We start from the raw sequence: 72,089 nt of genomic DNA on the forward strand, positions 1-72,089 counted from the left end.
AAAAGAAGAGCAAAAAACATCACAATTCAATCTTATGGATCCACAAATAAAAACTCTAAGTGAAACAGAAAATAAAACAATAAATGATGAAATTTCAGAACATGAATTCAGCATTGCCTTTAGAAGCATGAAAAACAATAAAAGTCCAGGATCTGACAGGTTAACAACAGAGTTTTACAAAATATCTTGGAATGATTTAAAACAATACTATATAAATATTTTAAGTTCTCCTTTGAAACTAACTCTTTAACAGAGCTGCAAACACAAAGTATAATAACGCTTTTACCGAAACCAAATAAGGATACAACATATTGAGAACTGGCGACCCATTAGCCTGTTGAATGATTATAATAGCCTGTTGAATGATTATAAAATAATAGCTAAAGTAAAAGCTATAAATAGAACAAAGAATGTTTTACCATCGATTATAAACAATTGTCAATCAGGCTTTATGAAAGGGCGACACATAGGAGACAACATTCGTGTTATTTTTGAAGTTCGTGAACAAATGGAAAATTCAGAACAGGAAGCAGTTCTATTTTTCTCTGATTTCGAGAAGGCATTTGACAGCCTTTATCATAATTTTATGTTTCAAACAATTGAATTCTTCAATTTTGGTAATTACATAACAAAATGGATCAGACTGTTTTACAAAGAAGCAAAAAATTGCACTATAAATAACGGTCATACGTCAGAATCTTTTGAAGTCGAAAGAGGTGTACGAGAAGGATGTCCCCTTTCCGATTACTTGTTTACTATTTGTATTGAGTTGTTTTTAATCAAATTGTATTCTAAAAAACAATGATGTAAAAGGAATATATATCAATGATATTGAAGTTAAAAATGTATTATTTGCTGACGATGCCACTTTTATAACTGATGGACCAAGAAAGTCTTTTGAAACGTTAATAAGTATATTAGACACTTTTAGAAATATTTCCGGTCTAAAACTAAATGAAAAAAGTGTCAAGTATTAAAAGCTGGTTCAATACGTAATACAAGATTTAGATACTGTACACATAAAAATTTTAGATGGACATCAAATTATGCACAATCTCTTGGAATTACCTTTCATACAGATACACAAAAGTAACAACCTAAAAATTTAGAAACAAAAATTGAATCCTTTAAGAATTGCCTCAAACAGTGGCAGCATAGGAAACTGACGCTACTGGTAAAAAAGTCACAGTTATAAAAAGTTTTGCTCTACCAAAACTGATTTACTATTTATCTGTTTTACAAACCCCGCCAAAACAAACAATAAACTTGTTAGAAACAAGAGCTCGTCGAACACGAAATTCCCCCTTGATGCATTCAGTAATTGCACGAGGAACAGAAATTATATGCTAACTGCAAACAAAAGTTCAACTGTTCTGGTTCAATCTGACCTTGACCTTTAACCTATTAACCTAACGAGAGATCACAGAGTGATCTTGGCGCTCACTACTAAGCCATTTTTGAATGTTCCGAATTTCAAGGTCTCAAGGTCAAAATCAAGGTCAAATTTCATTTCAGTACAAAACACTGTGCATGTGGTCCAAATTTGACAGCTGTGACTTGAGAAATGTGAAAGAAGGTCATTAGGTCAATCTCAAGATCAAAGTTCATTTCGGTACACAAAACTATGCATGTGGTTCAAATTTGAAGGTTGTAGCTTGAGAAATGTGAAAGTAGGTCACTAGGTCGAAATCAAGGTCAAGTTTTATTTCGGAACACAAAACTATGCATGTGGTCCAAATTTGAAGCCTGTACCTTCAGAAATGTATAAGTAGGTCACTAGGTCAATCTAAAGATCAAAGTTCATTTCAGTACACAAAAATATGCATGTGGTTCAAATTTGAAGGCTGTACCTTCAAAAATGTGAAAGTAGGTCATTAGGTCAATAACAAGGTCAAAGTTTGTTTCGGTTCACAAACCTATGCATGTGGTCCAAATTCGAAGGTTGTAGCCACAGAAATGTGAAAGTAGGTCACTAGGTCAAGATCAAGGTCAACTCATGTCAAGGTTCATCTTGCCACTGGAGAACCACTAGATGATGCTACATTACAAATAACAAAGCCCTAGTCTTTGTCGTTTGGACAAGAAGATTTTCAAAGTTTTTGAATAAGTCTATGTAAACCATGTGACCCCCAGGGCGGGCCAAACTTGACCGTAGGGGAATAATTTGAAAAATCTTAGTAGAGGAGCACTAGATGATGTCATATACAAAATATCAAAGTCCTAGGCCCTGTGGTTTTGGACAAGAGGTTTTTCAAAGTTTTTTCCTAATTAAATCTATATAAACCATGTGACCCCCGGGGTGGGGCCAAATTTGACCCCAGGGAAATAATCTGAATAATCTTAGTAGAGGACCACTAGATTTTGCTACATACCAAATATCAAAGCCCTAGACCCTGTGGTTTTGGACAAGAAGATCAGAAACCGTTTAACTGTTCCTGGCCAATGTGACCTTGACCTTTGACCTAATGACCTCAAAATCAATAGGGGTTATCTCCTGGTCATGACCAACCTCACTATCAATTTTCCTGATACCAGTCCCAAGGGTTATTGAGTTATTGCCCGGAAACCATTTTACTGTTCCTTGTCACTGTGATCTTGACCTTTGATATACTGATCTCAAAATCAATAGGGGTCATCTGCTGGTCATGACCAACCTCCTTATCAACTTTCATGACCCTAGACCTAAGCATTCTTGAGTTATCATCCGGAAACCGTTTAACTGTTCAGGGTCACTGTGACCTTGACCTGTGACATATTGACTTCAAAATCAATTGGGGTCATCTGCTGGTCATGTCCAACCTTCCTATCAACTTTCATTATCCTAAGCCGAAGTGGTATTGAGTTATCATCCGGAAACCGTTTAACTATGCAGGGTCATTGTGACCTTGATCTTTGACATACAGATCTCAAAATTTATAGGGGTCATCTGCTGGTGATGACCAACCTTCCTACTAACTTTCACGATCCTAGACCTAAGCATTCTTGAGTTATCATCCGGAAACGGATTGGTCTACATTCCGACCGACGGACGGACGGACCGACCGACCGACATCAGCAAAACAGTATACCCCTCCTTCTTCGAAGGGGGACATAAAAACATGTTTGAATTCATATGGGATAAGAAACCGGATAAAATTAAAAGGGAAACAATAAAGAAAAACTATTTAAATGGAGGTATAAAAATGATCGATCTTTCCAAATTTAATAGAGCATTAAAGGCCTGTTGGGTTAAAAAGTTATTGGATAATAATAACAAATCAGTAATAAAAGTTATTTACATAAATAAACTACTGTCCACATATACAAACATTTTGGAGAGATTTGAGAAAATTTCTGCAGCAAAATCGTACAATTAGAACTCACATATGAGTTAGTGGCTTTTTTAATTACGGAACCAGTTCTACAAAGTCAAGCTAAAATGGTATCATTTTAACAGCAAAATATTTTATTTACAAAAATAGAATAAATAAAACTATGACAATTTTAGGACATTTCTTAAATTACTTGAAGATAATATTGGAAACGGAAAAGTTAATAGCGTTACGACATGACAAATTAAATGAATATTACAATAATTGGAATGGATTTCCTCTACAAATAAGTACATAATATAAAAACTCTCCCTAAACATACTTTTAGATTAGAATATGGCAGTTGGATACAAAACGTAGATATACAACTGTAGTGCCGTAAATATGATGTAATGTTAAAGGTATTATGATGTTACTGGCACTAAGGCATTACTTATTATGTCCAAATGATAAAACACACAGTTCCAGATTATCTTCTTTATTTTTCTTCTGTGGAAAACCACACATCAACAGTCAACAATTAACAGTTTTCACACGGTTATCCGTAGAATATAACAATTAGAAAAAAGATTTAAGTATTAACAATTCTAGCGTTCTAGTGGAAAACCACGATGTTTCTACTTGGAAATCCAAATCTATTCTCCCAAACTTGCTGTCTTCAAAATATATTTTTTCTCAGCATATCCTAACTGACCAATTGAAATGATCCTTATTGTAAGTGTAATTAACAGTATAAACCAATCAAATTCAATAAAGCATACAGGGTAATAAAATTACAAGTATTTGAAATATTAAGAAGTTTTGACAGCAATCAACACCTTATCAGTCAGGCAGTCTTAACATTTAAATTATCAAGTCAGTCACAATGACCCTATCACAAATAGATTTAGAAGCCTTTTAGCACATTCTGGACTATCAAAGATTAAAGTGCATAAATGTGTCAAAGTTGAGACAACAATAAAGTTTTGACAAGTGTCATGAAAACATAAAGAATTTTCATTATTTAAAATTTTAGCAACATAAACATATTGAATAATTTATCCTTATTGTAATTTCTATGTTAAAAGATATACATTTTTTTTTAATGATTTTTTAACGATTTTTCTGATTTTTCACTGCACAACACTACCTCCCCCCTAAAAAATATTTCACTCCTGTGAAATGAAAAAAAATCAAAGTACAATGCATAAGTAATACATCAACCAAAAATACACAGTTCGTATAAATACCAGATTATACTTTAAGTATATAAGTATCAACAAAGACGAATATCTCTGCATAAATGTGGCATCAGAAATTTATAAATACGCACTGCACAAAGAATTCATTCATTATTTTACATAAAATTTTACCGAATTAATTGAAATTTTTTTTTAACAACACAACACTACCTTCCTTTTTAAAATAATGTCACTCTTGTCTTGTAAGATGGGAAATTCAAAATGCAGTATAATGAATAAATAATAACTAAATTGCTCTAGCCACGTTAGATGCACCGTAAGTTCTTATATAAATACCAAGTTATACTTAATGTATATAAGTATCAAAGACAAACAAACATGCATACAAGTAGCCGCACAATCCGCTAAAAGGTATGAGTTATATTGCACAAGGAATTTACATTTACTTTTGTCTTTCAAATAAGTCCTGTTTATTTCTTGTATTTATATTGCCTTCCATTTGTTTCTTGAGTTCTTGAATTTTGATATGCAGCTTTTGATTTTCCTCTTTTTCACCCTGAAGTGCTGATTTTGTTGTTGCCATAGAAATAACCATTTGCTGCATAACCGTCTGACCTTCCTTAAAACGATTCTCTAGCCTCTTGTTTTCAGTTTGAAATATATTGACTGCACTAAGTGTTTCTTTGACGATCTTCTGTAATGTTTCATTTTGATTACGCAAGTCACAAACCTTTTTGACCAGTTTAACATTTAGAGTTCTCAGATTATTTTGCTTTGAGAAGTTGTCTGAAGTTGTTAGTATTGAGGAATTCGTCTGGCTGCTTAAGATGAAGTCAATGTCCGCATGGTAAAATGGCAATGATGTTTCTGCTGTTTTCCTGTTTATAAAGGCAGTCATGCGTTCTCTGTCTCGTTGTTTTGAATTTTCCGATTTGTAAGTGTGTCCATTTGCTTTAGATTTACAAACTCTCGGGTAATGTCCAATTTTGTTGCATCTGTTGCATGTTGCTGTCTCAGCATAACATTTTTTATCGTGTTTAAGTCCACACTGTTGACATGAATTTCTTAGTGGTAATCCACCGCACATTTTTATTGTCATTTTCTCTGGGGAATTTTGTATCTCGCTTGCTAATTGAGAGGTTGAGAAAGACCACTGTTCACCGCCACGTGTAGTGCCGTAAATATGATGTAATGTTAAAGGTATTATGATGTTACTGGCACTAAGGCATTACTTATTATGTCCAAATGATAAAACACACAGTTCCAGATTATCTTCTTTATTTTTCTTCTGTGGAAAACCACACATCAACAGTCAACAATTAACAGTTTTCACACGGTTATCCGTAGAATATAACAATTAGAAAAAAGATTTAAGTATTAACAATTCTAGCGTTCTAGTGGAAAACCACGATGTTTCTACTTGGAAATCCAAATCTATTCTCCCAAACTTGCTGTCTTCAAAATATATTTTTTCTCAGCATATCCTAACTGACCAATTGAAATGATCCTTATTGTAAGTGTAATTAACAGTATAAACCAATCAAATTCAATAAAGCATACAGGGTAATAAAATTTCAAGTATTTGAAATATTAAGAAGTTTTGACAGCAATCAACACCTTATCAGTCAGGCAGTCTTAACATTTAAATTATCAAGTCAGTCACAATGACCCTATCACAAATAGATTTAGAAGCCTTTTAGCACATTCTGGACTATCAAAGATTAAAGTGCATAAATGTGTCAAAGTTGAGACAACAATAAAGTTTTGACAAGTGTCATGAAAACATAAAGAATTTTCATTATTTAAAATTTTAGCAACATAAACATATTGAATAATTTATCCTTATTGTAATTTCTATGTTAAAAGATATACATTTTTTTAATGATTTTTTAACGATTTTTCTGATTTTTCACTGCACAACACAACACTATATCTGCTAATATCACATATGTATACATGTGTGTGTATGGTTGCGTGGGGAGGTTGTTTGTATGAGAATGTGTATCTTTGAGGGTGGGTGTGAGATTGATGTGAGATTTCAAAAGAGATTTCCTGATGTACATTAAACAAATGATAGTATATGAGCATCATGTTATAAAAATGAAAAAATAGAAGTAGACATATATTCGATATATAAAACTAGTTGGTAAAATTGTAAAGGTATTATGTAAACGTTATTATTATTGTCTGTATGATGTACATGAAGGGAAAACAATAAATAATAAAAAAAAACGTATCTGGGGTCAAAAACTAGGTCACTAGGTCAGATAAAAGAAAAACCTTGTGTATGCGATAGAGGCTGTATTTTTCAAACAGTCTTCATGAATTTTGGTCAGAATGATTATCTTGATGAATTCTAGGCCGAGTTTGAAATTGAGTCATCTAGGTTCAAAAACTAGGTCATTAGGTCAAATCAAAGAAAAACCTTGTGTATGCGATAGAGATTGTATTCTTCAATCAGTCTTCATGAAGTTTAGTCAGAATGATTGCCTTGATAAAATTTAGGCCGAGTTTGAATATGGGTCATCTGGGGTCAAAAACTAGGTCACTAGGTCAAATAAAAGAACACATTGTGTATGCGATAGAGGCTGTATTTTTCAATCAATCTTCATGAATTTTATTCAGAATGACTGCCTTGATGAAATCTATGTCAAGTTTGAATATGGGTTTTTTGGGATTAAAAAGTATGTCACTAGGTCAAATCAAAGAAAAACCTTGAGTATGCGATAGAGGCTGTATTTTTCAATTGATCTTCATAAAATTAAGTCAGAATGATAACAATAATGAATTTTAGGCCGAGTTGGAAAATAGATCATCTGAGATAAAAAAGTAGGTCACTAGGTCAAATCACAGAAAAATCATTGTGTATGCGATAGAGCCAGTGTTTTTCACTTGATCTTCCTGAAATAAGGTCAGAATGATTGCCTTAATAAAATCTAGGTAGTACTTGAATATGGGTCATCTAGGTTCAAAAAGTAGGTCACTAGGTTAAATCAAAGAAAACCTCGTGTATGCAATAGAGGCTGTGTTTTTCAGCTGATCTTCATGAAATTTTGTCAGAATGATAGCCTTGATGAAATCTAGGTTAACTTTGAATACGGGTAATCTGAGATTAAAAACTAGGTCACTAGGTCAAATCAAGTAAAAATCTTGTGTATGCACTAGGGGCTGCATTTTACACTGGATTTTCATAAAATTTTGCCAGAATGGTTGCCTTGATGAAATCTAGGTCAAGTTTGAATATGGGTAGTCTGGGGTCAAAAACTAGGTCACTAGGTCAAATCAAAGAGAAACATTTTGTATGCGATAGAGGCTGTATTTTTCGATTGATCTTCATGAAATTTGGTCAGAATGATAGCCTTGATAAATTCTAAGTAAAGTTAGAATATAGGTCATCTGGGGTAAAACTATATACTTTATACTAAGATTTTTGTTCCAATTTTAATGATAATTGGTCAGAATATTTTTTTTCCATATAATCACTACGTCAAACATGTTTACACTGTTATGGTGTGTTATGGTGTGTTTCTCAGATGAGCGACCTAGGGCCATCTTGGCCCTCTTGTATACAAAAATGCACTTATAGTTATAAACTTGTGATACTCTAGTGCACAACACAGTAACACAAGGAAAATCGAATGTTCATTGTACTTTCTTTTTGACGATCCAACAAGTTTTTAGCCATTTCAAGGAGCAAATTAAGGAAACATTACAGTACATGTATAGTATACGGGGCTAGCATCCCAGTCACATAATACTAATGTCCTCAGAGTTTTATTCCATTTTTAAGCTCATGCTCAGGTGAGTTTTTGTGAAGGATTGATGTCCGGCGTCCGTCGTATGTCGTCTATCGTCTGTCTGTCGTCTATCTTCTGTATGGGATAGAGGCTGTACTTTTCAACTGATCTTCATGAAATTTTGTCAGAATGATAACCTTGATGAAATCTAGGTCAAGTTGGAAAATGGGTTATATGGGTTAGAAACTAGGTCAAATCTATGAAAAACCTTGTCTATGCGATAGAGGCTGTATATTTCAACTGATCTTTATGAAATTTTGTCAGAATGATTTTTTTGACAAAATCTAGGCCAGGTTTGAAAACGGGTTATCTGGGATTAAAAACTAGGTCACTAGGTGAAATCAAAGAAAAACTTTGTGTAGGCGATAGAGGCTGTATTTTTCAATTGATCTTCATGAAATTTAATTGGAATAATTATTTTGATAAAATCTATGAAAAGTTTGAAAATCGTTTATCTGAGATCAAAAACTAGGTCACTAGATCAAATCAACAAAAAACATATATGCGTGTATGCGATAGAAGCTGTATTTTTCAATTCATATTCAGGAAATTTGGTCGGAATGATCGCATTGATAAAATTCAGGTCAAGTTTCATCATCGGCCAACTGGGGTCAAAAAGTAGGTCACTAGGTCAAATCTAAGAAAACACTTGTTTAAACTCAAGACACTACATTATTGGTCCAATCTTGATGAAAATTGGCCAGAATATTTTGTTTCCATGAAATCACTAGATCAAACATTTTAAAACTGTTACGGTGTGTTTCTCAGGTGAGCGACCTAGGACCATACTGGTTCCCCTGTTTATTTCTGTACTCTTCACTTTTAGTCAGCTTGATTTTCCCGTTCTGATGAATTCATCAGCTTCGTCTCACAACCTAATAAGCGTAAACACTGTTCTGCCAGGTAAACAGGTAACAAATCAGACACAGTTTTCTTTATTTCTTTGTTAGCCGCTGCATATGTTTTCATATCATTCACGGCTATTCGACATTCTTCAAAGTTTTTAAATGCCAACTGACAATGAAAGCTTAAAACTTTGGCGTATAACAACGGATGAATAAACAGCACACGGTTCTGTTCAGCAAGCATTGTTTGGATGGTTTCTGGGTACATTTGAATCAGACTTGGAAGTAAAATAACATCTAAGGCGATGTACAACCTCATGGTTTCTTCCAGTGAGCATCTTGGCTTAGATAAATCATAATCGTCATCATTTGGTTTCTTGGAACGTTCCCAGAATGAATAATGTATCACCTGTCTCGTAAAACTTTTCTCAATCTCATGCACTATTTTCAGTGTTTCTTCATACTGTTTTGTACAAAAAAGAAATGTCCCAAGTGTCAGCTTACCTGATGCCAGATTCAAATCGAGACCTGATCTTATTTCAGTTTCTGTTGTTTCTAGGGTATCTTTAGACTTCGGTTTCTCTATTGAACATAGTTTGCAGAATTTTAAGCATGCACCCATGATGTTTAATTCACGAACTAGTAGTGTGCACATGTCAGGAAAAATGTTAGGACCTTCTAGAATCATTTCTGCGTTCTTTACTCTTTGTAAGCATATCTCTAAGTCTGTATCCTTCATATCAATGTAAATTAAAAAGCGGCTGAAACTTAGACAATTGATTACGACATGGTGATGGTATATATCATTTCTGCAAAAGTCAGAAATTTCCATATCAAAACATTTTATCCACATATCATCGCCGTTAATCCGGTATGTTTCTAACTCATGTTTTAGATAATCAAGTTTTTCTGTTGGCTTTGTGTCCATCATATTGTCGTCTGGCATGAAATAATTTTTCATTTTCTTTGCATCTAGAGACATTATCAATCTATTCAGAAGGGCGTTCAGGCAAAAGAGTAAATTCTCGGGCTTCCAAACTTTACCATCAGTCTCCTCTAAAAGCCAAAACATTGTCGTTTTAATGAAATATGTAGGAAACAAATCCGGAAATCTCGGGGTGATTTTATTGCTAAAGAAGACTTTCATGATGCGTACACAAATTCGCTGGGTCGGATTAAATGACCAAACTAGTTGTCGCTCGGCTTTCGAAAATGACAGTCTCCATTCAATTTCCTTGTTTGATGAACTGGCATGTCCTACAGGAACAAAATTTATACCAAGTGACTTTATTTTAGCACGCAATTCTTTTGCAGGCCAGCCGTATTTTCGTTCTCTACTCATCCATTCCTCTGCTATAACAGGCCACTCGCTTTTAAAGGAAACAGTGGCATCAACATCTGATTGTATCGTCATTGCAGCATAAGACATTAAGACGCACGGGCCATGAAAACGCGTGTCATTTGGCTGTCCATGTTTTGGAAGAATGCGGTCTACATGCGAGTTCAAGTAATCTAATATTAAAGTATTTGATATAAAGTTAGATCCGGGTTGACATAAGGAACTTAAACCACTACCATATATGGCAAACTCGCTTATATCCTTCGCATTCTCATCTTTTCGAAAAACTAGTTTTGAATAACCGGGATGAACACCTGTGAGGTCCATGAACACATGTGTTGTGGTATCAGGCAGGTCTGTTTCATGTGATATCGCATTTACCTGTACTCCTTGAGCTTCAAACATTAGATCAGTGTCAGACTGTGCACATTGCATACCCTCTGACTTACTTCCGGAATATATAACTGAGCGTCCCAAAATTTTGCTCATAAAATAAGTTAGATATTTAGACCTTTCGATTCGTTTTTCGGTTTTTTCATTCAATAAATCTACATACTCTGAATATTCCAATTTCGTATTCATTCTTTTATTATTTTCAACTGGGTTCATTTTGGCACATAAACATCTGAAGTAGCTCTGAATACCATAACTAAACAGGGTCTTCTATATTTTTACTGACGGTGGTCATTTTAGTTATGGAATTGTCCTCTTTCAAAATCAACTGTTTAAGATCAGCACATGAAATGTAAGTTCACTGTTCGAATATTGCCTCAAAAGTAATGTAATATCATTAAAGTTTTGTCGAAATGAATTAAATATAAAACATACATATAACGATTTTATGCTGAAAATTCTGTTACTTCCTTATTCTGCATCGCCATTTTGATCACGAGATCTTGCAGGTGCGCGCACGCGCCGTTTTGGAAAATCCTTAATTAAAAATAGATGAATAAATGAATTCAGGAAGAGAATTAAAATGGAATGAAATATGTGGAAAATGTAACACTTGCACATAAATGAAACCTTAATCTGCCTTTATATCCCGTTCCAGTAGAAATTTTGACCACATCTGAAATTATATCAGTACATGTTTTATATACATGTATTTTCTTATCATGAAACCAATCACACACTGGCCATAGCTTTATCAGATCAAGTGGTTCCAACGTTGTTTGAATGGTGAATTTTACGCCGATCAGATGGAGAAATATGGCCGATACTACAAATTTCCGGTATTGTAAGTATGATTTAAAGGAATTTCTACCCATTAAATAACGAATCAAATGAAAACGATGGGTGCACCTGGAGCGCAAATGTGTCTATGTTTTAGCACATGTGTCCATTTAGCTGAGAAGTGTGCCGCTTATTCAAACACTTCTGTACAGTCCGGCGGGGGAAGGAGATTTTTGACAGTTTTTGACAATATCACCTCAAATATAGTGTTTATCGGCAGCAAGTAACTGTTTAAACCCTTTTTATGTAAAGGGCTACCTCTTAAAACAAAGCGTGTGTATTTTCACAGAATAATTGGAATTATTAAGAGTTGTTTTTGAAAAATCGGCCGAAAACCTGATGCAACGCCGTTTCGAGTGGTTCGCTATGCAACGCAATCAAGTGGATACCGTTCTGTGTCTTACTTGCGAAGTATTACCCATCTTAAAAAACAGTCATTAAGGCCTAACAATGAATAAATTTAGAGAGTTTTATATCATTATAATAATCCCGCCATTCCTAATATATTGTACTTTTACATTTTTGACATTGTCAAGAAACATCAACACAAAAACATAAAGCAAGGATGAACACCGAACAATATCATAAAGTAAATAATAGTATTAGTTCGTTAAAACAAGAACCATTTCACTGATATTTATCTCCTCCGCGAATGGTACTGAACAGCATACCAAAAGCGGATTGACTCTTTAAAATCAGTATAGTTACAGTTGTAAATTTTAGTCCTTTAAAACCAATACATTGCGATTTCATTACTGTTGTGCATTTAAGCTGTTCATACAAAATAAATAAAATTTGGTCCATGATAAAAGTATTGATCAGTTGTTTGTACATATTTTCATTCATATTCCTGGTAAAACGTTCATTTATTTTCAGAGAGATAAATTACAGAGACCGTTAAAATTGGCCAGGGAAAAGACAAGATTTTTTTTTCCTCCATAAAACAGAAACGACGTCATAAAACTCTATTGTCGCCTTTCAAAAATGAAAATACAAATGAAATACAGGCATCAATAAAAAAAACGGACCAGCAATTGTAAGAGAGACGTGTTACCAAGCAAACGATTAAAAGCGTTTTCTCTATGTGCTCAAAGTGAATAAAAAAAAAAACACACACAAAAAAAACGAAAATTCTGCTAACTCCAACTTCAAGCACCAAAATATCAAGAAATAAGGAATTAGAAGAAAGAGTTTTATCTGATGAAATGTTTGAAGAATTAACAAAGGAAGAGACAGATTTTTGAGATATAGACATTGCAAGCGACAAGGCTGTCCTGAGACAACTTTCTGAAGCAAAAGATACATTATTTTACAATATTTCTAACTCTTATCAAATCGAATAAGTACCCCTTGGCAAACATCGATTTTCTTCTTTAGTTACAGACAGTTAAATAGTACAACTGTGACACGTCTCTCTTAGTATTATTGCTAGTCCGTTTATTTTCTTTCACTGGTGTCTGTATTTCATTTGTATTTTCATTTTTGAAAGGCGACCATAGAGGTTTATTACGTCATTTCTGTTTTACGGAGGACAAATAAAATTTTGTCTCTTTCCCTGGCCAATTTTAACGTTCTCTGTGATTTATCTCTCTGAAAATAAATGAAGGCTACACCAGGAATATAAATGAAAATGTGTACAAACAACTGGTCAATACTTTTATCATGGACCAAACTTTATTTATTTTGTATGAACGGCTTAAATGCACAGCAAATCAGTAATGAAATCGCATTGTATTGGTTTTAAGGGACTAAAAAGTAACCAATTGTTACTATACTGATTTAAAGAGTCAACCCGCTTTTGGCATGCTGTTCAGTACCATTCGTGGATGAGATAAATATCCTTGAACTGGTTCTTGTTTTTACAAACTGTAACTATTATTTACTAAATGATCTTGTTCGATGTTCATCCTTGCTGTATGTTTTTGTGTAGATGTTTTTTGACAGTGTCCGCAAAAATATGTTAAATGTTAAGCGAGCATAAAAATGTAAAAGTACAATATATTAGAAATGGCGGGATCATTATGATGATATAAAACTCTCTAAATTTATTCATTGTTAGCCTTTAATGACTGTTTTTTAAGATGGATAATACTTCGCAAGTAAGACACAGAACGGTATCCACTTGATTGCGTTGCATAGCGAACCACTCGAAACGGCGTTGCATCAGGTTTTCGGTCGATTTTTCAAAAACAACTCTGAATAATTCTATGAAAATACATACGCTTTGTTTTAAGAGGTAGCCCTTTACATAAAAAGGGTTTAAACAGTTACTTGCTGCCGATAAACACTATATTTGAGGTGATATTGTCAAAAACTGTCAAAAATCTCCTTCCCCCGCCGGACTGTACAGAAGTGTTTGAATAAGCGGCACACATCTCAGCTAAATGGACACATGTGCTAAAACATAGACACATTTGCGCTCCAGGTGCACCCATCGTTTTCATTTGATTCGTTATTTAATGGGTAGAAATTCCTTTAAATCATACTTACAATACCGGAAATTTGTAGTATCGGCCATATTTCTCCATCTGATCGGCGTAAAATTCACCATTCAAACAACGTTGGAACCACTTGATCTGATGAAGCTATGGCCAGTGTGATTTAGTATCTATAATATCCTACACTGACGCAACAAAATGCATACTCTATATAAATACACATCCTATAGTTCGTCACCGTGTATTGAGCCGTGACTGCAAGTGCAAATACAAATGTGTAGTAAAACTAATACTTAAAGGTACATTCTATAGCCAAAATATCGACAATTTAGCGCTTGTCTTTACTACCGTTTTGCTAGTTTTTACTGAAGTGTTACACAATTTGATGAATGAAACGCCTATTGAAAATGATTAAGCTCTCTTTTGAAGTATATCTCTTGAAAAATAAATGCCAACTTTTACCTAAAATCCGGACAGAAGACAGAAAAAATATTTTTAGGAGGTCATGTTGTTTTCAAAATCGACAGCTACTCCACGCAAGCAGTATTCGTCTAAAATTGTGACCAAAACGTACCTAGACAATATATCTACTTCCTACGAGCAATCATTTTTTAAATAAATTTGATGAAAAGGCCTGTTAGAGTCGATCATTTTAGATAATTTTTATTTTCACTTTTTCTTATACAGACATCATCTTTTCACTATTGATTTGAAATAAACATATACATGTATTTATGACAAAAATCCATAATATCATTACAAGGACGGTTGCGGTCACAAAGTAAAAGACAGAATAAAATGTAAATGTCAGCATATTTTTCTCACACAAAAATGTGTTTGTGCGTAGAAATGTGATCGGGCTGAGCACATGGCCTTATGGATTACATAATTTTCGGCGCTTAACGTAAACACAGTTTAAGGACAGGATTCACAAACATTCAATTTATGCTTAAATATACATGTGATATACATTTAATATGCATATGAATATAGATCACGATAGTATCGCATATGGAAGTAACTGGAACAAATTTGGACTATTTCCTTCGAATGTTTACATGACTGTGCTGTCAAAAGGCCTCCCTTTTGTTTACATATTTTGACTGGCAGGGACGATGGGTGTGAGCATGTATGACATTCTGACATATTTTCAAGTTACTTTGTGCTATATCCTTACCATGAAAATAAAAATCACAAGAAAACTGACTGGCTGTTCTTGTCAATTTCACAATACATTTTTCTACATGGATCAGTCTGTAAGGTTTAGGAGGAGTATCTGCAGATGAAAAACAAGAACACCATCTCATTTTCTTTTCAGATGGAACATCCCTGTTCATGCAGCAACTACAAACATGCAGCTTTTTATGCATGTATACAGTTTAATTATATACCTATATGAATTCTGTCAAAAATACGGCTTACATTTCACAAGTAAATACGAACAGAAAAAAAAATCGTATTTTGTATGTTGCCGGACTACTTTCATTTATTATGCATGACATGAAACAGTTCTATAAAAAGCGCACACAACTATACTCGGTTGAAATAACATGAATACACATTGGAGATTTCATTCGATAACAAAACAACAAACAAAAAGGTGGAGGTATATAAGAAAAAGGTCATTATAACAGTAGCTAGCTCTTGGATTTTGTATTCGGCAGTCGTGGATTTTGCCAGGTCGGAGCACATTCGCTACTTGCGCGCCTCGTGTGATCCGTCTTGTCAAGATCCGTTCGAGCCGAATACTACGGAATTCAGTTAGGGCCATCGCCTTTGCATGTGTTGATCTGAAACGCGATACTCGATAGTACGATGATGAAAACGCGAAATCACGAAACTACGATAACGAAAACGCGACAACACGATGATGATAACACGATACTACGATAACGAAAACGATAATACGATAGTACGATGATGATAATGCGATATACTATCGCGTTTTCTCCATCGTACTGTCGCGTTATCACCATCGTAATATCGTGATATCGCGTTTTCGTTATCGTAGTATCGTACTATCGCATTATCACCATCGTACTGTCACGTTATCACCATCGTATTGTCGCGTTATCATCATCGTACTGTCGCGTTATCAACATCGTACTATCGCGTTTTCACCATCGTACTGTCGCGTTATCATTATCGCACCATTGTATTAATTTATAAATCAGAATTAGCCTAATGTTTACCTTTGTAATCTGACTAGGAGTCAGACATTTTGTCACATGGAGGGGAAATGTTTCTATGCGCATGGACACTGAAAGGCAATAATACGATGATGAAAACGCGACAGTACGATGATGATAACGCGATAGTACGAAGGTGATAATGCGATAGTACGATACTACGATAACGAAAACGCGATATCACGACAGTACGATGGTGATAACGCGATAGTACGATGGTGACAACGCGATAGTATATCGCATTATCATCATCGTGATATCGTATCATCGCGTTTTCGTTATCGTGGTATCGCGTTATCATCATCGTGTTGTCGCGCTTTCGTTATCGTAGTTTCGTGATTTCGCGTTTTCATCATCGTAATATCGAGTATCGCGTTTCAGATCAACACATGCAAAGGCGATGGCCCTAACGAAATTCCGTAGAATACAGCATCTAAAATGAAGGCGTCATATGAATTATTACTTTTATGTCGTGTCTAGAACTTTGTCTATAACTTATAACATAGAGAAAAATGTTATCTTGATATGTGAGATAAAATAATATTTGACTCTACACAAATGGGGTGGGCAGTAAATTAAGGCGTAAATTATACATTTTTCTTAAATGTTCATACCGTAAGGACAAGTTTCAAAGCTAAATTTCAAAACTATATTTTGAATAGCTGTTTTTGTTAAGCATATCTCCCATCTTCCAATGTTATATCGATGGAAAAATATAAAGCAAACATATTTGAATTCATCCACTTATTTGCTGACACGGTCATTTCCGACATACCTCCTAGAGTTTTAATGGAGCATTCAGAAACTGTTAGTGCCACTATGTATCATCATTCTACCACAATAGTTTGCACATATAGTATACATCAAAGTCACATGACGCTTTCATGGGTTAATTTCCAGTGCGTCATCAGACCAGGTACAACTGTCAGTCGATCAAATAAGTTAAAATGACGCTATTAAGATAATCGGAAATAACAACATTTTTCAAAATCTCTGTCATCCGATAAATCAAGGGAACAATCGAATATTCTGACGCATTTTTGTCTAACGTTGCTTCAGTAGAACAAAAAGAAGGTCATGCAATGTAGAACATATTCATTAGACGGCTGACGTAATTTAGAGTACAATGGTAAAAACAAATTAAAATCGGGGACAGTTGCTGAGAACTGGCCTTGTACTTTTGTAGCGTGGAAACGTAGATTTTATTTGTTAAAAAGTTACCCCATACTGAAGGCAGTTGCCAAACAATGATGAGTATTGCATATTATTTGTGTCCAATAGAGCTAACTTGTCCTTTTAGCAATAATGGTTTAAGCCCCGCAAGGAGGTACATTTTTTTGCGAAAAAACAAACACCCGGCAAGCAGGTTAAGGTCGCTGACTTTGATGTGGGTTCGGGCCTCGCTCAGGGTGTCGAATTCTTCAAGTGAGGTTGACGTGAACTCCTGCGACTACTTTTTCCGTACGTTATATTTTTCTCCAAAATGGTGTCACCCCGGTATTGAAGTACTTCCGGGTCGTTGTTTCCTAGGAAGTAGTTCTTTGAAATTTTGAAGTTCCCAATTTAAAGCCATCCCTACTTTGACATGTTATATTTTAAATGTATTTACTGACACTGTGTACATTTTGTGCCATTTCTGATGTCTTTAACAGTTGTTTTGTCTGTGTTTTTCAGGACTATATTCCTGTGCGGATGGATTAAAAAACTACTCCAGACTGGTAGACATGACAGATGTGTATTGGAAATATAAACATGGACTTAAAACTTTGATGTGTAGCAAAAAAGTTCATCGTTGATGATAGTGATTTTCTAAGCTATATTGACTGGAACAGGGTCATTCTTCAGAAGTACAGGACTGTCAATGCTGCAATTTTGTTGTGAAAGTCACAATCCATGTCAGAAGTTGCTTGTTTTACTATACAGCAAAGAAGAAGAAATTGTACTGGGCCGACACCTATATGGGAAAAAGTTAATTTTGAATATCTCAGCAACCAAAGGGTATACAGCTATGAAACTTCACACACTAGTAGCTGATAACAATAAAAACCAGTGGCTAAAAGGATTTTATCAAGGTTTGTGAAATTTTAATTTTATTGAATTTTTTAAAATTTAATAGTTAAATTTTCATTTAAATTAAGTAACAGTCATCTCCATTTGATTATTCAGTGGTCTGCAATAGCGCAAAGACTTTCAAGAAGAAAAGACTATTAACCGAGCTATATAAGAGAAAATCATACAGATTTTATTAATTTAAAAAAAAAATAGAGAAAAATTAATTTGTTTACTTTTTAAAAAAATCACTATTTTTGTGTATCAGTTTTTCGAACAGTTTTTTTAGGATGGATGACCTACTGGAACATTGCCGCAACAAACTGCAGATCAACAGTGACTTGCATGAAAATGGAGAATGTATATTTTGGACTGGTTGTATTAACAAATTTGGCTACGGCCAGTTTCGTTACAGAGATCCAAGAGACCCACCGTCTGCCGGTTTTAGAACACGAACCAGTCACCGTGTTGCATTAATGGTTCATTATAGAGATTTTGATATTTCAGGCAGTCAACAGGCATCACATTTGTGCAATAATAAACTGTGCATAAATGTTGAACACCTTGTTTTTGAGGGAAACAGTACAAATAATTTAAGGAAAAAATGTTTTTCTCATTCTAGGTGCTATGGGCATTTTGATGTGGCAGGGCACCGCTTAGCAGACTGTCTAGTGCATTTATCAACACATTGACTATAGTTTTAATTTTCTGTTATTTTTTTTAATTTACAGGGCAATGTTTGTATTACAATGAATTTGAGATGGATACTAGTTATGCCTGTTGTTTTGGTTCTTGTTGTTGTTATTGTTGTTTATGTATTATTTTAGTTTCAGTAAATGTTCAAGAGCTCTTTCCGTTTCGGCCGGCATCAGGCCATCATCAGACATTCTGCCATGAATGTGACGGTGCTCTTTCCCTTTTTTTCTGTTTCTTTTCCTTGTAGGTGAACAACCGCCATGTTTCTAAGGCATTAAATTTTAGAAACACTGTTTTGCTGATGGAGCCTCATCAAGTTGTCCTTTCACGTACTCGTCCGAATACTAGCCTGAACTGCGGGCTTGATGATAAGCATATTCCAGCTTTGCTCGATTATTTTTTCTGCGGGTCTTGAACTTGGCTGTTTTTTGATGATTTCTGTGTCTCTGTGACCTCTTTGAAGTTGTTTTCAGATACCTTTTTGCCTGTGATGAAAGAGCCAGTCCGGTAATGCTTTTGACTTTTTTTTCCACAGAAGCTTGCAATGAATTGTTCAGCTGAAGTGTTTTTGATGCCAGACTACCAGCAAAGTTTCTGGACAGGTTAATATCTTTCGGCATAGTAGATAGTACTGCCCTGTTGAACCCCTCACATTTCTGTGTTGAAGTGTTGTTTTTCACACTCATGATGGCACACTCACTGAGTCTTATCTCAAGAATTGTTGACAACAGCTCACGGTCATTTTTGTTCAATTGCAGGTGATGAATTCCATGGGTTGGTAGAAACTTAGAATGGTACCACCAGTCACCAACACCCCCTAGACCAGAGCAAACTATCGAGTCGTGTGGACAGAAGCTGCAGTTTCCAGCGTAGCACTGTATAGTAGCTGCTCTTATTGCCGATAAGCGATTTACTACTTCTTCTGTCAGTCCATTTCCATCGGTTCGAAGTTTCTCTATGATGGCGCTACATCTGGCCTTGATATCTTTACACAGAGCGGAAATGGCTTGTTGTCTGGCACTGCCTGTCAGTTTCTTGCCTTCGAATACTGTCTGGCTCCAGTTGGAAGTCCGGGCTTTTCTCACTTGCCTGCTGCCAAGATGATGCGGATCTGCCTGGCGGTTGACACTCCAGGCATAGCCTAGCTTATCATAGGAGTCATTCATTCCCAGATGAGCTGCTGTATCTCCATCAGTTGTCAGTGTGCGGACAAGTAGGTCTTCATTTGACAACTGCTCAGCAATGCCATATGCCATTTTTCTTTCAGAATGAGGCTGCATGTATGATATTGTTGCTGTGCATTCAGATGGCCACCAGGACAAGTTATGTCGAACCCCTTGTTCCTCAGATAGGCCCCTGTCCAGCAGAGTTTATTTTGTACAGCTAGTCCCACTATATACTTGTAGCTTGTATGGTTTTCAATGGCAACTCCATAGGCTTGTGAAGCTGCCTGTCCAGGTTTGTAAGAAGACACCATTCTTGTTGCATTGTAGCGGCCATCAAAGGACAGGTCTAGAAGTTGCGGGTTCTGATGTCCTTGTTCCAGATTATGCTGAATGACTAGCTGCCTTTTTGCTGCCATGTCCTCCTCATTCAGCTTGACAGTGTTGAGGCTGGCAGCATTCAGTAAAGTTTGCATGTTGCTTCTAGCTGGTGGTGGTATGTCCATAGATGTTAAGAGCAAGTTCACTTTTTCTATTCCGATGGCAGTATCCTGGAGGGCAGACGCAAGTAACATGTTAATTGCTGCTCCTTTGCCGTCCCGACGTTTTTTATATGTTTCTATTTTATTTGAGAGGAAATGGCAGGAATTACACTTGAACTGCAGTTTTGAGCCTAGTCCATATTTCTCTTCCTTGTGCAGTGAGATATTTAACTATTTACACTTTCCAGAACTATGTTGCTGATACACACTGTTCATAAGGTAAATTAGTTGGTCCAGATTCACAACCCTGTTCCCTAATGGTTCACATTCCATTTTCAGATCCAGCTGTCGTGGTCGAAGTTCTGGTTTCTTTGGGCAGCCCCTATCCAGCTGGTCTTCATTTACAGCTGAACTACATCCAGGATCGGTTGCAGCCTTAGAAGGAAGAAGGTAAGCAGGTGATTTCTTGTTTCCTGGCTTGAAATGTCCGCCAGCAGCACGGCGCTTAAGTTTGCCCTTTGCCATGTTGAATTCTATACAGTTGATGTAAGATTTTGATGCTGTCTGCTTAAAGACCGGCAGTATTGTAAGTAGAAGTCTTTTTGTGCCATTATTAACACATTCAGGTTGTTTTTTCAAGGATAATATATGCTAATCCAGCTATCAGAAAGTCTGTTTGAAGTGCATCATTAAGAGGTGTTAAGTCTTAGATAATCACTTTTGATCTTAATTGATATTATTAGTAAATAGTGTGGTGTATGGGTGTGTTTTACTTTCAGATATTAGTTGCAGTAATCCTAATTGGTCTCAGTCATGGAATTTTGTCCATTAAATCTTTAAAATATCAATTTATTTTCATTTTAGTTAGCAAATTCAGTATTTTTTAAATAAAAATGTCTTATTTTTTTTAGTAATTTCTTATTTGATATATAAGTTTACAGAAAAAATAAGGCATACTGTTACATAAAAGATTCTACAAGACAAGCCGGTGACACCAAACTTTATTTCATAAGAATCCATCAAAATTTTTTCAAGATATGACAATTTTCCTAATGTGTCTATTTTCACTTGAAATACCGGTTTCCGAGCCAATTTGTCCGCAGAGTAAGCCTCATGTTTAAAGTGTTACTACGGTACAGAATTTAGTTTGTGGTGAGAATGCCTTGTTGAGTATTTCTTGCAATACCCTAATTTACTAGAATATGGGTAAAAAATTTGGCTTAATTCAAATTTTGGTTAGATTTAGGTGTCACCCCGGTATTGAAGTACTTCCGGGTCGTTGTTTCCTAGGAAGTAGTTCTTTGAAATTTTGAAGTTCCCAATTTAAAGCCATCCCTACTTTGACATGTTATATTTTAAATGTATTTACTGACACTGTGTACATTTTGTGCCATTTCTGATGTCTTTAACAGTTGTTTTGTCTGTGTTTTTCAGGACTATATTCCTGTGCGGATGGATTAAAAAACTACTCCAGACTGGTAGACATGACAGATGTGTATTGGAAATATAAACATGGACTTAAAACTTTGATGTGTAGCAAAAAAGTTCATCGTTGATGATAGTGATTTTCTAAGCTATATTGACTGGAACAGGGTCATTCTTCAGAAGTACAGGACTGTCAATGCTGCAATTTTGTTGTGAAAGTCACAATCCATGTCAGAAGTTGCTTGTTTTACTATGCAGCAAAGAAGAAGAAATTGTACTGGGCCGACACCAAATTCATGTTCTGGGAAAAATCCTCTCGTTGCAGAATTTTGGTTCACGTGACCAAGAAACGTAAACATTTAAAACACATAAATTGTTCTGGCGAGCTTTCGCCAAATTTCAAAAATGCTTTGTCCGATACACTGTTTTAGGCTTTTCTTGCACATAAGACTATACTAGGAGAATTCGTGGATATCTTCTGTCGCATTTAAGAGCTACGAACGTGAAAGCTACGTTAAGGTATTAGACTCGTAATGACAATCGGCTATTTCCGTGCGATTACGTATCCACCGCATGTGATTTCGGCATCCTTCGGAAATAACAGAAACTACTTTTCATAACGACCGGAGAATGCCGAAATCGGACGCAGAGAATACGGAAATGAACGGAAATTGCCGACTTTCATTACGGGTCCACTGCCTTCAAGGGTATTTTAATAGGCATGAACACATTAAATAGCTGGACTTCTTTATTATATATAAAACACTGACACATTTCCAAAAAGATGCAGCACACATCAGGACCCATTTAAATGTCTGTAACTTACACTTTCCTGAAGAATACTGTCAGTGCTGAATAAAAATCAAAAAGAAAAGTGGGGGTCCTGTTTGATGCAAGAAAAATCAAAGTCAAACGCACAAACTGCAAAATCAGCTAAAAATGCGACCCCAAATGGTAATGATGACCTAAGATTACACGACAAATTCTGCCAAGCTATCGTTTCATTATGAAAATGCTTCTCAAATGTCAAGCATAGATCTGTCAGCGAGAAAATGCAAAGAAAATCATTTGAATCTGCCATTATGCGACTACGAGGGGTGTTCAAATATGAATGCAACTAGGCCAATTTTTTGAAGTGCTTAACAAACAATGCCATAATAATTATCTGTGATATACAAAGTTTCAGTCTTTTAATCCAACTTTTAAAGGCGTTTTCATAATCTTTTCGAGGTATACTGTTTAGACACTGGAAAATAGTCGAACCGAAATTTTTGCTCGTTTGATATTTTCTTCCAGCAAGGTGTTTTTTGAGCCTCGGAAATAGGAAAAAGTCACAAAGGGCAAGATCTGGCGAATAAGGAGGGTGAGGAAGCTCGGCAACCTTTTCCTGTTTCAGATATTCGCGTACAATGGCTTCTTTGTGTGACGAAGCATTGTCATGCAACAACCTGACACCACGGAGACCAGTTGCTGGTCGACGGTTTGCGAAATATTTCTTGAATTTATGAAGGATCTTGCCTTTGTAAAACTTGGCATTTGCAGATTTACCCTTTCGTACGGCAATTTGAATAGCAGGACCTTGATTTGTAAAGAAAATTACATACATCACCTTTTTGACGCTAATGGTGCGTTTTGCTATATATTTTGTTCTGTATCTTTCGTTTGGGCTCATAAAAGTGAACCCACGTCTCATCGCCAGTGATGATATTTGCGAAAGATCGATTGTTGTATTTAGGGAACTGTTTCAACAATTGTTTGGCGATTCTTACCCGAGCAAGTTTTTGCTTTTTTGTAAGGAGATGGGGTATCCATCTGGCACTTATCCTTCTCATTTTTAAATCACGTCTGAGAATTGTATGAGCAGCTCCTACTGATATACCAACGCATTTAGCTATATGCCTAGTTGTAAATCTTGCATCGGTAGCAATCAAATCCTTTACTTTTCAACTATTTTTGGCGAAGTTGCAGTTTTCGGACGGCGTGCATGAGGCGCATCTTTTACTGAATCTACACCACTTTTAAATTTCTTACACAACTGTGTGACAGATGAAAAAGAAAGTTCATTGTTCCCATAAACACGACATATTTCATTAAATATGCCTTTCGCCTGTATACCAAGAATACAGCGGTTCTTGATATAGGACCGTATTTGGTCAGTGAAAGGAGACTTTTTCCCAACCATTTTAGCTTTAGTGTATACACGAGTAGATAGTGTTAATCGAGCTATTATCAAAGCTAGACTGAACGGATTTAAACATGTTTTGTATCAATGGAGAGCTTACACAACCCTCTATGCGATACATGTACCTATTTCGTGCAAATCATGGTTAAAAGCGAGATATTGGCCTAGTTGCATTCATATTTGAACACCCCTCGTACCATTCTTTTCGCGGCATTTTCCTATAAAGTGTCTGTATACCAATATGCTATTAACTTGCCCTTTGTTTGGAATGTCTTGGTAAAATATGTCGAACTCTAACGGCAACGTTCATGCTTCTATAATAGATTTTTACTGACATACCGAGTGTTTGGAGAACATTCATTAAAAGACCTTACTTACGATGAGATAAGTGCAAATCCACGGGGAACTGGAAACAAATTAGTTTCGAAAATTAAACTTGTTTACCTATCCTACAATCATACGGCTCAAAAGAAATGCAATACGATTATTCTAGATTTGGACTGAACATCGCAAAGATGATAGATATATCAAAAGGCAGAGTTAATTTCTAATTATCCTGCTCGCTGGACCACAGCGCCATGCGTTCCTATTGATTATTGTTAAATATCACAAAGGTGTGATTCGATCAATATCGTTAAAAGCCGTATCAAGCCAATTGCGGAAAAGCTGCGCGCGCGATAACCAAACATTCCGTGGGATCTCGGTATATGTGCGTTAATTTTAAGCAGTGGAAAACGGTGGTTCTCTATAATAGAAAATAGGCCTTCAGTTGGGTTTGAAATAGATGGAATGAAAGGAATTTAGATTTGACAAAATTTAAAATCATTTTTGTAATATTTATCTCTATCACCAGTCAGAAGGAATAGATATAAAAGGAGGATGAACGTAAATTCGTAGACTGATACTTACTTACATACATCTTTTATCGTTTCCAGTGTTTCAGAAAATACATGGATTGGAAATTGAATTATATTATTTCAAATGAGAATTTTATATAAATAATATAAGAATGTTTTATTAAAATTGCACGAATGATATATTGAAGGTTCGGAAGTGGGACAAGTTAGCATGGAAAATAACAAGGATTTTGAGGCGTATGCCAAGGGTCTCTTTGGAGAGGATTATAACGATAAAAAGACAGGGAAATTGGCAGCTCCATGGCCAGAGAAGCAAGAATATCATCCAAAACCGTTCGATATCGTTGTCGTTGATAAGAACGACAAAGTTTCAACAGCGAAAGATAAAGATAAAAAATACAAAACTGGCATTGGCAAGAGTTTGAATGCAAATAAAAAACCACCAAATAATGACGGACGTCTAACTCCGATAGTGATTGATATGAACGACACTCCTCTTGAGCAAGAGAAGGATGATGCTGTATTTAAGAAAAAACGAAAATCTGAGGAACAAGAATTTGATAAACTAAATTTTAAGAATGAAAAGATACCAAAAGATCAGAATGACAAGAAGAAAAACAAATCCAAATTGGAGAGGGTAAGGTTTGAAGCGGATGATTCTGGAATAAGTCTAAACGAAGAAGGGGAAGAGAGTGACAGTGATTTGGCTTACTTTTGTGTAGATCATATGCAAATGTGTAATTCGAGGAGTGAATTTAGAAAACATCGGAATTGCCATTTAGACTACACCAAATCCGGAACAAGTTCTCCTGCCGGACGGATCATGACGGAAAATAGATCCGGTGATATGACAGATCGAAGACTGCCGTTTCTGTCTGGAGGGAGCCGAGCCTCTAGAAGAGGTATACCAACAACAGCAAAAAACGCTGTCCCGTTATGTTTTCTTTACTTAGATCCATCAGTTACATTTTCATATTCTATAAAGTTGTTATTTTACTAATTTGCAAAACGTAAAATTACACGAGACAATCAAAAGAAAAATAAACAAGACTATTGAGCGGACTGTCATTCTTTTAATTTAACGTACAGTAAAAAATCATCACTGCACTGACATCAGCCGTTAAAAATCACATGCTCGATAAAGCATTCACTTGGCTGTTTTTCAAGCAATATTTCCCGATATAGCTAATATTTCTTTTCTCTGGGGGACCTTTTTAATATCCAGGGTGGCCAATCCATGTGACATTTCATTACACACGAGGAAATTGCTCGATTCAGGTAACATTTCTGCATATAATTTCCTTATTACTTGGCTGACTTTAACAAAATAAAAAAAAACGTCAAAGACAGGAAGCCGTGTACTTTCCTCAAAACAAAACGTCTGCCACATAGTCTCAATACTTTTCTCAAACACTTGGCCAAAATGTTTTTTTTTACGGACCAAATGTTCAGGTAACGCGTACACTGGGTATTTGAAGAAAGTGCTAGGAAAGCACTTGTTTTCCTGTCGTCGACCCTTTTTATTATATTAAAATATGCCGAGTAATAAGAGAGATACAAGCAAAAATATTACCTGAGTAGAGTTATGTTATTTTACATGAAAAGTCAAGTAGGTTATTACCCCGATATCACCCTCTCTTGAATATGATAATATCCTGATGTATTGTTACCTTATATACGTATGGATTTTCTACCCATACGAGAAAGAACGATACCTTTTTCATTTCACGGATAACTGACATCACCGGAAATTAATTTCCGAAAGTTCTGTCATACAAGAGCGTTTCTCATTTGCTGCCTTTGTGTTTGCAAATATCGTCTGCTAAAACACCAAAATAGAAATTTTAAAAGCAAGATTGTTGGTGGTTGGAATGTGTCATTGTTGTTTTCCATTTCCAAATGAAAGTCAGCTTGGTAGGCTTGATTCACTCTATTCAGCATTGTTACTGAAATATACGGAATTCATATATTATAATTCCAGTGCGAAGTCCATTTCTTTAGATTTAAGTAAAATATGGGGAGCTGTGATAATATTTATTTATTTTCTTTCAAATATCTCAAACAGATTATAACTTTTTATGTTCTTTATACCTTTCCTCCTATGCGGGCAATAATTCATATTTAAAAAAAGGTATTTTTAGTTTAATCATTTTTATTGCTTGTATATACATAAAAAAGGTATATGTGCGCCCGGACAATTTTACTCGATAGTAATTCAAGTCAGGTTCAAGGAACAATAATTCGTATCAACATCTTCTTATATAGTAATGGCAAACGTTCAATTAATGATACATTATGGCCATGTGGGTGGATTTGGGGTGGGGGGTGTTAGAGAAAGTAAAAGACTGTCAGGTTTCCTAGGTTATTCAATCCACCTAGTGCTTCCTAACAGCTGTGATAAATAAGTGCAAAAACCTAACACCTTAAACCTTAATTTCCTTAAATGCGAACTATATAATACACATAAACTATTATGCAGACAGGAAGACGTTAGTAGGGTTAAAAACAGTATAAAATCAAAAAGATATGTACTAGAATTATGGTGTAAACATCAATGTAGCCAGTGCTGATTTAAATCCGGAGACTGTTTCAACACTGACTACATGAGATGGTAATGTGTTCCACAGAACAACCGTTCTAGGGAAAAATGAATTTTTATAATAATCAGCTGTAGTAGATGGAATCTGAAATGCCAGATGATTGTAGTGTCTGGACTGTCTTGTGTAAGGTGTAACATAGATCGACATGATAATAAACCATTTTGTGAAATAAAATAACTCTACTATATTGTCTTCTAAATTGCAATTTATTCCAATGTAAGTCTTTTATCATATTTGTGACTGTGCCCAGGTTCTTGCTATAATTATTTGTCTTGTCTTTGAATGTTTTCTAGTTTATCTATGTCCTTCTGATGGTAACAGAATAAAACAATTCTTTTCAGGTAGAAGTTCAGCTGCTTTTGCAGCTGTGCAGACGATGTACACAGAGACGCTTGAGAAGCTGTATGCCTACTCCGGGGTCATAATTGAAGACAGACAAAGTCTTAAGAAAGAGTTGCGTGATAAGAAATTGATAATGGAGGAAACAATGATGGAATTTATGGAAGAATTGATAACACGAATATTAAAGGTATTTTCATTGCTTTTTTGGTCAAGTTCATAAAAGGTATTTGTTTGTTCACTATATTCACACAAGTGAACGTCAGCATCGAGTGAAAATAAAGTCGTGTGAAATATATTTTAACGTCACTCACAACAGTATTACGTCTAGATGTTTATGTTAAAAACGGTTAAAATCTCGTTTTGTTTTTATTCTTTTATTAAAGATTCAGTAATTATTTCCAGTTTTGTCTATGTTTAGCCAGCTTCACTCCATCGCTCTGTCGCCCCCGCAAAAAATAACGGAACAACATTTTGATGTTTAACTGTTGTGACGTCCCCGCTATCCGACACAGTGATAATCTTTGTCTCGTTATACGGTGTTCTGTCTATTCCGTTTAGTCGACAGGATAAAAGAAATACAGCACGAAAGAACTCAATTTTTGAAAGACGTATGTATACACGCAACGCTAACGACCCCATGATATTGTCGTTTTATTACATACTCATTTATAAAAACCGTTAAGTTTCAATGGCGTAACGTTATTTTATAACGAAAATCATTTTATGAATTAATGGAAATCCGTGGGTAAATTTATTAATACAACAACGTTACTATCTATGTAAGATAAAATATGATATAAAAACGCCTGGCACGTAAAATCATTCTCAATAATTTTTTTTAATCAGCCTCAAAAACTTGCACACGGACTTATATATTTTATTTCTCCATGTTATAGGCCATATGTTAATATACGACTGTGAAAAGTTTCATTAAAATCTACACTGTAGAAAATTTTCTATACGCGAAAATGTTAAGAAAATTGTGATTTTCCCATTGACTTCCATTATGAAAACTTGTCTGAATTTTCAAATCAGTCTAGCGAGAAATCAAGCACATGACCCTATCTTTTTTAGTTGCAGAATTTTTTTAGTATATTCTGAAGTTTTGAAAAGTCAGGGTTTAATCAAATTCTAAATTGTAGAATTTTTTTCTGATCCGAACGTGCAGAAATACCTTAACGACGACATTTTCAGTTTTAATCAGGCTAAATAACAAATTTATATCATTTACATAATAACTGTAAGTGTAATATGTGTATGTAATAAAAAGAATTTTAGATTTGCATCGAAAAATAAATACTTGTTCTTTCGCGGAATAATATTGCGCTCCTAAATTCGCGCAATATTTCCTCTGCATAACTTATGCATATTTCACGATACATATCTAATAACATATAATTGTCGTTGTGACGGGGGCATAAAACAACACAAAACTATTCAAGAATTTTTTTCGGCATGGGAAAGAACAACAATTTGAGCAGGGCGAAAGAATGACAGAACGAATAGCAGAGAAGTCGGTCATTAAAAATGCACAGACACATAAAACATGCATGGAAAATACAAATATCGTGTGGAGCGAATAAACAAACTGCTTAAAATAAAAAAAAAAAATTCAGTGTCACACAACCCACTATAATGTAAACAGATAAGCCTACTGATCAAGTCATTCATCTTGAGTTTATTGCATTTTCACAGCAATTGTTCTTAAAACATATTCTTTAGTTGAATGTTAGTTATTTTCGATTTTCCCCCTCCAGGAGTTTTTATGAACGGGACCGAAGATCATATTTGTATGTGTTTTATTTACACTAACATAACCCTGGAAAGAACAAAACTAGACCAGTTGTTGCGCAGGAAAATATTTACCTATTTCTTCCTATACCTTTTGTTTGAGTCTAGACATAAAATTAACATATGTCTCTCTTTATTTTCAAAACCAATTTCAGACATCAGTTTCATTCCTTTAACTAACATCTCAATATTATGAAAACATATACTCACTTCTTATAACAAGGTTTATCGCCTAACAATAAAACAAACTGTGAGATGTGATATCACACATGAGAAAAATAATTGGTTTGAAAACACTGTCTGAAAATGCTGTGTGAACGGTTACGTGTAAATAAACATTTACACGAAAATGCACAATGGCAGTGGTCCGGATAATGCAATTGGTAAATAAAGTAACAGTAAAAGTGACTTATTGTATCACAGGTCTATCAACCGCGTGGAACAATATTTGATACCAAGTTACACCCTAACAATGCGATGACATTTCCAGTCCTATTTCAATGCATTTGCAAGAAATACGCCCGCCTCAATTTGTTCTAATGACCCCGAGAAAATCGCAATGCTATGAGCGACGATGAAGTATAGGTTTAGAAATGGGAGAGAGCCCGAGGGCTATTATCTTCTTCCAGGGCCATTATCACTCAAAGGCACCGCGCTCCCATGTATTTACGTGTTTATTACATGTTTACCTATAATATAGTAAGAAAAGTTTATTGTGTAATTTTTATGGGTACTGACATCTACTTGCATAATAATAAACAGCTTTTCAGTTTCTATATTATATATGTAAGAGACTATACTGTCTAAAATCAAATCCCTAGATCCCTAGATAGTTGTTCTATGTTGCTGTTAGCATAATTTAGGGTTGAAATAAGTTTTATCACGAAGAACATACGACGTTACGCTCAAGATGATAAATTTAGAACTAAAATATTCGCTGTTGAAGCGTCATGACGTCATTTCTGTTTACGGACGTTAATTTCCCGCGATATCGATAGGATAATGGCCCCGGGGCTTATTATGATAATGTGATAATGCATGACGCACAGCGATAATGTGAGATTTTTTAGCATAAAGTTGTTACTATTTATAGGTACTCATGTAATAAATAATCATATAATTCTCTCCCATCTTGGGTTTTGGTTAGTGTCCAAACCGTTTAGAGAAAAGAAAAAAAAAAACACTGTAGTGCTATGATAGTCGGCAAGATAAAATCGTTACCTGCCTGTTAGTGACCGGATACGCCAGATATGGATTTCCTTTACGTAATTCCGTATCTGGTCAATAACAAAGTTAATAATAATTTTTCCTTAGAATTTATTCACCCGGTATAGATATAAAAAAAATCTAAAACAAATTTAAAGTGATGGCAAACATTTAATTCAATTTTGAAAGCTTCAGTCATTTATTACTTTGTCCCTGCTATTAAAAGTGTGTGTCTCTAGGGGGTGCCTATATAATAAGTTGATTTATTCGAAAGTCATCCATCAACAATCATTCATTGCACTAAAAGATTTTTTTTTTAAATTGGGTTACTACAGATATGCCATTTAGAAAGTTAAGAAAATGGCGGACCTTTGAGGAAGCCATTTTAGACTGTTTAAGATGTCTTTTACACAATGCTGAAAATTTATTCTAATGTTCTTTTAGTTAAAATGTGAAACATAATTTCTTTTGTTCTAGCTGGAAGAACCCTAGAGAAATGAACTTACATATTAAAGGAAATACAGCTTAAATAAATATCTAACAATAAATGAAATTCCACCAGTTGTTTAATGTTGTCATAGAAAGAAAGTGGCTACCATTTTGATCAAATAACTTCCCCATTCCTAGTGATAATACTGTAATAGAATGTCCGCCAGCTGAAATTATGGGCACATTGCTCGTAAAACACATAATTCCATTGTGTTTCAGAATAAATTTGACTTGCAAAATGCATATTTTTGTGTTTCAGAGTAAGATCATAATACCTAAAAGGTGAAAATATATGATCTGTTATTCACGGGTGAAAGATATTTAAATTTTATTCATTTTAAACTTTTAAAGTTCTGTACAAGTTAAAATTATGTTTGATATTTTTCGCTATGAAATTTTATTTTACATATAATACTGCACTACTATTTCAATAATTCGCTGAAAACATGTAAATGAAAGTTCATGGGAAAATCGTTCAAAGTGATTTTTTTGCACCAGACTAAAAGAATAGATGCAAAAGTTCATTGTTTCGTTACTGACCGAAAAAGGACAGATGCTGTCAATGAAAACCTATAGGGCGAGAACAAAGTTCAATATGAACTTCCAAGACGGCTTATATCCCGTATCCGATCACCTACCTTGCTGATTAGTGGCGATTGCCTGTTCTTTAGTACTTGCTCAATTTTTGGGGGGCCTCCGTGTCCGAGTAGTAAAGGTCACAGACTTCCAATCACTTGTTCCCCGCCATTGTATGTTCGCGCCTAGTTTTGGGCGTAGAATTCATCATGTGAGGAAGCAATCCAGCTGGCTTACAGAAGGTGCATGGTTCTACCAAGGTACCCGCCTTCGATGCAATCATGCCCAAAGAAGCACCTGGGGTCTTCTTTACCTCGAAAACCTTGAAAATCGCCATATGACATATAACTGTGTCGTTAAACCAAACAAAAACAAAACAAAGAGCTAAATTCATTATCAGCTGAACATAACTTACAGAACTCAAAATCGGCGTAGGAATATAAATAACATGAAATCGAATTACTATGATTTATGTAACTTTCATTTTCAGCTGAAGAACCAGTTTCTGGCTGAATTAGAAAGAAAACACAAAACCAACCAGGCTCATATAACACATCAGATAACACGTCTTTACAAGATGAGATCTGAAGCCCAAGAAGCCTGGGAGAGTTTACAGGTGCGCTTTCTTACAAAGCGAATCTCTTAATTATGACTTCTATATAGGCAGATTCATTAACGTAGATTTTGTATAAGCGAAAATCATGCTTGGAGTAAATGCAAAACTTAAAAAAAGAACTGGATAGTTATATTCCTTTTCCAGGAAAACATTAATAAAATAGGTCTCGATACTCCATGATAAATTTAGATATAACAATTTCTTTTTGCAACCGGCCTGAAACCGTGAGTAAAAGGCTTTCGGTTCCATAGAAGGTCACTTGTACCATTTTCCTTTTCATCCGTAGCATTGTAGCAATTAAAAGACTGTTGATTAGAAATGAAAGATGATTTTTTTCCAATGAAAATATCAGATATTATTTACTGTTCAATTTCAGAAATTCACTGGACTGAATCTCATTAAAAGTCCTTCATCTCTGTGAGTTTTTTTTCAGGTACCAAGTGACTATAACAACTTTGAGGAGTATAAAAATATCATTCTGAAGACAGCAGAGAGATCAGTGATACTACAAGTCATACTCCGGGAGATCTTTGAGTCGTGCAAGCATTACAACTACGTACTTAAATCTGCACCGGAAGCTGCAGGTATTTATGATACAGAAAATCTCGCTTGTGTCAAAGAAATATTTGTCGCGCCAGTTCTCCCGCCATTTTTATCGGTGAAAACAACTGAAGACGCTGACGATGAATCTGTGTCTGACTATACCTCATTAAAATGTATAGAAGGGTTTGAAAATGTAAGTGGAAAACATGCGTCAGGAAATGAAAAGTGTAGCTTCACCGGATGTGCATATATTATGGAAGATTTTGTTCTATTAGCTGATTGGTCTAACGGGTCTATCAAAATGCTGAACAAGCAGGGATTAGTTGCAGATGTTCTTGAATTTGAGCAAAGTCCGTGGGATGTCGCGAGAAACTATAGCGGACAAGTCGTTGTTACCGTTCCAAAACTGCAAACAGTATTTTTTGTTGAAGCAGAGCCGCATCTTCGAATTGTTGGACATTTTGAAACGAGATGTGACTGCTTTGGCATATGTAAAATACGGGACAATTATGCAATAACCTGTGATCCTTGGAGTAAATCACCGTCTGTCCGTGTCTTTGATAAACTTGGCAATACGTTGCTAAAAGTACAGACGGATGATATTGGTGACAATTATTTCAAATGTCCGCTACATGTGTGTTCCGACTTTTTTAGTTCTGTGATATATGTATCTGATGCAACGGCGGACTGTGTTTATGCCATTTCCGTTTCCGGTGATATTATCTTCTGCTACAAGCACGAAAATCTCGAGTATCCGACAGGAGTTGAAACAGACAGAAACAATTGCTTACATGTTTGTGGGAAAGCTTCATCCAACATTCACAAGCTCACAAATAATGGGTCTTTGCAAGAAGTGCTCCTGAAAAACAACTATGATGTACAACATCCGTGCGGAATTGCTTTTCATCCAAACGGAGATCACATGATTTTGACCGATCTTGAAGGTGAAATGTCATCAGGATATTGGAAGTTACATTTTTGGTAGATACCAAGGTACCAGAAAATGCTACGAGAACTGTGCTTTCTATGTACATTATATATAAACATATTTAATTTTTACACAGGTATTGGCAGGCCAAACATAACGGAGAAAACTGGATAGTTTTTCCGAGAATTAATATCGTAATAACTGTTATTTTGTTGTTGTTGTTTTTTTGTTGTTGATATTTTTAGTCAAATCGACACAAATTATGACATTCTGCACTCTTCTAGCTTTTCTGGTGAATTTACACATTATTTTAGGGACTAACGGGCAAATAGGTAGAATCATTGACCTGTCCGCAAATCAGCAGGGTAGCTCCGTCATGTCAAGAATTTGACTACCAGAAGTACGGACATAGCAAGTGTTTTGATGTTTATGAAATATTCGCCCAAATTGAATTTCTTTAAGAATTCAGAAGTTTAACTAGCACTAATAGCTGTCGTCCTTTTTAACAAAGCTCCGCTTATTAATTTCCTCTTTGATGCCATTTTCTGGTAGGCCTTACTAATCCCTTGAGACAAAAAAAAAATGAATTTCAAGCGAAGGTCGATAAATGGAACTTAACCCTATTTTGAATGCTGAGTTGAATTGTTTCTAAAACAAAAACAAACAATAAAAATCTAGACAATATATTCAGCCGTCAATAATATTCTTTGTCCATCGTTAGAATATACAATTTACATACTTGCAGATTTGTTTCAGTAATTGATTCTGGACACTGGACAATGCCACCATAAATTACTTAATAGATTATAGTTAAAAGGATGCATTAAAAAAAAACAAATTCTTTAGAATATACTTGGGGTTATGTAGAACTTATTAAAAACTCAATCAATGTTTCATTGAATAGGCTGTATTATAGTAAAGCAAATGTATTGAAAACGTATAATCATCTGTCAACAACGATTCACCATAGGTTTTGAACTATCAATTTTGATCCTTGGTACTTTTCTCTGAAGCTGTCCATCTATGTATGCATCTAGTAAGCTTATGTATAGTAACCACTGGTTACCCGTGTGGACGACTCCTCCAGAAAATTGTTAGCTCTTTTAGTTGGAGGCTAGAGCATGAACTATAAGACACTTCAATTCCAGAAGCTTTCTTAATTCTTATGTCATTTGCAAAGCATACGCGTACGGCACTAGTAATTTTAGTTAGAGAAGCGGGGGCTTGAACTGACTATACATAGTTTCGTAGCCCAGCATGTCACTCCTACATCCGTTTTTAACACTGCTTAACTATGTATGTTTATGACCAGTTACACGTACTGATTCCTCTTCTAAAAGGAAATAAGCAATTTCAGATTTTTGGGATATTGACGAAGACGCCTAAGTTTTAGAATTTTCGCATGTTCTCTTTTTTAATGCCAATGTGTAAATCGCCAATAAATGCGTTCTTGATTTTACTTTTCATCCGGAAGTCTGTAAGTAACTTTAATTTGAAGTGACGCAGATGACTTTTTATTTCGTATTCTTTTGTAGTAAGATTTAGCTAAAGATCCACACCAATCGGCCAACATGCTGTTTGATATTTCCGTTTTATTTCCATGTATCGATCTTGGCAAATGTTTCCTTTTAATGGACCGAACTCTCGTTATTGTGTCCTACGGGGCGTCTGTTTGTTTTGTGCTCTTTGATCAAACACTGAAATAGGACCATGAGTGTTGCTGTAACTGGAAATGGCAAAAAGAAATATCCATTAGAATCCTTTGTCGAGTTGATAATTCATGACACTACTCTGGGGAACAATAGTTAAACATATATAAGTAATACTCTTTTAACTAAAACCAGTCTGATTCAGACAATAACGACTGTCATTTTTAAAAGATTCTGGTGGGAGAAAAATAAAATGTGTCATTTTTGAAAGAATAAATTGCATAACTTACTAGATGTAGTTCCCCTCTGTCAGGAGTACGCATGGTTATAAAGATAAAAGAGTGACAATGGGACACAGTAATACACATTTAGCAAATCGTTCATTACAATTTTTATTTATTTTTTGCCAGTATAAAAGTACAGAAGTCATTTTACTGAAAATTAGCATACACTGTACTTTAAGAGTAACATATTTAACTTACAATTAAGTACTTTGAGCAATATGAGCCGCGCCATGAGAAAACCAACATAGTGGCTTTGCGACCAGCATGGATCCAGACCAGCCTGCACATCCGCGCAGTCTGGTCAGGATCCATGCTGTTCGCTTTCAAAGCCTATAGTAATTAGAGAAACTGTTAGCGAACAGCATGGATCCTGACCAGACCAGACTGCACGGATGCGCAGGCTGGTCTGGATCCATGCTAGTCGCAAAGCCACTATGTTGGTTTTCTCATGGCGCGGCTCAATTATGTTTTCATTTACGGTAGAAACTCTGTTTCTCGAGTTCCAAGGGATCAAGCGTTTTACTTCGAGATAACCGAAATTCGACTGAAAATGATATTTTGTTTACTTATGTTTTCGAGACGGGACTTGAAAATGCCTTCGAGATAGCCAGAATTTTGAGACAAGAGTATTTCAACTGTAGTTTTATTTACGACATAACCGCTACATTCCCATTGCATCATATCTAAGATAAATGTTAAATTTTTGTCTGGTATTTGACTCATTGTTGTGAAAAGTTAAATCTGTATAAACAATTTTCGCTCGTTTGATAATGTTTGTGTTTTTAAAAATAAAATAACGAGGTCGAAAAGTGAAAGGTATTGTATAATTGCAAGATTCAGTTTTGATAAATTTTAAATGTGTTACTGACAGCATATAAAGCCAGAAGTACGTCATTGTGTTAGAAGACCGTTACATTTACAGTGATATGTTTTGAAATAATGAAAGAAGTTTGACATGGAAGATAGTTACACTTATTACACGGTCTCCATGGATGGACACAGTACCTATTTATATAACAGACGGGAAGAAAAGAGGACAATAGATTAACAATGCAATTTGTACATAAATATCGTTTAGTTCAAGATATAGAGAATTCATCATTGGTCTTCGGTTAAGATCAGAAAATCCCAACCCGAGGGCGCACCGCTCAAGTCTTAAACGAGGCTGAGCCGAGTTTAAGACTTGAGCGGTGCGCCCGATGGTTGGGATTTCCGATCTTCACCGAACACCAATTATGGATTCTATTTCACACTTACCACAACAGAAACAATAAAAACAAGCATAAAAATATGAAACTACTTAAAACGCGGGAAATTGGCGTCCGTAAGCAGAAGTGACGCCGTAACATTTCAGTGACGCACAATAACAAAGCTCCGCTTTAGTTTTATCGTTTGTAGCGTAACGGTACGTTCTTATCATAAAGTAATGAATTTTGAATAGAGAAATACACTATAAGGAACGGAGAGAAAAGATAAAGGTACCTGATTTTTAATTATTTTACATAAATACTATGTATATTCAGTGCATGAAGTAGTCCGTCACAGGAGTGTGGGATAACCCATGTGAGATAAGATTTTCCAGCACTTCTAAAAATAGATATTTTTCTGTCCGATAAGTGAGAAATATTATGCCTAAGTTTCACATTTGAAAATATGAACAATTATTGAACAATATCTACGTAAACATAAAATAAAAATATTTTAGTGTATAAACAGAAATGTGTATCAAGTTTTGAAAACTCCACACTCATAATTGTATACTAAATCCAGTGTAAATGCAGTTGAAACCCGGTTTCTGGAATTCCAAAGGATCGAGCATTTTAATTAATTCGAGATAACAGCAATTCTGACTTAGAATGATATATTGTGCACGTGTTTTCGGAACAGGACTTGAAAATATTTTTCGAGATAGTCGGGATTTTGAGATAAGCGAGTTTAAGATATCGAGTTTCAACTGTACATAATACCACTTAAACACTGGAAGTTTTCTTCTTTTACAAATGGCTTTTAATTTATAACATTAGATCGGACAGGCAGTTTACATATTTAGTCAAATCGAATATATTTGATCAGGATTTTCTACAACTGTGGGCGAAATAAAAGAGTGTATTTAAAAGCTGAAAAGTATCCAAAACTTTATGTGAGACAATGGTTTATTCTAAGAAACTGGGAAAAAAACAACAGAATGTTGGGTAAATAATGGAATATATTTAGAAATTTAAAGTGTGGGGTAGAAAATGTAGTATATTTATTCAAAAGAAATCAAAATATGTTTACCAGTATTCAACAGAATTCAAAATGTGGGTTAGAAAATACAGTATGTTTATTCAAAAGAATTCAAAATGTTGATGAGACACTTATCAAGTTGCCATTTTTTCTTGTTTACATTAATATCAATTAGTTTTATTTGTAATGTTGTTACCAGGTAAAATGATGTGTGATTGTATAAATAGTTTTGTTATAATTGCAAGAAAATATGTAATTTGTTGTTACAAGCAATATAATCAATGTATGAAGAATCATGTTAAAATGTACACGAAATATGTTATTCAATAAATGCTTTTGAAGAGAAGAGAATTCTTTTTTTCTTTCATTCATAAAGTGCAGTGTGAGATGGGAGGATGGTCGTTCATGTTTCAAATTAACACAAAATGTTGTTATTAATGGGCGTAGAAGCGAGTTTAACTTTGGGGGGGGGGGGGCAAACTTTTTCGACCGGCGGCAGTGAGGGTGTGTGGGGGGGGGGGGGGGGGGTAGGGCCAAATGGGCCATAGGCCCCCTCAAGCCTCTATGTTTTAGCAATCACTGAGTTATTCTGATGATACGACTAGGCACTGAACTGTCTTAATCAATCATATTATGTATTGTTCTAACTAAGTGTGCCATGTTTTTACATTCTTCTGTTGAAGCCCTGGACATACAATCAATTAGCGCTGCATTTGTCTAATTTTTATATAAAGTTGTGGAAATATCATTTCCCTTTAATGGACAATGAAAAACAAAAAAATACATAACGTTTGTAAACATGCATAAACAGGCTTAATAGTTACACAGATTTTTCAGACACTCAAACCGGAACTGTAGTTATTGCGCTCAATGATATATCATTTTTATAAAATGTAATAAAAAAATCCTTGGCGTGGCGCGTACAGATTTCAGTACTCACACTACGGAAAGAGACAAGTCAGAATACAAGGGAAGGCCAAATGCAAATCAGAAATCAGGTTGAAAAGAATTATATGATGCTAAGCAAATGTTATATTAGACTCTCTTTTCCAAAATATTTGGGGGGCCAATCTATAGTAGGCCCCCCCTCTCCTAGCTTTGGGGGGGGGGGGAGCCTGGCCCCCGCTGCCCCCCCCCCCCCCTGCTCCTACGCCTATGTTATTACTGTCTAAGAACCCACGCATTCAGTAATCTAACCAAAAAAAATTAGCCTGATATTTTTTTCAAGTCTTGCATTACATAATGCAATTTTACTTGATATGAAGTATGAAATTCTACACTTACTCGTACCATAGATGATGGAATTTAAGATTATATTTATTCAAGTACATATATTTATAAAACAACACTATATTATTTAAACAACCTATTGCAACAAGTATATGACCATACAGAATTATAAGAGACTTTTCGCTAATTACACTTTATATACACAATTATTATATCTTTAAAATAAATATATTGCTAAAACAGCAACAATGATAAATGTAGATGTGAAAAGAATAATTAGATAAAACTGGAATGGTTTCAAAAGTTAATGGAGGTTGCCCAATATAACTAAAAAGGGTAACATCAGTGATTTAGTCACTTTACAATATACGATGAGGATTGAATGTATGTAGATTCTTATAATATGAAATAAGTACTGATAACCTTGAGTGATCTCACGATACCTGATAAAGAGAAAAGATTTTTTCCACACTTTAGAAAAACAACACTCTTGACATTAAATCATTTGAGACAAAGAAATATCAAACAATAGTTGATATAATAATTTATGGTCTGTCAGTACGTAGTGACTGCAATGGTCCGTTGAACTTCATTCTGAATACAGGACAAAGGTTTCATTCTTTAAACAAACCATTTCGCTGAATAATTCATTTAACGTACCAGTTATAGCATTGTAGGACCACATTTGTAACAGATCGCATTTGTAACAGATTTCGTACGTAATCGATCGCATTCGTAACAGGTAAAATGTGTTACGAATGTGTTTGTCCAACATAGGGGTTGACATGAGAAGCACATATTAGAGACCGTACCATAGCTCTTTGCATACTTTGATTTTTCAAACTAAAGTGATTTTTACAAGTGCACCGGTTACGATAAAAAAATGTAAACAACGGACTCTGTCTATGAAACTTTGAAATGAATGAATGACAGTCGATCTTAGTCATAATACTGATTGACAGTGAATGCTAATGACTCCATGTGTTGCAGAAAGGTATTTAGTTTGTAACTGTAATTTCCCATCAATTGAAATCCTCTCAAAACTGGTAAAATAATTACTTGTATTTGGCCAAAACTCACCGTCTTTGCCGTTCGACAGCTGCAAAAAGGGCAAATATAAAAGATTCAGTGTAAGTTATATTTCACTGGTACTACCAGTTAGTACGTTCATACTCTGAACAACACGTCAGAGAAATTTGGGCAGATTTGACCGATTATGACGTTGCAGCATTAGATTATTTTTTCTTTACACAAAAATTGCCGTTAGGTAACAAAGCGAATACGCCGATAATCCGGAGTTCACCGATTATTGTTCCAGTTCACGCAATGTAATCCAGCAATTAAACTGCATAGCTATTAGCTACTGCTGTATAGGGAAGTGGTAGAGTGTCTGCCTTAGGTGTGAGAGGTCCTGGGTTCGAGTCCCAGTTAGAGCTTAACTATTTAGATTCTGCTAAAGCATTGTTTTGCTGTTAATAGACTGTTCCAGATGTTCTAAATTTTTAGCACACAGTATCATGGATCATTATTTAGCAATCCTGATCAAAGTTGAATGTTAAATCAAATGCACCCAATTAGAAAGTATTGACTATATTATGTCCCTTTGATGTTTATGCTCTCCATGTTCAAGAAGAGTTACATTTCCTTGATCACAAAATTTTCGTTAACATGAAAATATTAAATGCTCATAACTCCACACCTCTGGTTAAAATATTGTCTATATTTCTGTTTTTGAGAAATATATGGACCTTTGTCTTCATTTCAAAGCTTTTTAACTTCAAACCTGTGATTTGAAAAACTTAGGTACTATCTCTACACATATGTATCATGTTGAGTTTTATACTTCAAATGTTCAATAAGTTGGTTGTCATCGCAACATTATTAAATGACTGCCATAAGCACCATCGTCGTCGTCGCCGACGTCAATAATGTCATAAGATTATTTGAGCCGCATTTTGAGACATGAAATGGGCCTTCGGGAATCTTCGAGGCTTTGCAACCCGCAGTGTGGGCCCAGATCAGCCTGCGCATCCGCGCAGTCTGATCATAGCCCACACCGTTCGCTGTTATTTCAAAGAAGGCTTATTCTACCTGAATATGAAATTTTCTGACCCTAATTCAGATGCAAATAAATGCACAGGTCAGCCTAAATATAGACTTTCCGGAAATTCACGAAAAAGTCCGAATGCCAATTTTCCCGTGACGTGGCTCAATTTTTATTGTCGTTTCTGCATCCACTGCCACTACCACTATAATATGATTACAACTTCAGCTACTTCTACTGTAACCTCGACTAGCTGAAATGTAGATCCACATACTCAGGTCACTGGTTCGAACCCGGCGACATACATTTGTAGCTATCTTTCGTTATCCAGAGCTGTTTCAAGTTGGGTGACAAACAGGAAGTTTCTATGTGCTGAGAAAATTATATACAACTTGTCATGGACAGAGTCGTTAGCCTTAAGTCTAGGAGGGCCCGACCTTGTGCATGCTGCAAACTAATGTTTATGAGATTTTAAGAAAATACACGTTAGTTTTTAATTAACCTCACCCCACTGAGCCCGCTTGTAAGGTAATAGGCCTTCTTTTATTATAATCCCGCCGTGAAATAGCGGAGTTTGTGCGTTCATGCAGTTATATATAGGTTCTTGTCCTTGGTATAACTTGCCCATGCATAGTCAGATTTTCAAATTATTTGGTACAAATGATCAGCATGGATAGAAGGTTTGTTGCGATCATGATCCATGTTGCTATATCCAAGATCAAAATCACAGCTTTGAACTTTGTTCTGTTAATTTGTTGTAATAAATACGTTTGTGTCCGGATCATACCTCGCTTTAGTCAGATTTCCAAATACTTTGGTACAAATAACCACCATTTATTGGAAATCTGTAGTGATCATATTACACCTATAACTGCAAACATCTCAAATTTTGGCACCCTGCAGAATGGTTTTGATGAATATTATGTTTATTTGTTGGATTCAGAGCGCCTGTTTTCAACAGTATTTAGGTAATACAGTTTAGGACAGTTAATCTTACTACTGATCCTACAACGGACCAGTCCAAGATGATGATGATGATGTTTATGTTGTTGATGATGATGATGATAAAAATGTCAATAATATTAAAATCAGTTTAACAGTATCCTTATGTTAGTAACAGACAACTTCCCAGATTGAAACCGCACCGATAGGCGAAAATCGCAACAGATACGAGTAGTTTTCACCCGGTCTCGAACGTGTGTCCCTCGACACTCTAGTCGATGGTTAGTTCTTCCCATTAATTTCAGTTGAAATTATACCCTGGCTCATATACGACTTTACACTCATACGTTCGTTTACGGGCCTGGTAAAACGCACCGATACGCGTAAAGTCTTAACTGGGTGGATGAGAGACACAATTTATCTGGAAATTCCGGTCCTGACTGGGAATTCAACCCGCTCCGCCAGTTTCGTAATCTGCAAAACTATCCACCGCACCATCCTCACCGATGGAGTTACTCGTGCCGCTCCTATAGAGATACAAAATAAGAGTGTTTTCATACGAATGCAGACACCAGGCCCGACAAGAAAACTCTCTTAGTAAATATAATTCAATAAAGTTCGCGTCAGGGTTTTAAATGGGACATATTTCATTTGTTGTATCCATTGTCATCAGTATAAGTTTGTTTTTTTTTGTTTTTTTTTATGTTTAAAGCAATGCGAATTGACAAAAGATAAACAAAACGAGAACGAGTAAAAATTAAATGGAATTCTACGAAAGACCCATGGTGACATTTTAACTTCATTATTTCACGCTTTCTGCTTCATGATTTCACAATTTCCACTTCTTGAATTCATGAATTCACGATTTGTGCTTCCTGATTTCACGATTTCCACTTCATGAATTCACGAATTCACGATTTCTGCTTCCTGATTTCACGATTTCCACTTCATGAATTCACAAATTCACGATTTCATGATAAAACTTCACGATTTTGATAATTCACCTTCACGAATTCACGATTTCACAATTTCCACTTCATGAATTCATGATTTCACGAATTCACGATTTCACCATTAAACTTCACGATTTCGCCATTAAATTTCACGATTTCACGAATTCACGATTTCCACTTCAAGAATTCACGATTTCTCGATTTCTCGATTTCACGATTTCATAATTATAGTACAATTTCAACTTTTCGCGATTTTATTAGTCACATGACTAATGTATGACGTAGAAAACCGCGGGTGATATTCGCTACATGTAAGATTGCGTGTTATATATTTGTACAACCAGGCTTAGGTACTGAAAGTGAAAACTGGCCGAAAATGCCTCAACTGATGGGGAAATAGACTTACAAACAATACTTTTAGAATGCATTATTGCTTTAAATGTGAAATTGTTCCCGTCCCTTTTTTCGGTTTTAGTAAGCTCCCAATCTTTGTTCTATTAACTGAAATTCACATGTAAGCTATTGCCACCTGCTGTGTAAATGTTATGTAAACTGAGTTGATCAAGAGTACGGCCTTACCACGAGGGCCATTTAAAACGTAAAAAGCGGCTTGGTCGTTTTACTACGTTATAGGCGTGGAAAATATATTCAAAATATAAATTCAATCCATGCAAGCATTCCTTGTTAAATGAACAGAAACCAATGTGTCTCTGGACGGAAAGACGGATTCCAAAATGACGGAATGACGGACGGACAACTGCAAGGCTTAATGCTCCGTCACCATAAATGACGGGGCATAATAAACATACTTATATATTTTGGAATTGTCTAAAACAGTAAAGCTATTTGGGCATCTTATTTTGTTCATACATGTTTTATTGTTGAAAGTACCCAATACTGTGTTGGTACAGGCACCAATATCCCTCCCCAACCTCCACACAGACGTATGCAGGAGCATAAACTCATCCCATTCATTACGTTAACACTTCATTGATTGGAGAGTAACGGAATGGATTGGACAAATGGAAAAAATGAAATGAAGAAATCATGAAATCGTGGTTTAATGGTGAAATCGTGAATTCATGAAGTGGAAATAGTGAAATCAAGAAATCGTGAAGTCGTAAAGTTTAATCATGAAATCGTGAAATCAAGAAATCGTGAAATCGTGAATTCATGAAGTTTTTTTCGTGAAACCGTGAATTCGTGAAATCGTGAATTTGTGAAGTGGAAATCGTGAAATCAGGAAGCAGAAATCGTGAATTCGTGAATTCATGAAGTGGAAATCGTGAAATCAAGAAATCGTGAAAAAGTGAAGTTTAATCATGAAATCGTGAAGTTTATTTTTTTCGTGAATTCGTGAAATCGTGAATTTGTGAAGTGGAAATCGTGAAATCAGGAAGCAGAAATCGTGAATTCGTGAATTCATGAAGTGGAAATCGTGAAATCAAGAAATCGTGAGAAGGTGAAGTTTAATCATGAAATCGTGAATTTGTGAAGTGGAAATCGTGAAATCAGGAAGCAGAAATCGTGAATTCGTGAATTCATGAAGTGGAAATCGTGAAATCAAGAAACCGTGAATTCGTGAAGGTTTTCTTCGTGAATTCGTGAAGTGGAAATCGTGAAATCAGGAAGCAGAAATCGTGAATTCGTGAATTCATGAAGTGGAAATCGTGAAATTTTATGGTGAAATCGTGAAGTTTAATGGTTAATTCGTGAAATCGTGAATTCATGAAGTGGATATTGTGAAATTGTGAAATCGTGAACTGGAAATCGTGAAATCGCGAAATCGTGAAGTTTTATCATGAAATCGTGAATTCGTGAATTTATGAAGTGGAAATCGTGAAATCAGAAGAATTCTAAAATATTGCTGCTTACATAAAAGGAAGAGGAAATAAAACAGGGTCTTTGAAAAAGGATACAATTTTTTTATTGAAAGTTATGCACACTATGTGTTTGTGTGTAAAACAGAAAGTTCCTTCTGTTGTCGAAGTCAGAGGAAAAATGAATTACCACATACATTGTTCAAAATAGTCAAACGTTATTGACGGACAATGCAGCTGTATTGCTGGGTAAATAAAAAATGTGTACTTTCATTTAAACAATTGAAACTTAATTAAATTCAAAGTTTGTATGTTATTTATTCAAGATAATACTAGTCTTTGCAATGTGTACATGTGGTATGTATACTGGCTGGGAAACTCTCTATTTACTTATTTCGGACCACGTAATAAATTTTGTCGATATGGAGTATATGTACATCATTAAATTTCGTGATATTTTGCCTTATTGTAAATTTAGTTCTCCGGCGATTTGATTCCCTGCATCAAAATTTTACTTGTATCATTTGTGTTATTCTATCATCTATCTAACATTTTGCAAATAGCAAAACTAAACACGACACTTTAACAATTTAAATGGTTCTCTTTTGATTTTTCACAAAGGTTTCGTTGGGGTGCAATTTTGTTTCTTTTTTTCTACGACGAATTATTACAACAGTGGTCTGGAAGGCACTTCTTTACCTAGAAGACTTTAATCGATCGGCTAATCACACCTTTATTCATGTGATTTAGAGGGATTGATAGAACTGACAGATTATGTAAAATGTGTAAAGCGAATGTCACAGAAACTGAATATCATTTTTTATTATGCTGTACAAAATACTTGCAAATCCGTAGAAAATACCTGACTCACATATCATGGCCAACGATTAATAAATTTAATAGTTTAATGTCGTCTACAAATAAAAAACATTGTATAATTTGTGTCGTTTTATTAAAGAAGCTTTTGAAATTCGTAATAGCACTCTGGAAGTTATGACTGTTTCTTAAACTGAACTGTATACTTTCTATTTGTAATGTGTTGCTGTGCTTATTGTCTTTGCCATATTTCTTGTTTATTATTTGTAAATGGCCAAAGGCAAATTGTGTTTTGCTGATTATGCCAATAAACTTGAAACTTGAATTCATGTGATACGCAGACCGTATTCAGTGATATCTGTTGGTATTTGAGCAGGTTTTAACTGTATTTATTAAACTTACTCATCATTTGTAGATATATCAATATTCTTGCTAAATATAATTCATCAAGCGAAACGTTGCTTTAAAACTGCAAACAACGTCATTAAGGATAAACGCTTTGTCTGACATTTCACTCAGCGTTGCACAATCTTCAGAGTGAAAAAATAGACACTCCCGTCCAATCAGGCAAAGTGTTGCATAACTCTTTCATTTTGATAAATTATCTATAATGCGTTATCACGTAATCTGATTTGCAAACTTAAGTCATGTGGCATGGGTTAGTCCATGTCGCGAATTCGTTCTTAGACGGCGTTCGCCGAAAAAAAAAATCATATACGGATTTTATCTGTATTTCATTCTCATTGACCCCTCTACAGTGAATCGCTATAAGCTTGCTACATGGTGATGTGATGACACTCCGGGGTGCTTTTCTCGTAAATCCTACATAAACACTTCGTTTCTCGGAATCCTGACACATGCTTACAATTTCATTTGGATTATTTCACAATGTTAAATTGTTTAAGAGGACGAATGTATGAAAACTAATGGCTTTTTTCTTTGAAGAAAGAAAAACAACCAAACCCCTTCAGTTTGAATAACATAGTTTGAGCATAATTAGATCTTTTGATTAGATCGTTTTAATTTTTCAGGTGAATGCCAATAGTTGGAATTCAATCCGCCGACCCCATCAAATATTTATATATTTTTCCAGGCCGTAGAATTCTGTCACGGCTTATTTAGAGTTTAGTGTATATAAAAATCGACTTTGTGAATAGATCTTTTGCTGTGCGGAACGGCCCCGGGTCGTTACTTTAGTTCTATGGAAAAGTTAATAGACTTTTGAATACATTAGTTGTCTAAATTGCTGTATACATGGAAAACATGTAGGTATATGCGCTTTTTATTATTTTGGGAATTAGAAATTGAGCCATTTTTAAGTTTACAATCCTTTGGGATAAGTAACAAGTCAGAAAGAAGTGTATGAAAATCAAAAGGGAACAGGATACGAAATGGATGACAACAGTGTAATTGGTAGAGTGACAATTAGATGATAAGTGGCTTATTTAATGATTAACCCAACCATGAAACCTAACAAGCTGAGTCATATACCAAAATGTTCGGCATAGTCTGAAGTTCATCAAAATGCCGGGCTATTAGATGGCAGATGTTAATTCAGTTTCAATTTTAGTTTTACTGGCATTCAGCAATACATTTGCCTTTGGTCATTTACAAATTAAAAAGAAAACGCGTGGGAAAGACAAGCATAAACAAGAAAGTGAACATATAAAGAAAAGACAAAACAACAACAAGATAGAATAATATTATACTACCAGAAGACAGGTAGAATCTCAAAAGTGTTTTTGCGTAAACAGAATATTCTTTAACCCTAATCCTGCTAAATTTCTAAAATGGACTGGTCCATCATTCAATTTGGGCAGCAGCACTTATTATTTAAAGGGGTGTTCGCTGAAAAATTACTGACTGAATAGCGAACATTGCAGACCACGATCAGACTGAACGAATGTGCAGGATGATCATGGTCTGCACTGGTGGCAAAGGCAGAAACACTTGCCGCCAGCAGACTAAGAGTTAACTTTTGCAAGATTATACATAATCTTTTACAAATAAATGGCATTAATGCATTAACCTTTTTCACAATAGGAAATGAACAAAGGCCCAAGTATTTTGATCTTATACACCTGTATCATGAGCAACATAAAATGAAATGGTATTCCGAAGCAATGGCATTTTGATTGCATAATCTGTTATTCCTTTCTCCATTAACACATCACACTAATTCTATCTTTAAACTATGTGAACATAGTCGTAAACTTGTCAATTGTTTCTTTTCAGGTTGTCATTTGCTATAACATCTAAATACCATTCAAAACAAAGTTCAGTTTAATATCTACAATAACTATCTAATTTTGAAATGACATTAACATTACCATTAAAGGTCCAATACTAAGGAAAGTGAACATTTTAATTTCTTTTAAAAAGCACGGAAACTATTTCATTTTATTGGAAAATGAAAGTTGGTATGTAGAAATTCGAAATAAATCGCAGTATATGTACAATTATTTTTCTATGAAGTATGAAGAAAGTTAAAAAGACCTGGGGGTCATTCTGTCGATTCATTGAAATTTCAACATAATACACATACATTTCTTTGAGTTCCAAAGACCTTCTGTAAATTTTGACCTGCCAATCTTCATTATTTAGTGTCTTGCAGAAGTCTATGCACTGACTATGAAAAAAATTGCCTACTCACTTTCCCTTAGTAATGGGCCATTAACACTCAATTCTTTGACAAGCTGATCTCTTATCATTGTTTTAACGAATAGTAATAATCTACATTAGGAACAAAATACAATCTAATATTCGATAATGTCTGTTACAGGATTTATTTTTCTAGCTCAAACAAGCAATAGTTACATTATTACCCAAATCATTATACATGCAGTAAAAACTAATAGTTTATTCGTTATTTTTCATCACTTTTAACCAGAACTTAATAGCTTATTCCTTACAAATAACTGATAAAGGCAAGCGACCAAGTTCGCCATATACAGCATAGGTAAAGGTTTGCCTTTTGACACCTAGAATATACTTACAAACTAGAAAGTGTCTGTAGGACACAGGGTGTGCCCCCACTGGTACATTTGTCACAAATAAGGGGAAATAACTCAAATGTTTGCAGTCTTAATGGGGTATAGCCTCAAAAAAAAAAATTATGAAAAGGATTCATTATTCTATACCACATACTTTTTGAGCTATAAGCATCACAAACAAAAAATCCACTATTTTGGCTATTTCAAGATAACTCTGTAATAAATGCTAAGATTCTCAAGAAGAATGCCAAGTGTGCAAGGTCACATTATGATAAAGACTCAAGCAAGGTTTCATGAATTTACATTAAATACTTTTAGAGTTAGGCACAGAATTAGGTGAAAATGTGCATTTTTGACTATTTCAGAGGCCATAACTTTAAACATGGGGGAGGAGCCAGCAAATAAATAAGGGATATGCAAGTTAATATCATAATAAAGACTCGTGTAAGTTTTTATCCATTTATATCATATACTTTTTTACCTAGGTGTGTCACAGGGTGAAAATGTGCATTTTTGACTATTTCAGGGACCATAACTCTGAAAATAGGAGGCGGAGGCAGATAAAAAAAATAGGAGATGAGCAAGTTCATATCATGATAAAGACTCAAGCAAGGTTTAGTCAATTTATATAAAATACTTTTTAAGTTAGGTGCGTCACAAGGGGAAAATGTGCATTTTTGACTATTTCAGGGGCCGATACTCTGGAAATAGGGGGCAGACCCAGATGAAAAATAAAAGGTGCGTAAGTTCATATAGTGATTAAGACTCATGCAAGGTTTCATGAATCTATATCAAATACTTTTTGAGCTAGGCGTGTCACAAGGTGAAAATGTGCATTTTTGACTATTTCAGGGGCCATAACTCTGGAAATAGGGGCGAAACCAGATGAAAAATAGGAGGTGCGCAAGTTCCTGTCATGATAAAGACTCATACAAGGTTTCATGAATCTATATCAAATACTTTTTGAGCTGGGCGTGTCACAATGTGAAAATGTGCATTTATGACTATTTTAGGGGCCATAACTCTAAAACTAGGGGGCGGAGCCAGACGAAAAATAGGAGGTGCGCAAGTTCATATCATGATAAAGACTCATGCAAGGTTTCATCAATTTATATTAAATACTTTTGAGCTAGGCGCGTCACGAACTTCGGGCGGACGCACGGACACACGGACGGACGGACGCACGCACGCACGGACAAGAGCAAATCTATATGCCCCCACCACTCATGGTGGGGGGGGGGGTCACAAAAATGAATGCCTAATTTATCTACCTCTTTGTAATTATAAATAACCCATACTTCACATCCATATGTTAAAATAGGAAAAATAATAGAATCAAACAAAGATAGCTTCGTTCTAATATCAAGACTAATATAATAAAACCTCTATGAAATTATTATAAGCTGTAAGGACAATAAATTTAACTAACAACACACAGTTAATGACTTTCAGCTCAAACTCCTATAGGCTGGAGGCATCATAATATATACTTTACTGGTCTTTTTGTTGAAGTTCCAGTCAGACGTTGTCTTTGAATCAACAGCATAAGAGTCCTACCATATTCACCCTATGTCTGCAACTCAATATGTTTACCCCGACTGCTGGATGATCATTGCCTGTATGCCATCATATACAGCATTCAATTGCCATACAGATAAAACCCGGATGCCTTGGCTGTACTTACTGAACCTCGTCTGTAAGCTGTAACAGTAGATTACCAAACTATGTGTCTCTGTCTCAGCATATATATGCTATCGTTTATAGCATTCGGCTACCGTAAATGTATAACTTCTATGCGCTGGCCATAAAACTCAAAATTAGTTACGATACTGCATCTCGTCTATGTAGTTCAAACGTCTTCTTTAGATAATATAATTTATCGCCTGACAGAGTAGCTGCACTAGCTTACTTATCAAGGTACTTGGTTAACTTATATGTTGAATCGTCGTGTGTCTACGCCAATCGCTAGTCATCTGTCTGCCTATTTATTTATATCCTAACACTCCTATGCTATCTACAAAAGTGCGTTTTGATTGGTGCTATTTATAGAACTTGTTTCTGATTTGTTCAAAGTAGTACATACTATTTTACAACGAGTACTTGCTCTAACAAATGGTTGGTTCCCTTCAATCATACGTGATGCTAGATTAAGCTATGACAGTAATTAACCCAAATTAACCATTAAATACCCAAGTCTTATTATTAACAACGATTCAACTTCATTATAGCAATGTTAGAACGCAAAAGGAATCAAGGAATATTTGTGCCTATATATTACGTTATAAATACATGAAAATAAAAATTATTCTCACATCATTCACATTTATGAAAGTGTGTTACGTCAGCATATATGACAAAATCAATCAAAGTAGGATTTAAGCGCTCTGGTACAATACAAATATTAACACTAATATTAGCCTGCACGCAGCTGTATAAACACTTTCGTTTTAATTCATTTGCTTGTAATTAATGCATTCTATTGACAAACGCAAGATATATTTCAATAGACCTGTTTTATGTCAACTGTGATTTATTTGTTATATGGTAATGAAATACTGGAACTTTTCAGAAATAAAAAAGAAATGTGTCAGAGCATTGTCAACCAGGTGCAAGCGTTCTTAGAAATGTATTGGAAACCACTGACAATCTACATTCTGGGACACGGGTTTATGTGTTAGACACCTAAAACATTTTAAATAAACATCAAGAGAAAATGGTAGTCTGTGAAGAACGGAGATAAAATAGGCTGTTCACTTATCTTTTGGTAACATGATAGATTAGAGAAGATTTGTTTACATAAAATGACAGAATGCATGTTCATAGCGAAACTGTTAAAGTAGCAATAATGTGATGTACGTTTCCATTGTGATAGACAATACAAAGCAAGTTAACATGCTACCGGTACCTTGTCGGAATATCGGCAGAGCCCGGTGTCAGAACAGTTTCGACTTTCTGTTTAAACGAGTGGATGGATTTTACAATTTGTTTCTTATGATGATTATATTTGTAAGGATTCCGGCGAACGGGTGTTTTTATTTAAGAATATATCTGTACTCCATAGAGACGGTTAGGGCTAAGATATTAACCTGATGTAGCAAAGGCGGTCAGCATCGGAATGTTCACCCAGTTTGCGAATAAGTGAACGGTTATGGGACACGATTCGCACTGCCATTTCTCACGTATTACCTCATACCATACGTATTGCCTCATACCATAGAAATATACCATTCCGAAGAATATTCCTTCGGCCAATAATCGATAGCGGTCTGATTTTCTATAAAGAGATAAGAAGGACATGTACACAATTTACTTTAGATAATCTATAACAAAAATACTAAAAATAAAAATCCTTAGGTGCAAAAAGTTTATACATTTTAAACACTTGATTTATCAAATGCTATTTTTAAAATAAATTTTATCTTTAATTCCGATTGACCCACGCTACGATTTATGGTGTTATCATTTTCTCATCCGCTTTATCAAGTACGGGACAGGATTTCATTGGCGGGCAATATAGACCATCTTTTTTAAATAATATATGTAGAATCCTTAAACCGATCTTTAACACGTTTTGATAATTCACTATAACCAGTGTGAATATAATTTTTCAATACCTTATATTTTACTTACAACTTTCCATTTCAATGTTGTAACTTTTACAGTATACATTTTACTTGTCTTTTTCCAAATAGGAAATTTGCAATTTTCCATGAAGATGTAATTTACATTATCAACAATTTGATTAACGACATTGTGTGTCACTACATTAGTGTCCCTCATTACATATTAAAGCAATCTAACAAATTACCCTTGAAAGATCAATATGTTTGCTTTTGTCTACAATATGGTTTCGTAAAAACTGTTTTGTGTGCCCCAAATGTATGATATATTGTAACAACCTGGATTATGGGGGGCTTACCATTTATTGTCTTCTAGTCAGTGATCTGTATTTTCTTTTATGTTGCATGTAACGAAGCACAGAATTGTACACATGAGTGTTGATCTAATTAACAAGAACGATCAAACACTCATCATACATCCCCATGCTCGTTTAATCTAATCCAAAACTTTATTTACTCTTCCGCTGACATCTGTTGATGTTATTTTCGAACTTTTCATCCATTTAACAGAGTGTTTATTACTGCAGCTGCTACAAATTTGTTCCAAGCATCTAAATTGTCTGTTTAAGATAAGTATCTTCCTTTTATTTAGTCTGTGATTTGCATATTTCATCATTATTCTCTCGAATTTGTCACATTTTCCAAACAGGATGTACTTTTATTTGCATTGCATTCTGGGTTTGTTTACTTCCGTTGCTAAGTAAAATTGATATCGTTGTAATCTACAACAATCTTTTAAGATGTTTAAACCACTTGTACATGCTAGAGTTAACTCAATGGTGCATACTTTGATGTTCTTTTCATCCTTACACCCTTTAAAGTCGCCATTTTTATGATACGGCAGTATTCAGCATAGAGTTTAACGCTTTAGGTCACTGTGACCATTCGGTCACTGTGACCCGTCGGTCACTAACCATTTGGTCAATTTATCCAAAGTAACCCATTTTGACTGTTTTGGTGACTTTTTTGTGTCATTTTCTCTGGAAAACTATAAAAGGGCCCGATTTTGGCCATCTGCAATCACTTCAGCTCAAGCTTTCAGACCTAAAACCACGTTTGGCTTGTTTCAATAGATTTTCATTAAAATGAACACTATGCTGAACATAGATGTAAGAAAGTTGCTCTGCAATCAGAATTTATATTAATTAAAAGCCATTGGTCTATAAAAGCCCTTTTGATACAACATTTAGTAACATTTCTACGAGTTTTATTTGCACAGATGTATTTCATATTCGTTGCTTATTTAAAGTAAAGTAAATTAATGGATTTGACTAAAGTACTGAGAATATAAGAGACTATATTTTTTATAGAAGGAATTTCTGTTGCTGAACATTGTCTTTATATCCGTGTCTATATCTACAACTAATGGAACGCCAGATCAGTCATAAATAGATTAATCTAAAAAGAGATGTATATTAAATCTTGCATTTTGTACCCGTAAAAGTGCTCAGTATTGATTTGTAAAACATTTTTAAAGTTCATTGAAACTCGCTTCGCTACCTGTAAACTATGGAAAGCCGGAACAGTCTTAATCTCATTTGACAAGTTTGCACTTTTACTGGCAGAATTTAATCATCAATATATGAATACATTTATTATCAAGAAGAATTTGTGACTACATTTGTTATCAGTTAGATGTGCTTGTTTAATGTGATGACTTCACCTGTATGTTCTGGAGTATGATATATCAACATTAATAAATTTCATTAACTATTAACCTGAGTCTTATTAGTCTCTCTGGTTTAGTTAGTTTTACAGTACACTGAATCAACCTGGCTATACCCTATTTGCCCTTTCGACTACTTGAGTAAAGTTTACCAAGAGTTTTACAGTACACATAGCGTACCCATCTCCGCAACACCCCTGAGTCGTAACAATATTGTCAAGTAACAAATGCATTTTTTCCTTGATTACTTTGCCGTTCATTTTTTACCACATAGAAACTTGTGAGGGTCATGTGGCAAGAGAATTACAATGGCATTGATTCTTAAAGACATTTTAATTTGCAGAAAAGTATTTTCAGTAATTTTAAAAATATTGACTAAACAGCAAATGCTGGCTATGTTGTTTTGTTCAGTATAGCTATAATATTCACCTACAATTCATTAACCCTTATCATGCTGGACACGATTGATTCTGCCTTTGCGACCAGTGTAGATCATGATCAGCCTGCACATCCGTGCAGTCTGATCAAGATCTGCACTGTTCGCCATTCAGTCAGTATCTTTTCGGTAAGCACCCCTTTTAACAGTTAATGGTACCGCCCAAATTAAAAGATGAACAAGTTCATTATAGAAATTTAACAGGGTATGGGTTAAGCGTGACCTTTAACACCCGTGCAATTGTAGCTAATTTTGTTCTATATACTATAGAAAGCCTTGGATTTTAGAAGTCGAACTCCATATGGTGATTGAATCGAGTCAGTAAATGATCCCTATGGTGTCAGTAGGTCAAAGCCAAAGTCACAGTGCCCTTGAGACTGCAAATGCCTGGTGGCTTGGACTACATAGCCGTCGAACAACATAGACCGTTAGTCTTTGGTAGGAAATTATCCTTACTGTTTTGGTGGTAAGTAGGTCAAATGTCAAGTTCAAAGTGACCGTTAGGCCTAATTATTTCTGATCAATAGCTGAAGAACATATGGAAATAGTACAATCAAACTTAATAGACAGTTATCAGATGACCTCTTTTTGACCTCTATTGTATTGGGGGCATTTTGTGCATGGTCAATGTTAAAGGATATATGACAGAAAATTTTACACCCACTTACGTCCAAAATGTCATAGTGAGGGGCATATATGTTTAACAACCAGTTGATATGTTTGATTATTTTGCTACTTCTTTTATGACATTGATGGTCAAATATGGCTGACATGACATCACTAGCGTTCTTTAAACCTTAGTTATACACGATGTTTGGAACTGTATCAGTAAATTCATACTGATGTGTGTGAAGCAATTAAATACTTCCATGCGAGGGGTTTGCGCAGGGGTACATAAGCACACACGGATTAAATTTCTACAGACTAACTTAAAGACATTATTAACCAGAACTATTACCTGAAATTTAGGAGAATGTTATTAATTTAAAACAGTAATATAATTATTGTAAAAACAGGAAGTACAACACGACAAAAGTCATTAGTGGTATTCAAAACATCTTAATGAACAAATTGCAACACGTCCAGAACACAGCAGCTCGCATTATCACTTGGACGTCCCGCCACAGTCATATTAAAGGAGCGTCATTGGTTACGGGATCACAAAACACGCTATCATTTATTGCACCAAAGAATAAAATAGGGATGGTATAGCAACTGGAGCCTTTCGTTCACTGTTCCCTATCTTTGGAACGGTCTTCCCGTTAAGATTAAAGAATTTGGTTGGCTGCATTTAAACGTATGCAAAAAACATTTCTTTGGATTGACCGAAACATCTCATTATATCAAAACGTAGAACAGTATCGTTTCATTTCGTATATGTGATAAACTTTTACTAGGAAAAAAGACTTTCCACACTTCCACAAGAAATAAACAAATTAATGTTGAAAGTAGTGTTTATTTATTCGATCTCCAGTACAATGCCTAAAAGACAAATACATTGATATTCAAACTACAATAAGTTCTTGAATATCATTCACCATAAGGAAACAAAGGCCCCGTTCCATGTAGCAAAGGACAAAATTAGAAGTTAGGGGTAAGGTGTTTCACGTAAAATTTTTCGGTTATTCATAGAACCTGAGCAGAACGGAAATATTCTACTTTTGTTATAACCTTGAACCAAGGATATCTTATTAAAGTGATAGTAGTAATATCATATGAAAGAAATTTGTTTTAAAGTCCGCTCTTAGTAAAGACCTACGGATGAAACTTACGAACTTTTGTGAAACAGCCCCCATCTCTCTGATTACGCCAGTAGAGATGATTAAATAAAAAAGATCAAAGCTCTTTGTTACAATGAAACAAATACAACTATTGACCTGCACTTAACTGTATAAACACTATGGTTTTGATTTGTTTGTAATTAATGCTTTATATTGGCAATCATAAGATATATTTCAATGAACCCGTTTCATTTCTACTCAATGATATTCGTTATTTGGTTTCGAAATGCTGGATTTTTTTAAAAAAAAAAGAATAAGGAAAATGAATGAAATATGTCACAACCTGAGCAACCATGTAGAAATGTTAAAATTCTTATCAATTCAGTGAAAACCACTGACCCTCTGTCTACATTTTGACACATTCATTTTCAATTTTGCTCCTATCTATTTGGCACCCAACACCTTTCAAATGCACATCAAAAGAAATTGATGGTCTGTGAAAGACGGAGATAAAATTTATTAGGTTGTTCGCTTTTCGTATGCACACATTATCGATTACAGATATATATTTTGATAGTGATACGCGTTTTCGTTGCTTTTCTTACTACTGTGGGATTGACAGTGCCTACACAGTGATCATTCCTGTATTGGATAGATGTTGGACAGTGGTCGGAAGATGGTTGTGATAAAAGCCCGGTGTCTGTCTGATATAAGAATATGTACCTGGGTTAGAGGGTATTCCACGGACGGAGTATTCTTGGAAAGAATGTATTTGAGCAATATCGTGTGCGTGTTTGTGGAATTAGGTAGTTTTAAGTTCCGGATGGGGGTAAGGTGATGGTGGTCTACATCTACTAGGTTATATTTGACTTTCTAAAATACGATCAGAGACTTTTGTTGCCGTTGCTGCTCTAGGAGTTTCCACTTTAAGAGAATTATTCCTGTGGGAAACATTGCTTGTGTAATCATAGTTGCCGACCTGTTAATCATTTTACTTCTTTTAGATAAGGACTTGTGTGGGGGTTGTTAAACAACATTCTATATGGCGCGGACATAAATGTTGTAAATAAAATCTGGAAAGTAGATCCCTCGGAAGCATCGAGAACAAGACAAATAGTGAAAATTGCAGACTCGGTTTGATTGAGTCTGTTCATAGGCAGTAATGGAAAAAAGTCTTTATTTTGATTTCCTTATTGTTCGTCTTGACATTTCTCCTGATGCAGCAGAGTTTGTTTGTTTTTCGCTCCAGATGTAACAGTGTTGGAATGATGAGCTGACCAACTTAGATCTTTAGAGATTGTCACACCACATTTATCAATAGTTACCCAGTGCCAAGAAACACCTTACATTGTTCAGGCTTGAATTCTATGAACCAGTTCCATTTCCAGTGTTCAAGCATGAGATTTGTGAGTCTGATGAATGGTTGACTGTTTGTCAGATTTACAATAGTATCATTTGCAAAGAGGCTGGCTTTGCTTTATTTTCATGAAAACATTATTGTGCATATAGAAAACAAATGTTACCTTCGCTTTATATTGTTGTTATTTCTTTAATGTTTTATGATATTATTCTTGTGCAGTTTTTATATTGTTTCGATTGCGTTTAGAATCTTAAATAATTTTTTATTTCTGTCATATCCATATTTATCATCTTAAATATAATATTGATTTCTAGTTCTGAAGCATCAGTCATGGAAAAAGGTTTGAAATTATGAACTAAACATCGTAGTTATTAGACTTGTTTTCTCAAACTGTTGATTTACAACTTTCCAAAAAGACCATTTGTATCCATTTGTTTCACTCACTGTCTGTTTATGTTATCTATTCTCTAATGATTTTTGTTTATTAATACTAGTCACTAATATTGGGAGCCTCCGTGGCCGAGTGGTTAAGGTCGCCGATTTCAAATCACTTGCCGATCAACGCTGTGGGTTCGAGCCTGGCTTAGGGCGAACAGTTCTTCATGTGAGGAAGACATCCAGCTGATTTATGGAAAGAAGGTGGTTCTACCTATATGCTGCTGGGGATGAAATATGCACGCAGGGTCCCCTGGAGTTTTCCTCCACCATCAAAAGCTGGGAAGTCGCCATATGACCTATAGTTCTGACGGTGTAACGTTAAACCCAACAAAAAAGTAGGCTATTATCAGAATAGATATTTTTTACTGGACCGTATCCATCTCAAATGGCAATTACAAGCGACAATACTAGGCGAAAGAACATCAATTAATTATTCATTAGAATTGCCGACAACAATTATTTATTAATACTTATTTAATGATTTAATATTAATTTACAACACACCATCAGATTAGATCTATTTTTTTTTCATTTAAATAATTAAATGCCCAGGTAGGATGAAAATACGCTTCTATCATTTCACTCAAAACTACCTTTTATGAGTATACGAAATATCAAAATGAACAAAATGTAAAACATAATGCATTCCTTTTGTTCGGTTGGATGTCACGTTCTTAAAGGATGTTTTGTTTTGAATGCACTAAACAAATGAAATATGCAAAGGAGAAATGAGCCGTGCCATGGGAAAACCAACATAGTGGGTGTGCGACCAGCATGGATCCAGACCAGCCTGCGCATCCGCGCAGTCTGGTCAGGCTCCATGCTGTTCGCTTTTAAAGCCTTTTGGAATTGGAGAAACTGTTAGCGAACAGCATGGATCCTGACCAGACTGCGCGGATGCGCAGGCTGGTCTGGATCCATGCTGGTCGCACACCCACTATGTTGGTTTTCTCATGGCGCGGCTCAAATGATAATCATCTTTGTCAAACGTCCTGAAATTTATTTGCTGTCTGGTTATAATCGATCTGTTAACTGAGGCCATCCCAAATTAATTACCGTTTTTACAGACTTTTTTTTTTTTCAGAAAAAAGTTATGGAGCTAGCGATCATACGAGCAAACGAGGGGAAAATGGTGTTTGTTTTCAATAAGTTATAACAATATGGTTGACATGGTACCACATAAGACAAGAACTTAAGGAGGTAGGTTACCTTGATATTTGTAAGTGCGCATGTCCAACCGGAAGCTAACGTGACGATTTACGACGACGTTTACGACAAACTAAATGTGTTTGTATATCCATTCTTCTGGAAATAAATCTTGAACCTGCCTCCGATCTTATGTTTAATGGTTTAATAATGCAGAAAAAATGAAAGAATTGCCGCAGAAACGCTTCAGAACATTGTTGCCTTAAAATGACGTCATTGACGTCATAACGTTACGTGTCAGTTACCGCGCAAAATTAATAGCTTTTATTTTGAAAGTACGTTATTCTGTGCTTTTTCTTTATTTGAACTATTTTTAAACAGCCATTATTTGCTGAAATACTTTTTATTAGTCTTTTGCTCTGAAAAATGATCAATATTTTGCTTCTTTTATGTAATTATATTGAAATGTTATGCGGAATGTAAGAAAATGGATGCTGGTAACTGATGTGATTGGGAATATAGTTGGCTGAAAGGTAACTTATTACGGTCATTTACATATAAAAATTGGGCAGTTTGATTTGTTATACCTATTTCCCAGTTTCCGTGATAATTTGTTACTTAAATACTAAAACTAAGCTCTAAAATTGTTCAAATTTCAGTATAAAATTGTGGTGTCTTGAAATAAATTGATGTTACCATGGAAACGAAGCCCGTGACCTATATGTCTAATTGTAAAATTCAAAAGCGTTGACACTGGTCTATTTAAGGAACACAGCTTCGGCTTTTTATTTTCATTTCAACAATATCCATGAGAATAATAGCAGCATGCAGAACGATTTTTCAATAAAAATGTCAGACGACGGGCACTGCTGTAAGTATTTCAAGCTGTGAAATTTGTTAAATTAACTGCAATTCATACGAAAATATTACTAACGTTAGAAATAAAATGTTTTAAAGCTACATTAACAAGAAAGATAATTTTATATAATATTTTTTATAAGAAATTACGATAAAATGCAACATATAAGCTATTTTAAACATCTCTGTTGCCATGGTTACTCTAAACTTTAAGAAAAACATAGTACCATGTAAAGTTCTTGGTATTTTGCTAATCATATTACCCAAATATTCCATGTTGGTCAATAACAGAATGGCACTGAAGCCGTCGAAAAAACCCATTTTCATTCATAATTGTTGAAAAATTAGAGAAAATGCGTTACCATGGAAACACGAGCCCCGCGACATGTACATTTTAAGCTTTTATTAGAAAGCTAATGCGCATACTAGTAAAACTATTAATTATGCAGACTTATACGGATAACAATGAAACCAAAATACACTGAAAAGTGTTAAATATCCGTATTTTCCTTCTTCTTTCTATATAAAATACCTTAAGAGGGCCATGTATTTCAAACCTGGATAAAAATTGTACTTGAAGGGACAGAGATAAACGGAACTGAGATTGTAGCAATTAAAACATTAAATTACACGAAATACAAAAAATCACTGCGGTTCAACTAATTTGAATTTACCCTGGTAACAAGGTAACCTACCTCCTTAAGAAATAGAAAAAGTATCTTCTTTTTTATTCAAATTGTCAATACCAAGAATTTAATTCAATTAAATTCTCCCTTTCGTATAATCCATGTCAATAATTTTGTATACTTTAGTATATTATTTTGAACAAGTCCCAATTGATGTTTGTATATCTTGAACTAAAACAAATCACTGATTCAGGTACCAGTTTCTTTTAATATTCTATGAAATATGTGCGTGAAAATGTTAATATCCCGAAACAATTATAAGGTTCCCAAGAGGATCCCTTAACAGCACGGATCGCAATCAAGCATACATGATATCAGCTCCAATTCATTCTGTACATTAGAGGTACTGAATGTGCAATAACCCACGAGACAAACTAAGCACTGGCTTAGGAGGAAGATTTTTATAGAGATACATTGACTAGATTCCAAGAACCCAATGGGCCAGACAATAAAATGACAGTCCAAATATGTGGAGTCGTCAACACACGAAACGTAAAGATATTTTTCGTGATAAGTAATATAATACTGGAAGCAGAGTCCGCTATCAAGGTAGATAGTAGTGGTCTCAGTTTCATCGTGCAAAAAATAAATAAATAAAATAGAAAATAAAATAAAGTTTATTGGTAGTTTAATGGTCTTGTCGAAAGTGTGCTTGTAAACGTGTTAATTTTACACGTATTAGTGAACATATTCAAGAACAACTTTGGATTGAGTTAGTAAAAATGTGCAGTTGTATAAGCTGAATTTCGTCGTCTCAGGTATATTGCAGATATTTCAGAAAAAACAGCAACATTATACAGCGAAAATACTGGATATTTCTGGGTCATTTTCGTAGTGTCTTTAAACTTTTTCCATGCAAAATGTCTCATTTCGAAGTTGTTGCGTATTGTTTTTGTTCTTTGGATGATAGTGACGTTCACTGAAATACCCCCAATACGTTAGATCTGTTGCGCCACGGGATGAGGGTCTTACATTATCTTCAGATCTACTTTCCAAAGCTTTAAGTGAACTCAAATACTATAAACTGTATTCCGTATCACTTACCTTTTCCGTAAGACCATTGCGCTTTACTTGTATTTCGTCGTGGTAAAATCTTTACAGTAATGACGCTATTCCCTTTACATCACGGTTCACCAAAGTAACTTCGGAAAACATTTGAGCTTTATCTGTGACTAGGGGATTAGCTTATTTGTGGAGACTGAACTGCGAAACACATTACCATTAAATTTTCATTTTCCTTGCATACCTCAAAGAGTGCGATTTTCCCGGTGATTTGTTTAAAGTCTTTAGGGATATATTACTCAACTCGAAATAAAAATAAATCATATTGAAATATAGATTTGCAAAGGAAACATGCAACTCTTCTTATAAAAAGTTCAATTACTATTCAATAAACTCAGCTGAATAGAATTCTGACGCGTATGTGTACATACTGTAAAACTAATGGAATTTCTATGAACAACCTTTGATCAAGTCCATGGTCCACAGCACAGAATTTCCACTTTCTCTTAATAAGTTTAATTATAATGTGATTCATGAACTACGTGTTACGGCGAATGTGAACTTGAGCATGTTCTATGCAACTTTTACTTAGAAAAATGTCAGTTATAATTGGTTTTAGAGCTTTCTTAGTGTGAGGCCAAGGCCATTTCATCGGTGATAGAAAAAGAGCTTAGCTGCACGGCGTATTTTAAAGTGTAAATGTAAGCTTTGTCTCAAACACTCATCCACTGAGAAAAAAGAAATCGATATTTCAATTATTAGAAGTAATGTTTAAACTATTGACTTCGTAGATAAGAAGTGCTTTACATAAACAATGAACTGGTTCTGTACGATCATTCTATTTAAACGCTCTAACGTAATAGCTCATTAATATGCCAAGCACTAGCAACATTCATTTGATGTATGTAAACAACAGTAGCAGTTAAAGTTGGTGATTGCAAAATATATGCAAATGTTGATTTTCCGTTATATCTATCATGAAGATGACAAGTGCTATGATTCTTGCATGTCTTGATACTTTCAAACCTCTTTCCGCAGAACTGAGAGCATATCTCACTTGCGTGTTATCTGCTACTGTACTCTAGGCAGGATATTTTAATATTGAATTAAAATGATCAGGAGTGTCATCCAATTCTTACATTATTTTGCTTCATCAGCATGTTTGTCAAGCGAGTTCGTGTCTTTTAGCTTTTAGCACTTCCGAATTATGGTCATCGACTAGTTCTAATATATTTTGAACGCATGACCTAAGTATAAATTGCTTTGTGTTTGTGGTTCCTCTGAGCAACATTGATTTGCAGTTCAACAGTAAGGCCGGTCGTACTCGAATTGAATGCTAGGGCTTTCAATGCCATTGTTCCATACTTACGAAAGCTTTCATTCAAGAAAATTATCAATTGATGTGCCAGTGTTTTGTTCATTCTTGTTTCCTGGCCACTTTAATTATTAATGCTCTGAAAAGTTATTTTGATACATGTATAATTCTAAATAAGTATTTTCATTGTAACAGGTAAACTATAAGGGGAATTTTAATGAGGAAACTTACTAAATTTAGGTTTTGGTTGTTTCATGTTTTAAACAAAAACTGGATATTCTTTAAATAACTGATGATCAATGTAGGGATAATACAGATGCAGAAGCTTGCATGAATGCTTGCGGCCGAGACCGAATGTCGCTGTACTTGTATAAAAACATGACATGAAGAATAAATGTATTATTTTCATATGTGATGACTTTACAATTCCGGTACATTTTATTAATTCCCATTCTTTTGCTCTCGGAAACGGTAGACATGTTTTAGATATCCATAACCGGGGACGACAACTCAACAACACTACATAAAGCATGTATTGAAAGTGTTTAAACGATTTTGTTTCATGTCTAAAACTCGTTATTACAAACATGACATTCCCCATAATTTTGCATATTACTTAAACATTCCGTAAAGAGGAACATAACTTTTAAGAATAAATTTACGTTCGATTTATTTTGAGTGCGAACATTTATTTACAGATTAGTACGATATGCTTTCAAGATTTGCATGAATTATTTGAGAAATTAAGTAAAAACATACCAACTGATACTTCCCAAAATCTTTGCTATGATTCCTAAAAACAATCAATCGCACAAGTTACACGCGATTCAATACATTCACGTTTTCGTCAAAAATTGAACCGACGCCGAGTTCAAAAATGAAGTAAACAGAGGGAGAAGCTAGTAACCACATTGTTGACTCTGTAGGGGAAAAGGCAATGCGTTGGCAACCGATACAGCAAAACATACCATGGATTAGATTACATCTTTTTATGCTACAACAGCACATGAATTGCCTTGTTTGTACACGATTTTTCTCCCGTGAAAAGAAATAGTAGTTTTTATCAAAATTTCTAATTTTATATCTACTGTCTTATCGTAGTGGGCATAAAGAGGATGCAAACGTAAAAATAATAACAAATGATTTCAAAAGACAGAAAGACCTAATATTAGACTTTCGTATGAAGACAAAATACTGAAACGTTTAAAGATATCTTCAAAACTCATGACGGTTTCATTACTTCTACTGAAGGCATAAATGACGATGACAATTTATTTTTGTTCAATATACATAATAATAATAATAAAAATAATAATGTACAAAATCAAAAATTCTTTCACGGCTTACAAATTTTAAACCTTCGGTGGTCATTGTACAAAAACTATGAAACGACACATTTCTTTAACAGCTTTTTCTGCATATAAACTTATAAAACAACGTATCTACACGAGCTTTTATCTTTTTTATTAGACATACTTTCTATATTTATTTAGACATACAAATATACTTGCTAAATATACTGACTGATAAGTAACTTTAAATCTGTAAACAGTTTCATTCATGATGAACACTTTAAATATCATTTCACTCAGCGCTACACAAAATAAAAAAGTTGAAAACCACAGGTCCCCAGATAAAATAATTGCTTTGCCCTAAACGAGAAAACAATGGGCAGAACTAAATAAAATGGAATTTAGAGAGGGGGTCTGTATTTATGGAGCCCGCATATCACAGAAACTGCCAAAAGACAAAATTAGAAAGCGGGAGTACTGGAACCATCCAAGCCGAAATGTACAAGCTGAAAAATTAAACAGTACATTAACACAACATTAATGTTGTGCTGAACGATCTGAAGAGATCAAATAATAAGAGCTCTGATTGAAGGTACGGGGAGACTTTTTACGGCCGACACACGGTACAAACGCTACTGTGATAATAAAATAAAAGAAGTGGAAAACCACAGGTCGCCCAACACGACATAAATGTTGCAGGTTCGGTTTGATTGAGCCTGTTCATGCAGTGAAAAAATGAACACTTTCATCCAATTAGCAAGGCTTTTGCATAAATCTTTCCTACAGATGCATTATCAAGCAATTTGATTTGCCAACTTAGCCACGTGGCATAGGTTATTGTAGGTCATGACAACGAGCTTAATACGGCTTCGCCGAAAAATACATAAAGATAATGCCAACTAAAATGCGCATTTGTAAGTATAAGTATACATCCCCTAAAGATTGTTATGGGCACACAGAGCAGTGGCAGGATTCCTTGTTTTAAATGGTTTTTCTTTACATTTTTAAGGATAACTTTACGACATTGCATACCAAGAAATATTCAAATTGGTTCGTTCAGTCTTGTGGGAGTTCCACGACTCCTGAGGAGTGATATAATTTGTTCGAAAAGAGATATAGACAAATCAATTATTCTTATGTATTCATTTCTTTCCTTGCGGAATTGAAATATTTATGATTAAAGGATGGGTCTATTGATTTTAAAAGTAGTTACTTTAAAACGCTGTGCAGTACATTCGGAAATGGGGATAGATGAGAGGAATGTTACTGATTAACCCTAACACTGCTGAATTTCTATACTGAACTTGTCCATCTTTCAATTTAGACAGTACTATTAACTGTTAAAAGGGATGCTTACAAAAAAGATACTGACTGAATGGCGAACAGTGCAGATCATGATCTATACCGGTAGCAAAGGCAGAATCAATCGTGTCAAGCATGATAAGGGTTAACATAGTATACACGTATGTTCTGGTAATATTAGTAGGAAAGCAATTCTATTATTCGGGCCACGTTTCTTGAAAACTGTTACATGATTATCCGTATAGCAAAATATAGCGTAGCAGTTGTAAGTAATGTATCAATTTGGTCAATCACTTCCGCTATCGTCGCTGATTGGGCGGAAGGGCTTTTGGAAGTATGGAGGAAGAGTTTTCTAGCGCCGGCACATATTAATACGAGAGCAGACGTCGGTCACCAGCTTTCTATCCATCAGACACGGACATCGGTCATATGAATTAGGTTGGCATCTGCCGTCCACCAATTTCTACAATTTTAAGAAGAATATATACATGGTTAATGTGTACGATAATGTGTATAATAATTCTGCGAGTAGATTAGATGATATTAGAACCAAACTAGATTCCATTTCTCTGAACTTTAAAGTCAAATAAGATAAATTCAGGTCCACAGCTAAAATTTAGAAAGAAAAAGATCACACGGTATATATCAATTTTTGTTAATGTATACATCTACTGAGAAAATTGGCTTTGCTTTTACAAATGAAATGATGATGCACAAGAATAGTACTATCCGGTGTTACATTTGCTATGTAGGACAATTGTCTGAGAAACTATTCGATCTCCAACACAATAACATAAATATTCAGAGTGCAGTCAGTTTTGAATTTCATTCACCTTCAGGAAAATTGGTTACATCAGAGCAATCAAAGAGTTACTAAGCGTACTGTTGCAATAACACTGAACAAATACTGGCCTGGTCTGCACTTAACTGTACAAACACTTTGCTTTTTGTATTTAATGCTGTCAAGATAGATTTAAATGAACCTGTTTTACTGAAACATACTTAAACACTTGGAATCTGTGTTGTTATATATTCTGGTCCTTTCGGATTACAGAGATCTGCTGTAATGGAATTCCGCTTGAGCCGGTGCTAGGGCACGTGGGATGTGCTGCACATTTTATTATCTCTGATGAACCGGCTATATCCGCTATTAATATGGTTATGTAATAAGAAGATAAATATATGTCAGAACCATGTCATCGGAGTCTTAGCGTTTTTAGCATTTTATCTGAAACACTGACCATGCAACTTTTGTGAAGTTTGACTGTTTGGCGACCCTTTCTCGGGTTTTAAATACGAAAATAGGATACACTCAGGACATCACTTAAAAGTTGACTTTCTGCTGAAACAGAAAATAAACAGATGTTACACATACTGAATATATGTATGCACATCCTCAAGTCACTGTGTTACCTTTGGGGTAGTTCAAGGCCATGAAACTGAAATCAGTCTTGCTTTACTAAAATGGGGTTAGTGTAAAATGTCCTTGCTGTTTTTTATCCCCCAGATATTTCTTTTTTTTTATCACATTTAAGGTCTATACTCACAACTGCTGTAATTGCTAGACTTTTATTCTAACACGAACAGGTTTTCTAAAAAAATGTTTTGGTCATGATTGATATAGACAAATCATGACCCATATATTTATTTGAACATAGACTTTATGTTTCGAAGCAAGAATCGTCCTAATAATTTCAGTAAGACCACTTTTTACATCCATCCATCCATTCATGCATACTTACATACACCATACTAGATACATGCAGTTCGGCCATTTTCACATTGCCAGGTATTTTTTTATACCATTAGGAAATTCCGTTTTGACGATACTGATTCATGACAAAATCAAGTGGAGTCTAGTGATATTCCAGAACATAGTCCCTTATTTTGATATTGTACATCGTAGTAGTAATATATTCAGCAATAAGCACTTGTTTCAAAATGCTTTTCCTCAACATTAACAATTTCTGGTACATTGGACTCATTTACAAAAAGTTTAGAAATTCACAGCTTTTGCTGGAATTAAAAGTGTGATCAATGCGCGTGTTGTTAGAGACCTCACCCCCACCCCCACACACACCACCACCACCACCACACACAAGCGCATGCAATCGATAACAGATGCAAGGTTGAATGTCGGTAATATTGAAGGGTCTGAAGTTAGTATATCGTGATGTCAGTTCAATTCTTGCATAAGCAGAAACGACAGTTTTTTTTAGAAACATTTATCAAATGTGAACATCTGGTAAGGATGAAAATACAATGACTTCAGATTTCAAATGGTAGTGCCAACTTTTCATGTTCATTTGTATTTTTTGGGGCTGCGATGGATGGGTGTGGGGGAGGGGACAAAGATGAATATCCAACAGCCATGTTGCAAGACTGCATGTTGCACCGACCTACGTGTGCCAAAGTCACAAGAAAATAACATTCGAGGTCATAGTGAATTCCTTTAGAAATGAGGTATTAATCACTCGGTTCATCAAATCAATACAAACAGGTTTATTTGATATGGATGAACCAAGCATTATAGTTCTGCACTGGTATAAAATATGAATATTGTCATGTCAGCGTTTGCCATTAATAAATAAATGCGCGTATACTGAGCAGTCTAACTAAATGATTAGAAAGCAATTAGGCAGATTAAGTGTTCCGGCAAAATAATCGTTTCTCAATATACAGATTTAGTACACAAACCATTTATCCAAAGGAAATACAAGCTGAAGTGAAAACAGCAATAACAACCAGACTGAGTTTTGCTTCTTACTCTACAATTGCTAACTGCTGTGATAAATGTAGAATATATTTTGTCAAATATATATATACATGAATATAAATTATTTACTTTCGCTATATGTTTTGTACAGAAAACACGCGTTTATTTTCGTATAAACAACACTGGTGCAATAATACTAAGGGTTTGTCTTTCCGCGAGATTGCACGTACAATACAACGTCATTTAAGAAAAAAAACATAGTTCAAAATTTCAAAAAGAGCTAAAACTGATTTTTCTGATGACAAAGATTAAGACTGAACCGACACGACTATACGACTTTTCTGGATTTAAGGGTATCGTAGATAAAAATAAGTAACTATATTTCTCTCAGAAGGTGAATTACATTATAATGTGGGCGAGTTAATATCGACATTCTAAGCCGAGTACTGCCTTTTTTGTATAAAGCTTATATGTAAACAGAAAGAGTGAATGTAATTTTTGTGCGTTTAACGGGTATGAAATATTTTGGGAAATTAAATATATACAGAAATTATATCTTTTGTTCTCTTGATCTTTTTTTTTCATCTCGTGTTATAGGTTGGTGCTTGAGACCGAACACGATACATTGGCTGCTTTGTCGTAATCTGCTGGTTCACCAACCTCTGGAATTTGCAGATGCTACGTCTCAAAAAACATGCATGCTTCCTACACGAACTATGCCAATCAAAACGTTGTTGACTGATCCAGCGGAAAGAAAATTAATGTATCAGTCATTTAAAAAACTTCTGGGAATTGTCGATTGCATTACTTTAAATACCTGTTTAATGAGGACATATGTATTTACGTTTAGATTGATTTGTTTTGTTTCCTGTAATCTGTACTTTCAAGTATGAAAAATTAATGAACAAAAGCGAAACACGATAGCATTATTGCTGAGAGAATGTAAGCAGTTATAGTGTTAATAGCTGTTCTAATAGCAAACAATGAATTACTTTCATTTAAACGCGACAATACATCATCGTATTATTTAGCGCCATACAGACGCCGAGATAGAACAGAACAGAACAGAACAGATAGTTTATTAAGACTTGTACATAGTACATCATCTATAATACATATTCTATACATATATAATATCAACGTGACAATTAACATGGCATAATGGATCATTTATATTTAGTATTTTATCCTTGAATATAATTATATATACAGTAGAAAATATGTGGAGAATGAACATAAGACATCAACGTTCGACAGTTAGAATTGCATTTCTGATGGTTAGAGCTTCTTTTACATATCTAGATAATTGAATAAGTTCGGTTTTGTTATTTGAATTAAGGAGCTGTATGAACTTATACGCCGATGAACGTCTACAATATTCTACTTTTAAATATTTCTTTCTAATATTAGCGTAACATTTACATACACAAACAAAATGGTATTCGTCTTCAATGTCTAGATAGAGAAGAGTATTATACTTGATCTACTATTTTTGGATGCGGGTTTATCCCGCTACCAAGGTTACAAGTGTATTTCTGACAATCATATAGCATCTTTATTTGATTCCAAATCACATCCAAAGGATGTTCATGTGATACACAAAATAGTCCCATTCATGAACAATGCGGATGAATTATCAATGATCAAGCAGTTCTTATTCAACCTGTATTCATTCACACTGACCATTAAGTTTATACAAGATCTATCAATAATTAGGTATTCCAGCCATTGCTTACATCACAGACTTCCAGCTGGCAATTTAGATAAATTCATGTAAGGTCAGGCAGAGTTAATCTTAGATATGAGGCACATTTGTATTTGTTTCTCATACATGTATATTTATAGATTTGCATTTAAACAGAAAATAAATCTACCAAAACCCACAACCACCAGACATCTCAAGGCTTTGATATATAAAAGACGTGCACACATTTGAAATGTTGTAACAGAACGTGGTCGCACTAATCGGATAAATTATTAAGCGTATTTACGCACTCTTAAGGTAGACATGAGTACCAAGTCTTGAATTTGTGGTGAATGCCAAATAGCAAAAGATATTCTGTTGTTTACAAGAAAAAATTACATTAAGACACACACTTATATTTTTCTTCACTCATCAGAAAGAAACTTTGGTGCCCTCATTACCAACAATTCATTAAAACTAAAGAAATTATTATGTTACTTCAATGAGCTTAACAAAACGATTTGTAGCACTATTGTTGTTATGAAATTTATTGTTATATTACACACTATAATGTACTACAAAGATACTTGCAAAACCAATGCATATGAAGAATTAAGAGATAATTCTGATTTTGACTGATCGTGAAAACTAATGACAAAATTTGACAAGTGGTAAATGACTCGTGACCTAATTAAAAGTTTGCCGTTCTTTCTACTTTCCAGTTCGATCTACTTTACAAAATTTCTTCTATACTCAAGTTTACAACTCAGAAGTTAAAACAATAAAAGAACTGACTGTCAATTTACTGTCGTTTTCTCTATCCCAATCCTATAATAGTTTATATTGTTTCAATTAATTGACACTAATGAGGGCCATTTATAATATTGTAATTAGTCTAAACAGATCCTTTTTTTTCACATATATACTGAGGATTTATCTAATGAGCATATATATTGATACCTATTGTGTATTACAATAACACTAAAGTATGTCCTTACGTTATCCATGGGACATGTTACTGACGGTATTTAAACACTATCAAAACACGGTAACGCGTATGGGCGTCTGCTCCTGGAATGTTATAGGGAGTATAGTGCAAGATACAGAAAACGCTTCTATTTCAGAAGCTTCGCTGGTTCTTAAGCGTGCCAGGTGTTAAGCACCCATACGTGGGACTATTATCCCAATGTTAGTATTTTTAGTTGGGGAAAAAAACTAATAGTATATGTTTACATATAATATTTAAGATCGAGTACAATACTATATAGTCTTGCTTTGATCATTGCAAAGATCAAGACTGAATTGACATGACTATATGATTATTTCCTTGATTTAAGGATATTTCAAATAAAAATTAGGAATTGTATTTTTTATCAGAAGGCGAATTACAGTATAACGTAGTCGGAATAAGATCACAATTCTGGCATTTTATTTGATTTTTGACACTCGCACTAACAATTTCATCTGATTTTTGACACGCGCGCTAACAAAAGTACTTACTTCTTTTATAAAGGAAATATACATCTGTAGATATAAGGAGTGAAAACTATTTTGTTCGTTCAGATGGGTATGAACTATTTAGGAACTTACTGCAAATCATCGGAATTCGTGG

General features: G+C 34.9%; 2 protein-coding genes across 2 annotated transcripts; one reads left to right on the forward strand and one right to left on the reverse strand.

Annotated features, from left to right (window-relative positions):
- Positions 1–3,773: 3,773 nt before the first annotated feature.
- On the reverse strand, positions 3,774–11,323 carry LOC128559580 (uncharacterized). Its single transcript, XM_053551685.1, has one exon. It carries the CDS (start codon positions 11,080–11,082, stop codon positions 9,112–9,114), a length of 1,971 nt encoding a protein of 656 aa, XP_053407660.1. The 5' UTR covers positions 11,083–11,323; the 3' UTR covers positions 3,774–9,111.
- A 6,545-nt stretch (positions 11,324–17,868) lies between these two features.
- On the forward strand, positions 17,869–36,507 carry LOC123547438 (uncharacterized). Its single transcript, XM_053551686.1, has 7 exons — positions 17,869–18,405; positions 21,063–21,173; positions 22,158–22,499; positions 25,376–26,089; positions 28,129–28,316; positions 32,682–32,807; positions 33,241–36,507. The coding sequence occupies exons 3-7, from the start codon at positions 22,445–22,447 to the stop codon at positions 34,333–34,335; spliced, it is 2,178 nt and encodes a 725-aa protein (XP_053407661.1). The 5' UTR covers positions 17,869–18,405; positions 21,063–21,173; positions 22,158–22,444; the 3' UTR covers positions 34,336–36,507.
- Positions 36,508–72,089: the final 35,582 nt, after the last annotated feature.

This window comes from Mercenaria mercenaria, chromosome 9, assembly GCF_021730395.1.
Source record: "Mercenaria mercenaria strain notata chromosome 9, MADL_Memer_1, whole genome shotgun sequence".
NCBI classification, from domain to species: Eukaryota; Metazoa; Mollusca; class Bivalvia; order Venerida; family Veneridae; genus Mercenaria; species Mercenaria mercenaria.

Bases quoted from the DNA above. Each gene is read 5' to 3' on its own strand.
- LOC123547438 (XM_053551686.1), top strand. From the start codon at position 22,445: ATGTTCTGGGAAAAATCCTCTCGTTGCAGAATTTTGGTTCACGTGACC. The intron at 22,500-25,375 runs GTAAACATTTAA...GATATATTGAAG, and splicing joins GGTTCACGTGACCAAGAAAC to GTTCGGAAGTGGGACAAGTT. The intron at 26,090-28,128 runs GTATACCAACAA...AATTCTTTTCAG, and splicing joins GAGCCGAGCCTCTAGAAGAG to GTAGAAGTTCAGCTGCTTTT.
- LOC128559580 (XM_053551685.1), bottom strand. From the start codon at position 11,082: ATGAACCCAGTTGAAAATAATAAAAGAATGAATACGAAATTGGAATAT.